A 71,485-nucleotide genomic window follows, 5' to 3' on the forward strand; every position below is an offset into this window, starting at 1 on the left:
ATGTATCAGTTTAATTCTATTTTGAAAGCCATTTGTTTTAGTTGACTGCTGGATCTGGATTTCTGTCGTTTCGTTGTTGCTGGTCGTGACCCTAGTTTGGTGTCTCGTCGCACATTGGAAGCTAAGAAAAGCCACAAAGTATAATATGAAATACAAAGTACCTGCAAAATATAACCTAAAAGTCGCGTTTTCATAGGGGCACACCACAAAGCACAACAGGCAGAGAAGGTGAAATACATAATGAGGCTGCCGATCGTCCCCCTACATTACCGAACTACGTGAATTGCAATCCGGACCTGCAGCAACATATTGTATACAATGGCATACAACCAGGTTGTGTATGTTACATTCATGGCAAAATCGTATTAAGCAAGCGTTACATTTCAGATGATGTCGGTCACTCATCTTACGTTAACGTAGGGGGCGTTGGACTGGAAAGCAGTGGAGTCTCTTACATCCAGTTTTCAGCCTAACGACAAGTAATTAAAGTGGTTTAAATCAACTCACATTTTAGAACAACACGTCTTGTTCGTTTGGGATTAAGGCATATATTTGTCTGATTTACATCTTCATCCCATTTTTTGTGCGAGCAAAAACTGGTCTCGTATGTATGCTGCATTATTGCTATGTAACACCACATTGTAAACAAGCAAGCACAAAACATTTAAATGTACGCAAGGAATGTGTTTGGTTGTGCTTTTATTAACATTGCAAAGATTCGAAATAAAACAGTATCTGGGAAATGCTGATGCCTGCAAAATCCGAACAATTGTATTTCAGTGTCTTTGCATCTGATAATTCACACCTAAGCTGCAAGAAATGCATATCTTTCGCTGTGCACGCACCTGGCGTTCGCTTATTTTCCATTGTTGTCCCTGCAAATTGTAATTGCTTTGATATATTTCGGAAAATTTCTGCTTTTAAAATACAAGTTGCAGTTAATGTCATGTGTTGCTTAGTATCGGTAACACCGCACCCACAGTCACGGAGTATTTTGTTTGTTTTTTTATATTTTTTATCTATTTGAAACGTTTGACAAGCAATACAGTTCAGCCAGACCTTTTTAACTGTGCAATGTAAACGGTCTAGACACTATACATATCTAACTGATAACGGTTGAAGATTTTGTAGCACGTTCTGCAGTACAGACACTTAAAGAAAGCTTATCTTTTTACAAACTGTTGTAAAATGACCTTGCGCCCTCCGCCTTTCTGCAAACGTATAGAACAGCTACGCCGTGGTCCTTGCAAGATGTGTCTAAGATTTTATCCAAAACAACAATTTTCCGTTGGTCAATGAGTCGCTGGATGTTGTCACTAACAGCAGCATCAAATGAGGCATCCTTTGTTTTTCTAACGTTAAAAATGAGAAAACCGCCCGATTTAACCACATCCATCATGATCTAAAAAGAGCAGAAAAAATTTAGAAATATTATGGTAAAGGCCGTCTGGTGCCTGCGCACCAACGTAATTAAAGCGTTGGTCTCTGTTAGTTTAGTTAGTGGAGAAGTGGACCCGGTATGTCTAGGGTCGTGAGTTCAAACCTCACCGGCAGCACGAATTTTCGTACTCGACTACATTTAACCAAGATGGCCGTAGTACATTGACTTGCGATGCCAGTAAACCTCATGTTCGATTAACGATAAACAAGATCGCAGAAGCCTTTATACGGTAACGATCACGTCTTGTCATACAAGGTATGCATTACTTCTGCGCCGTTTTCGTCAGCAATAAACAAGGTCGAAACAAATTATGACGCATCGGGTGTGAGCATAAAAGGGACAGAATTTTGAAAGACGTAAAACTATTCATTTCAAATTAATTTTACCTCCATGGTGGACGGTGGGCAATGCAGAGGGAGAATTGATCCCAAGCAAAATGCGGCATTGTACGTTTCGACACGCATGGGCAACGGACCGTTAACCTTGTGGCAAATGATATTCCTGTTTAATAAATATACATTTACAGTATATCACGAACTTTTATATAGTATATTACCAGAAACAAAGATGAAATTTGCCCAGGGGTTTGTTTGCACCTAGTTTGGTTATGCATGCCATTAAGTGGAAAAGTAACACCAAGTGGAAAACTGTTAGGCTAGCGTAGTAGCTAGTCTAGAACCACATTCACCAGCTGCACTGATGAGACCGCATGGGTCTAAAGAGTTTACACTGTCTGCAGATCATTTACATAGTTATATGTGTTGTTTTTCTGTAAGGAGCTCGGTACATTCATATCGCAACATATTAGCATAAATTTCCACCTGAAATTTAACCCCTTCTTGCTGGCACGGTGTAACATTTCCATGTTGGCATCCAAGATGTCTATAGCGCCAACAAAACCTTCGTCGTTTCGTAAGTGATATCCAAGCAATCCGGTTCCTACAACGTAAGCAATTGTACATTTACTATGTCTGAGAACTAAACAGGATTATAAAGTGCATGAGCCCATTGTACGACACAGAAAAAACGTCAACAATGAGCAGAGTGCTGCTGCAGACAATTGTGCACATATTCTTTCCATCTATCAGTAATAGTAAGCCGGGAAGACCGTCGTCAGTTGCTGTTGAGACCTGATATAACTGTTTGTAGCTCATTCTTACATTGCACTAAAAACTCGCCAATTCCTTCAAAATAAATACCGAGTATACAATATGAGATTCAACTCAGCGTTTCACACATACCAGCTCCAATATCCAGTATTGCAGTTTTACAATTGTTTGCGACGTACTTAATACAACGTTGTGCTGATAGTTTGGGGATAGCGTAGGAAAGATTTTTCGCATCCTCGTCATAAGTTCTGCTCCAAACACTGATTCTTCATAGGTGCTGCTTCTCAGCACTGCCGCATGTTGGTTTGTGGCTGGGCGAAACGAAGACTCAGGCATTGTCATTTTTTCCTATTCTTACAAAACATTATAGTGTTTCGTTATAGTTGATGTATGTAACATAGTATTTGTGTCAACATTTGCACGACGTATTTCCAAACTTTTTCAGCATATCTCATTATTTTTTTTTATTTCTGATTCATTTTATAAACAGTTAATTGCATAATGTAAATTTTCAGTAAAAATTAGTTTAGCGAGTGGTCTGAGATCCTCGTTAGTTAGCAAGAAACCTAACAAGAATTGTTTAACCCAACACGGCTAGTCATGTCAAAAGTGCCCTTAGCGAAATTTGTTCGTCATATATCTCGCTTAACTTAGCAAAGAGTAATCATCATACCGTCCCAGGCTACAGCCCAACAATTTACACTATGAACAAATCCATGTCGTGTACATCAACAATCTTTCAAGCAAAAATTTATGTCTATTTTCCGCAAACCGTAATTATAGTGGGTCTCTTCGTCGAATCTGCAAATACGCAGCTAGTCAACTATGAGTCGAGCTATTACATTACGAATTTTGATTTTCACTCGCCAAAACGGAAGCGACAATTGGGCACTAACGTTATCGCATTTCAACACTCAGTCTTGGGTCATTAAACCGCGGGCTCGTCACGGTGGCTATCACAGTGCTAGTCACGACCACCACGCACTGGCGCCTAGAGGAAACAAGAGGAAATATTTGAAAACCCGATTTGCTTTGTCCTACTGCACGACAAGACATGGCCTCCTTTTCTTTGCATGCTATTGAAAACTGATTGCATTGCTAAAAGTTAAATGCTGTTCAGAATTGTGTGCACAAATCAATGATTTCTGGCAGCTCTTTTTTAACAAATTCATGTTGGATGCCAAGGGCTGTAATACATAACGATAAAAAATTGGAATTGACACTGCTACGTGGTAATTAACAATGCCTCAGATTATTAGTTTAATTCTGTGTACACAAGTTTGAACACTGAAAGTTAAAGCGAAGTTACAATTTCAACAACGACATGGCCCATACTCATGCATTTTTATTCGCCTCTCAAAACAGCATCTCTCCTTCAAAAGAAATAACATTTCATCAGAGTCAGCTAACTCTCAGCTAGTTTTTAAATGGATTTGTACAGAAAAAATAAGCTTTCAGAGATTCACTTAAAGTATGTTGCACGTATCTACACTTAAGACGCCCCGTCAACGCGGCAGTAGGAACAGAAAAAAGTGACCTAACAGTTCAGCGAGCGATACGCTTCCGAGAAAAACAGCGCATGTGTTGGTAAGAAATCAACTTTTCTTTCTTTCTTGTCTGCAGACAGGGCAACTGTTTCGACCTAATAGGTCTCATGAAAGCAGCTTGGCGTGACGAAGTGGCCTACAAGACTTTAACTTTGTTGTGACTGCATACAGCTGCCATTGTGTACAAACATGGGTGTTTTTGTGGGAGCTGCAGACAGATGGCCACTGTTTCGACCTGAAAGGTTTCATCATTGCAGCTGGTGTGACTTTCAGACGACTTTGCTGGCCAAACGGCCATAGTGTTTCCACTTTGTTTTCTCCGTAAGGTTGCACCTAGTTTGGTGCCCAACGGATGACGGTGATTGTATAGTCACCACAAAGTGGAAGTCTTTGCTTGGCCGTTTGATCAGCAAAGTCGTCTGATAGTCACACAAGCTGCACTGATGAGATCTTTCAGGTCGAAACAGTGGCCATCTGCCTGCAGCTTACACAATTCATATCATTGGCCCCACTTTGCTTATGGGTGTTTTTATTTTTACCATACTTTAGATATTACTTAAACTATAGGTTCTGCCTTCGAGTATCATCATATGTACCAAGGTGCACCATGCCTTCAAGGCTTGCCGAGACTCCAACAACAGAATGGCTAGGAAGGTTTGTGGGCGCAGTGTGACGCAATGAGGAGGAAGTGGGCGTTCCCAGCATGAAGCAGTCGCCTGCAAAAACAGCACCAAGAGATATACAATACAAAAGACGCATTCTCCCATACACGAATGAGTTTTCTTACTCTTTCAAAGAGGTGGGTGCGGACACAATGTAGTTAAAACGAACAACGTAAATTTAGATTTTCAGTAAAGCATCTCTTTGTGGTTCATCTTACATCCCGTCTCGCAGCAACAACAATGAGTAAGTTGTCACGTCATAAAACTCAAATAATAATCAATTGTGTGGGTAGCTTTCCTTCTGCATGTAGTAACTTTCGTTGAAGAAAGGCCCAGGCTTGTACAGGCTGGGTTAAGCTTAATAGGACAAAGAGAACAGAATAATTTGACGGTTCGGACTGACAGCTAGTCTGGCTCAATGGATATTTTTATAATGTTTTGTTCGATTCTTCTTTCTGTCAGAGCTCAAACATGGCACCAGTTTGAAGGTTACGAGTATTACATCGAATACAGTGCAGTCAGTTCATACGCTCAAGCTCAAAGTGGATGTGCTGCAAGAAATGCTTTTGTAGCAAATGTGAAAACAACTCAAGTGTTCAACTTTCTTGTCGGAAATATCAGTGTAGCAGGTTGAGTCTGAATGTAAAGCATTTTTTTCGAAAATAACTCAGTATTCTATACAATTGCTATGCGCATAGGTCTATGTTGCAATAATTATAATCAAAAACAAATGATTTTAAAACATTTAAATTTGGCAAAATTTTCATTCCTGTTATGCAGGCATTCCCTACTCGTTTTACATTGGTGCTACGAGAGTCAAAGGAACCAACAAGTTTCAGTGGACAGACGGAACGGATGTTAATGTTACACAGTGGGGTACAGGGGAACCAAACAACGTAGGAGGAAATGACGGTTGCGTGATAATGGGTTGGATTTATTCACTTTATCCAACATTCAGATGGAGAAATGTTCCCTGTTCATACCAATCAAGATATATTTGTCAAAGAAACAATGAAAGTAAGTTATTCTCGTAAACCACAACTAATGTTTGTTTGTTGCCAGCTGTACACGAAATATCAAAACTAAATTGCATTTGTGTAAGGTTCCAATGAAACGCAATCGCGAGTACAAAACATAAAGTAAATTCGTTCTTTTTTTTCAGGCCCCAGTTATTTGAGGCAATTTGAGATATGTCCGTGTGACAGAAAAAATCGACAATAAGGCAGTTGCGCAATGTTAAATCTTTTTAATAGTTAATTGAAATTGTACCAAAATAATCTTCCAATCTTACTTACAACGAAATATAAGATCTTTACAAGTTGTCACGTCAATACACTACTATTATTAGGTGATGCATTATTCAAGCGCGATGCAGTTTGTTCAAACAAATAACAACAGCTCCTCAGTTAGTTTGACATTCCGCAGATATCACAAGGTTTGTGTTTTGCAATCTACAGACATAACAGGCACCGAAAAACAAACAACACCAGATCCAACCTCGCCAACGAGCAATGAAACACCACACACAAATATTTCCGATGATATTGGGATCACAGGCTGTCGTTGTCAGCGTTTATGCATTACATTTTGCAATTAGACAGTTTAAAAAGCGACTGCTTGTTGTGTTGTTGAGCAATTGAGGCAAATTAGGATTTTTCTGTTGTTTTGTAAATATGGTGCACTGTTATACATTGTATTATATTTTACTTTTATTTCTATGGTTAGTATGCTCAAAATTCCTTTGCATTTCGGACTGGCGCAATTGTACTTGCATCAAACGAAAGAATAATTATAAATAATATATGTTATGACAATTTCTATTTCTTACATATATCTCATTGTGACATCTGACCATATTGTGCACGTCATGAAACGGTTGGCAACAATTGTGTGGGTGATTTTCCTGCTCGTAAAAGTGTTGGTAGCAGTAAAGCCCAGCAGTGCCAATGCAGATTGTATGAAATGCAATTTTGTCAAACAGCAACAGCAACAAGTTTGTACCGTGTGGAAACTGTCCCGGTTAAATTTCGCCGTTATGCTATTGTAAGCCTTGTTCCCACTCAGTTTATACCTCGACTAATATAGTTTCTACTCTGACTATAATTTACAATCTCTGTTTGACCGCATGCCGCAACAAAATCAAAGCTTAACGATCCAGCTAACAATTGTTGGGGCTGGCGGCCATAGTGTACCGTTATGGGGCTCGGGTGAATAACACATTTAAGTTGCTGGGATGCAGGGTGAATTAGACGTTTTGGTATTTCCTTCAGACCAACTCATGCATTGTTAACTACCTTGACATGACTCCAAAAAAGGGAATGGGGAAGTTGCCCTTGTGATCCAAACCAGGTATGACTGTTACGTGTTTTGTGAAAGAATTTTGTAATCAGTCTCCATTCCCCTTCTTACGGAAGTTGTAGTTTCAGGTTGTGTGTGTGCTCATGAAGATTTCCCTCGAAGTGATGTTTTTGTTGAGTGTCATGCTGACGTTTTAGAATGGACAAGTTTTAGGTTTGCCTTGCAACAAAGCATTAACGTTGAGTAGAAACGAGCATTGGATCAAAAAAGTTTTTGTTACAGTGTTGCAAACGCATCCTTCATGACTTGTCTTTTAATGTTTGACAGTTTTCTATGCTAATATAGAGCTTATAAGAGAAACACCAAGGCTTTGCAGATTCAGTCTGCACATAACATAAATATTGTTGGCCTGTATAAAGCTGATATAATATTGTCATGATACACAAATTAACAGGCATCACTCATCCGACGCATAGCTGCTCTAGTTTCAACACAATTAGAAAGTTAATTTTTTTCATTGTCTATCCTCAACTGCCCAATGGGTCACAAGGCGAGAAAATGGGGGTTACGGTCAACCATCTCAAATTTTTTTTGAAATGTGTTATTGGACCCATCAACGCAACAAAACGCCAAAACGGAACCGACAAGTGGCCCCTATAACGTTATTGCATTTAACAACGCAGTCTTATGCCATTTAATCAGAGGCTCGTCACGTCACAAACCCGGCGAACGTGGTTCTCTTGTGCTTTGGTTAAATCGGTTTGGGCAAAAGCGCAGTGACCTAAGTGGAAGGAATGAGTATTTCTTCCTTCTTAAGCGCAGTGAGCTGCAGACAGGACCACTGTTTTTTTTATTCCGGGCGCGCTAAGTTACATGACCACGAAAAAAGAAATGAAATAGACACTGAAAAGCGGCAAAGCCAGCAGGTTAATTGCGCGACAGACAAAAAAAAACTACCAATAGCGCTATATTGTTGTGTTGAAATCTTGTGATAGTCTAATTCCAGGCAGGTTTCATCTTTGGTGCGATCATGGTACTGCCCTCATGTACACCGGAGATGAAGCCGATTTTAGGTAAGTTGGTAGGTCCAAAAATCGTATTGCAGCGGCACCAGAACGTGAATGTTTCGTCAGAAAAGTTGGTGCGACAACACTTGGTTTGTTGTTTGTTTGGGGAGTTACTCTTCTTACGTTTTTTATTCCCACAGGGCTTATATGGGGTTGAAGTTGATGGGATGTCTTGTTGCTTAATCGTTGTGGTTGTCTACGAGTGCTCTATAGGAAAATTGGTTTGGGTATCGAATATAGTGTAATCTCTGACGTCGGTGGGGTATATGTGACATGTGGTGTAGAGTCAGATGATAAGGAGTCGGATGTTGATCAACTGAAGAGGACCGCTCCCTAACATAGATCGTGGAGTACTGGTATTCTTCTTGAGTCTCGGAGGTGTTTTTTTTCTTCCTCTTCAGGCTCTGTAATTGTATAGGGGTGTTCCTGGTGGTTGACTTGGTCGGACTTGGGCAAGTCTTCTGTGGTGTTGGGGCCTTGTTCCATCAGCTCTACGTTTGTATTTTTCTCTTTATCTTTCGTGTTGGTATCTTTTTTTTCCTTTTCTTTGCTGCCAAGATGTGGCAGTCAGGCTTATTATGGCCATCTGCCTTGCAGTGGTTGCAATGTGGTGGCTGCGACGGGTTGAACGCAGAGACGAGATGTTGCCCGAGCTAATATGTGTCATTAGTGTAAATATGGTGCATCTTACAATGATCTAGTTAGCTAAATACCCGGAACAATTTCCATTTTGTGGTGACTTTACAGCCGCCATTAAACCATTGGGTACCAAACTAGGTGTTTTTTTATTGTTGCCTGCATTTTTACCTTCCTACAGACATTATTTACAATAGGTTCCGCCTGCGAGTATCATCATATCGACCAAGCTACACCAGACTTTCATGGCTTGACGAAATTCCAACAAAAGAATTGGTCGAAAGATTTGTGGGCGCACTGTGATGCAATTAGGAGGAAGTGAGCGTTTCCTGCATGGAGCTACCGCCTGCAAAAACAGCACCAATGATATACAATATAAAGTACACATTCTCCCATACTCGAATGAGATTTCTTTCTCTCTCAAAGAGGTGAAAACGAACACAGAAACGTAAATTTAGATATTCAGTAACGCATCCCATTGTGGTTCATCATACATCTTGTCTCGTAGCGACAACACTGAATAAGTTGTCACAAAAACATGTTGAACCATTATCAACTGTGTGGGTTTTCATTCTGCATGTGGTAACTCGGAAGCGGAAGAAATGCTCGGGCTTGTACAGCTGGATTAGAGTTAACTGGACAAAAAAAAAACAACAGAATAATTTAACGGTTCGGACTGACAGATGGTCTGGTTCAATGGATATTTTTTTAATTTTTTGTTCGATTCTTCTCTCAGTCAATGCTCAAACCTGGCACCAGTTTCAAGGTTACGAGTATTTCATCGAATACAGTGCAGTCAAATCTTATGCTCAAGCTCACAGTGGATGTGCGTCAAGAAATGCCAATGTGGCAAATGTTAAAACAACTCAAGTGTCCAACTTTCTTGTCGGAATGATAAATTTTTCTGGTATATTATAAATTTTTTATAGTTTAAATCTAAATTCTACATACTTGTTGGTTTAAAAAAGTGTTAAACTTCCTGACACTTGCTATATTTCGTGCAGATCAGTTTGTTGCCAATGCCTGATCAATTAATACATCCAAGAGTGTATATGTTATATATAATTATATGTATAAGTATCGGTTGACTTGTTACTCGTGTGTATATTAAAACACAATTAACGTACATATTTTCCATATGTTTCGACTACAGTTTCGTTACGAAGTTTCAGCAGTAAAATCTTCTTTCTTGGGTCTCGTATTTAGATCATCTCTACTCGGTTTTGATTGGTGCTGCGAGAATTAATGGCACCAATCAATTCCAATGGACAGATGGAACAATTGTTGATGTAGCACAGTGGTATACAGGGGAACCAAACAATAATGGAGGAAATGAGGATTGTGTAGTGACAGGTTGGGGACAAACTCACCAATGGAACGACATTGCCTGTTTTGGCACTTTTTTGTATATTTGCGAAAGAAAGATACCAGGTAAGAATCAGTTTTTGTTCTTACGTTCTTTAACCCCAAAATGTGTCTTGAATGTGCAAGCCACAACAACTATGACAGAAAGAAAAACAACCGCTGAAGCGGTAGCGCAACCCACTAAGCCTGCAAGTACAGCTGAAAATACAGAAACAACACTTCAATCAACAGTAGCACTAACAGGTTTGTATATTATAACCGATTTTATTGTAAACAGTGTAAACATGAACTTCAAATGTTTAACAGCAAATACAACTGTCTCCCAACCAAACACAACGAGATTTGTAGAAACACGTCAACAAACAGGAACTGCAATTACGAATATGGTTACAGACACAGCAGTGGCTAGTCAACACTCAGCTAGTCAAGAAATTTCCACCACAGGGGAAGCAATTACAAGCTCAACACTTACCCAAGTTTTATTGCCCAAAACAACTGCAACTGAACCTAAAACTAAACCTACTACGACAATCGTCACAGCTTATCAATCAACCCATTTCTCTGCAATAAAGGAAGCAAGTATGTTCGAAATTGTATGACAGCGCAACCTTGCCGGCTAAAATTTCGACCCGATATTTTACTTTAGATCAGACTGCACCACCTACGCTCAAGTCAACACTTGGGCTCCACACTACAGCACCAGCAATCCGAGGTAGACGTTCAAAAAAAAACATGCATGGTTTGCATAAATGCAAGCAATGGGACATAAATGCAAGTCCCATAGGACATAAATGCAAGCAAACTGGTATATTTTTCTATCAGATAAGACTCTCAACACCACACTCAAATCGACAGCTGGAATTAAGGCTACAACAAAATCAATATCACGTAAGAAGCATAGTTTCATTGTTTTAAACAGCTAGTTATGACACTGAAATATTGTTGTATTGGTTGACAACCGTTGTCACAAAATTTATCTTTTCTCACCACTAGCGTCAGTAGCGAGCATACATAGATATCTACTCGTCTTGCGACCAGAGTCGCGAAAATTGCGTCGCAATAAGTTTTGGATATAGTAACAACCCTAGAGAAAGTTTTGAACCTGCGGCCAGCAAAAACTTGTACCAGGCGTTACACGTTTTTTCTGTTCACATATAACATTATTCTGTAAACTACAGAAACTGCAAATACTGAGAAGCAAACAACACAGGAACCAACATCTGCAACGAGCAATGAAACACCACACACGAATATAAACAAATACATTGGCGGAAAAGGCGACGGTAGTTGTCGCTGTCAGCGTTTTTGCGTTACAGTTTGTAATTGATCAAATTTATGTTTTTGTGTATTTGGTGTATTTTAACTTTACACGTGGTTCTGTAAATTGTATTACTGTGGTTAGTTTATTTAGATTGCTGTTGACGTAAGCGGAAGAACCCATCTAACTCGTTTGGTATAAACTCACCTAACTACGCAGAGTTTGCTCAGCATGACGACAATACTGACTAGTTGTTAAACCCATTAAACCCCCAACAATTGTGTGGGTCGAGTTACTTCTATACTTAGTTGTGTTTGCAATGAAGAAGAGCATACCTGCACAGATTCCATTTACCAGTTTTAGTTGAACAGGGTCAAACACAGATTTAGGTTTGGGTCTGACAACTTGTGGACAATGGAAACCTTACTTCTGTTTTGTACGCTTCTGCTCACCGTCGATGCTGAAACCTGGCACCAGTTTCAAGGTTACGAGTATTTCATCGAAAACAGTAGTACGGTCGGTTCTTATGCTCAAGCTCACAGTGGATGTGCTGCAAGAAATGCTAATGTGGCAAACGTTAAAACAACTCAAGTGTTCAATTTTCTTGTCGGAATGAATAATTTTTCTGGTATATTACAAAATTCTTATGGTTTATTTCAAACATTCTACATATGTGTTGCTTAAAAAAAGTGCTTAACTTCCTAACACATGCTATATTTGGTTCTGATAAGTTTGCAGCGAATGCCTGAATAATAAATAAGTCCAAGAATGTTTATGTTGTATATAAGTATCGGTTGGCATGTACGCGTGTATATTAAAAGCGGAATAAACGTACATTTTTGCCATGTATCTTGTTTACAGATTCGTTACAAAGTTTTAGCAGTTAAATATTCTTTCTCTGAGGGGGTTGAGAGAAGGTTACCAGTTTTGGGCGATGAAATTTTTGACGTCGGCCAGGACGCCTTCGAGAGATGGGTTTTCCCTGTAACGCTGTAAAGTGAGTCTTAAAGATGTCGAGGTTTTAAAGTATCGGATGAGGTGTGTGGGGATGTTATTCAAAGGTCGGGGGTCGTGTTTAATGCGGTTACGTGTTTTCCAAATGATGTGGGTTAAGGGAAATTAAGGTGTGAAGGGGTGTCAAAGTAAGGAACGGTGTAGTTTAGTGAGGAATTGAGGGTTTTTCTAACAAGATTTAACAGGGGTTGAATTGTGGGGCAGTTATGAAAGAGATGTGAAAAGGTTTCAAAGGGGTAAGTGCAGAGGTAACAGTGGGGGTCTTTGTCGAGTGGAAGAAAGGTTTGTTGGCATTTAAGAGGGAGGATTTTGTATGTAAGGCGGTAATTAAAGGTTTTGAGATGGGTAGGGAAAATAGGGTTATGAATTTGTGTCCAATCTGTCAGGTTGAGGGGTTTGAAGAGGTGTTGGTTAGTCTAGTGTAGAGGGGTTTCAATTTGGTCGAAGAATTTGGAAATTTGGAGTCCGAGGTTGTATTCAATGAGGGAAAGTTGGGGTGTAGTTGGGGTGTCCAGGATGCGATGTTTATATTTCACACCACTTCATAAATTGGAAAATTGCAGCCCATAATATGTTACCGACGCGAAATTTTTTAAAAGGGGAGAGTAGATAAAGGTCAGAATAGAGGGGGATGTTGGCCACGCCGTAACCGCCAAGGTCACGGCGGGCTGCCAAGGTGTTAATGGGCAAAGTAGGGTTGTTTTGGCCTACGACAAACCTCGCCACTATGCCGTCGACCCACTCGCGTTGCCGGGATGGTAGGGGATAGGTGTTGGCCATGTAAGAGATTTTGGATGAGAGCATATGCCATGCCGTTGTTTTAGCCGAGGGTGCGCCGATGTGTGTTTTTAATGGGTTTATACAGTTACGATTCCAGTTAATGTGATTCAAAAGGGGTTCGTCGGTAGGAGGTTGGAGGATGGCAATTGCTTCGGTTTTGGTGGGGTTTAGTTTAAGACCTGTTGATTTACTAAAGTTATCAATTAATGCCAGGGATTGGATAAGGGATTGCCGATGCGCCACCACTAGGGTGACGTCATCGGCGTAAGCAAATGCCTTGGGTGTGTTTCGGCATGGCACGGGGGTAGACATGATAGCAGGGGTGTTTTGGATGACAACGAGAAGTGGGTCTAAGGCGATGAGGAAGAGAGTCAAACTGAGGGGGTCACCTTGTCTGACTCCTCTCCTGATCGGAAACTCCATCGTTGCGAAACCATTGACGTAGGCCCGGGAATTGGCGTAAGAATGAAGGGCAGAAAGGTAATCAGTAAAGAAAGGGGGGAAGTGTCTAAGTTTTAGTTGGAGAAGAAGCCATAGGAAGGAAATAGAATCAAAAGCTTTTTGGAAATCGAGTGAAACAAAGAAAGACTTCCACTTTGTGGTGACTAAACAATAACCGTCATCAGTTTTGCACCAAACTAGGTGCATCCTTACGGAAAAAAACAAGGTGGAAACACTTTGGCCAAGCAATGATAAACCAATAGTGTCGTCAGGCCCCGGAATAAAACATTAGAAGTATTAAGATGTATATCACAGAAATTTCACAAAAAATAGATTATTTCTGCCCTTAATGATAGCGCCTTACTGAATAATTGCGTTTCATCATTCTTTGAAAAGCCATGCGTTCCGACATGTCACAAACTAAAATCGTACCGATAACTCCTTTCAACACATACGCTGTACCTACTGACGTAGTTACCAACGCTCGATGGAGAAAGTTATCATAAAGGTCACTGCCTCTTGATAGGTGTTTGGTAGAAATGTGATCTGAGCTGTATTTTAGTTGCAGAATTGAGGTTCCATAATCGCACAGTGGTCATTACTTCAATTTTATTTTTCTACATGTTTTGCCCACGTGTTATTCATCATCAGTACTTCGCTAAAATCAACAATGGCGTTTTGAACGTAAATAAAAGGTCGCCAATGTATCGAGGATTGTATTTTGTAAAACGCTCTGGTCTGCAGGACTGTACGCAGCTGCTAGCTGTGAGCGAAGAAGAAATCGCTTTAAACTGATCACGTGACAAGCAGGAAGAGCGATAGCGTGTGGGAGAAGAGAAAAAAAGCAAACCATTACGTGTCGTAATTCTAAATACCGTTTGCATGGATAAATGAATTGTGAATGATTGCAAGGGAGATGTCAATCTTATACAAAAATGTTATATTTCATCAGATGAGCATTGCTGTGTTTATGCAGCCTGTTCAAGAAGTTGACTTAGAACAGAACACAAAGTGATTCACTCCTTTTTTTTCAACACACCTGAATTTTTATCTATTTCAACGAAACCGACCTTTATTATGTATGTTGCCAACAACTGGCAGCTGTACTTTTTTGCCAACGTTTGCTATTTTTGGCAACAGTGGTTTTTTAACGCATGCGTTTTTCTCTTTTGCTCACAAGTGTTAGATCGCCTTTTTCTGTTCCGACAGCCTTGCTAACGCGGCGTTAAAATTGTAGACATTTATTGTCTGCACGTAATTCATGTGAAACTTAGAGCTTATTTGCCACAAAATGTTGAAAAGCGTGCAGAGAAAAAGAGACCGTACCTCGTCGGATGGTCTTTTCAAAGTTGGTTTTGGTCTGTTTTTTCCTTTCTGTTGTATCTATAACTGTTTCAAAGCCTATTGTTCCTATTGTTTGCAATGAACGCCAGTGTGTGGTTGTCGAGATGGCTTGTACTGCGATAACCCCCGTGACGAGATTGCGGGTAAATGACCTAAGACTGAGTGTTGAAAGGCGATAACGTTGGTGCCTAATGGTCGCTTCCGAAGCTACAGTCTAACGATTTATTGATAATTTGATTATTTGATGTTTGACAATATTATATTACATATTTAATCTGCACTGAAACTGATAGGCCTTACTTCTCCCAACACGAATGCGTTTGGAAATCCACCCACACAATTGTTGCCAATTGTTGATGGCGTCATTACGCTTCTATAATTGGGTTAATGACTTCCCCGAAGTGTGACATTAGTGAAATGTTTGTCGCGCTGATATAAATGATAAAATTTAACATTGAATTATGTTTTGTTGTCATGAAGTGCGATAGTAGCTGTTGCATATGGGATATAAACTTCTCACTTCCTCCAAATATTATCACACAAGGCCAAATTATCACCTGAGAAACATATAACTATTGATTAGCAGATATGGAAATAAAGACTTTTCCCGTTTATATGCTTTCCAATACCCTGCACACACACACAAGAAACTCAATCACATTAAAATGCAGCTCCACACGAATTGTTCAACAATGCTTAAGCACATGGGGTGGGAATATTATGGGGAGATAGATTTGCATTATTAAGTAAATTGTTTCACCACGTAAAAAAAACAAATCAAGTTCGAAAATTATTATAACATATATTGCTCAAAAATTATTCAATTGCACGACGACAAAACAAGCAAGAAACTGTATAATTGCAAAATGTGATGCAAAAACGCTGACAACGACATCTACTTTCGCTTTTGCAACCAATATAATCATGAATTTTCGTGTGCGGCGTTTCATAGCTAGTTCAGGAGGTTGGATCTACTGTTGTTTGTTTTTCAGTATGTCTGCAAAATGTTAAACATAAGAATTGATGTTATTCGTGGCAGTGTAATGAATTGACAATTTGTGAAGATATCATATTCTTGTGTATAAGAAAAGACGGTACAATTGGGAGATTATTTTGTTCCAGATTCAATTAAATAATGAAATATTGAATAAGATGTGCAACTGCCCTGTCAAGTTTGTCTGACAATCTCACATAACTCAAATTGCTTCAAATAACTCGGATGAAAAATTTACTTTCCACTTTATTTATTGTATCCGATCGGCATGAATGGCAATAAAACATAAATATTTTTTTTATGCCGAGTAATAGTCATTTTTTGCGATTTGTGTTTCATTGGAACCTTACACCAACGCAATTTGGTTTTAATATTTGTGTACAGCTAGCATCAAACAAACATTGTATTGTCATTGACGAGAATGAACCTACTTTCTTTGTTTCTTTGACCAATATATCTTGTTAGCTGCTGCAGACAGGGTGCGTACACGCACTGTTTCGACCTGTAAGGCCTGTAGCTCTCCAATATTATGGCTTTTGCACATATATCTGATTGTATATGAACAGGGAAGACTCATTCACTTGATGAGTGATGGGTAAAGTGTTTCCCATTCTCACACAATCCCCATTTCCACCATAGTTGGTTGGTTCCCACGTACTTTTTTCTGTTGTTCTTTGGCTAATCAAGCTTAACCCAGCCTGTTTATGCCTGAGCGTTTCTTCCGCGTTAGGTACGACATACACAAAGAAAACCCACACAATTGATGGTGGTTAAACAGTTATATGACGTGACAATTTACTTAGTGTGGTTGCTACTAGACAGATTGTAAGATGAACCACAATGAGATGCGTTGTTGATGTCGGAATTTAAATTAACGGTCCTCTGTCCGTTATACCAGATCTGTCTCCATTTCTTGAGAGAGAAATAAATGTTTTAGAGAATGGGAAAACGTGTATATTACATACTGTGGTGCTGTTTTTACAGACGGCTGCTTCATGCGGAAAACGCCTACTTCCTCTTCACTGCGTCCACCAACCTTCCAACCCATTCTGTTGTTGGTTACTTGGCGAGTCACCAAAGCCTGGTGTAACATGGTTCACATGATGATACTCGAAAGCAGAAAGTAATGTGGGTAGGTAGGTAATAAAGTTTTTCACTTTCGTAACTGCTCTTATCCCTATGACAATTCAACAATGATACTTAACCCAAGAGAACCAAGCCTGCAGGGTTCCAGCATGTGTTGCTTGAGCTTGCCTAAACATAAACTAAACGTGTATAGATTAGTGTTCCGCAATCCCTTTTCAGTGGCGTCAAAATCAGAAACGTTTTTGATATGGGCAACACAGTTACGTGCCGTAATTCTAAAGATCGTTCGCATGGATAAATGAATTGTGAATGATTGCAAGGAAGGTGCCGGTCTAATACAAAAATGTTATTTTTTATCAGTTGGACATCGCTGTATTGATGCAACCTGTTCGAGAAGTTGACTTATAACTGAACACAAGGTGGTTCACTACTACTTTCAAACACACCTGAATTTTTGCCTATTTCGACAAATCCACTTTTTTATGTATGTTGCCAACAAATGGCAGCTGCATTTTTTCCACGTAATTCATGTAAAACGTAGAGCTTCCAGCATGAAGCAGTCGCCTGCATAAATGCACCAAATGGTATACAATGTAAAATACACATTCACCTATACTCCAATGGGATTTATTTCTCGCTTAAAGAGGTGGACAGAATATGGTAAAAACGAACACAGAGACGTAAATTTAGATTCCGACTTCAAATACACATCTCACTGCGGTTCATCTAACAACCTTTTGTTGCCAACATACATAATAATGTTCGGTTTCGTCGGAATAGGAAAATAATTCAGGAGTGTTTCAAAAAAAAATAATGAACCACTTTGTGTTCAGTTCCAAGTCAACTTCTCGAATAGGTTGCATCAACATAGCGATGCCCAACTGATGAAAAATAGCATATTTTAATCTATACACGTTTAGTTTATGTTTAGGCAAGCTCAAGCACCACATGCTTGAACCCTGCGGTTTTGGTACTCTTGCGTCAACTTACATTGTTGAATTGTCACAGGATAAGCGCAGTTATGAAAGAAAGTGGAAAAGTTTTATTACCTACCTACCCACATTACTTCCTGCTTTCGAGTATCATCATATGAACCAAGTTACACCAGGCTTTGGTGACTCGCCAAGATACCAACATAGGAATGGGTCGGAAGGATGTTGGCCGCAGTGTGGCGCAGTGAAGAGGAAGCGGGCGTTCCCCGCATGAAGCTGTCGCCTGCAAAAACACCACCACAGTACCGGTAAATAATATAAACCTTTTTCCATTTTCTAAAACAAGGTTATTTCTTTCTCAAGAAATGGAGACAGATCTGGTAAAACGAACAGAGGACAGTAAATTTAGATTCCGACATCGGTAACGCATCTCATTGTGGTTCATCTTACAACCTGTCTCGTAACGACAACACTGAGTAAATTGTCACGTCATAAAGCTGTTGAACCATCATCAATTGTGTGAGTTTCCATTCAATATGTTGTAACTAGCGCGGAAGAAACGCTCAGGCTTGTACAGACTGAATTAAAATTGATTGGACAAAAAAAAAACAGAATAATTTAACGGTTCAAGCTGACAGCAAGTCTGGTTCAATGGATATTTATTTTATTTTTTGTTCGATTCTTCTCTTAGTCAAAGCTCAAACCTGGCACAAGTTTCAAGGTTACGAGTATTACATCGAATACAGTGCAGCCAGTTCTTACGCTCAAGCTGAAAGTGGATGTGCTGCAAAAAATGCTAATGTGGCAAATGTTAAAACAACTCAACTGTTCAATTTTCTCATCGGATATATCCATGTAACAGGTTAAGCCTGAACATAAAGTAATGTTTTGATGGATGACGAAAATAAGTTTTGTTATGCGCATAGGTCCATGTTGCAATAATTTTAATCTTCAACACGAACAAAAAACCATTAGAATTGGCAAAATTTTCCTTCTTACTATTCAGACAATCCCTACTCGTTTTACATCGGTGCTACGAGAATACCAACCTCGCACGATCACGTGTTTCGGTGGACAGATGGAACAAGTGTTGTTGTGGCACAGTGGCATGGAGCGGAACCAAACAACCGTGGAGGAAATGAGGATTGTGTGATAATGGGTTGGGTTTATTCACTTGATACAACATTTGGATGGAGAGATGTTCCCTGTTCATATTCATCAAGATATGTTTGTCAAAGAAACCATGAAAGTAGGTTAATTCTCGTTACCGGCAATTTAATATTTCTTCGCCACAAAATGTCGGGTTGCTCACATTTATGTCATAATTTTGGTCTAAGAAGAACATAATAATTTTACAGTTTAAGCTGACAGCTGGTTTGACTCAATGTATATATTTTTTTTTTGTTCGATTCTTCTCTCAGTCAATGCTCAAACGTGGCATCAGTTTCAAGGTTACGAGTATTACATCGAATACAGTGCAGCCAGTTCTTATGCTCAAGCTCAAAGTGGATGTGCTGCAAGAAATGCAAATGTGACAAATGTTAAAACAACTCAAGTTTTCAATTTCCTTGTCGGAAATATCATTGTAACAGGTTGAGCCTGAATACAAAGTATTTTTTTTGATGGATAACGAAAATAAGTATTGCTATGCGCATAAGGTCCTTGTTGCAATAATTTTATTCTTTGAAAAGAAAATTTTGAAACCCTTAGAATTGGCAAAATTTCCCTTCTTGCTATTTAGACTTTCCCTACGCATTTTACATCGGTGCTAAAATAGTCAAAAGCCAAAACAGGTTTCGGTGGACAGATGGGACAAGTGTTAATGTAGCGCAGTGGACAGGAGTAGAGCCCAACAATCAAGGAGGAAATGAGGATTGTGTGATAATGGGTTGGGTTCATTCACTTGATACAACATTCAGATGGAGAGATGTTCCCTGTTCATATTCATCAAGATATATTTGTCAAAGAAACATTGAAAGTAGGTTAATTCTCGTCACCAGCAATGTAAAAATTCTTCTTCACAAATTTCTTACATTTATACGATCATTAGGCGATGTATTATACATGAGCTGCGCAGCTGGTTTACAACGAATAACATAAGTTTCTTTTACAATCTGCAGATGTAATAACCACCGAAACACAAACAACGGCAGATCCAACCTTGTCGACGAGCAACAGAACACCACATACGAATATTCCTGATTATATTGGCGGCAAAGGCGATAATAACTGTCGTTGTCAGCGTTTATGCATTACATTTTGCAACTAGATAGTTAAGAAAAGGACAGTATACTGCTAGTTAGGTTGTTTAGCAATTGATGAAAATTAAGGTTTTCTGTTATTGTGTAAATATGGTGTATTATTATACATTGTATTGCATTTTCTTTTATTTCTGTGGTTTGTATCCCCAAAATTCCTTTGTACGTCTGACAGGCGCAATTATAATTACAAGAAACGAAAGAATAACTGTAACTATAATATGTCATAACCATTTATACTTCTTCGTTTACATAAGGGTTTTGTTCAGATATTTTTTGCTGTACCGTTATGGGGCTCGGTGAAATAATACATTCAAGTTGTTGGAGTGCAGAGTTAATTAGTCGTTTTGTTATCCCCCCATCTTTCCGAAAAATTTATTTTAAGTCGGTATTTTTAATTACATTGACATAACTCTAACAAAAGGAAACGAGAAGTTGCCCTTGTTATCTAAACCAGGTATGGCTGGTACCTGTTTTGTGAAAGAATTTTGTAATCAGTCACCATTCCTACTCTTAGGGAAGTTGTCATGTTGACGTTTCGGGATCGACAAGTTTCGGATTGGTCTTGCAACAGAGCATTGACATTGAGTAGAAACGGGCATAGGATCAAAAAGGTTTCCATTAAAGTGTTGTAAACGCAGCCTTCATAATTTGATTCTTTGATGTTTGACAATAATATATTACATATTTAATCTGCACTGAAACTGATAGGCCTTACTTCTCCCAACACGAATGCGTTTGGAAATCCACCCACACAATTGTTGCCAATTGTTGATGGCGTCATCTATAATTGGGTTATTGACTTCCCCGAAGTGTGACATCAGTGAAATGTTTGTCGCGCTGATATAAATGATAAAATATAACATTGAATTATGTTTTGTTGTCATGAAGTGCGATAGTAGCTGTTGCATATGAGATATAAACTTCTCACTTCCTCCAAATATTATCACACAAGGCCAAATTATCACCTGAGAAACACTATTGATTAGCAGATACGGAAATAAAGACTTTTCCCGTTTATATGCTTTCCAATACCCTGCACACCCACACAAGAAACTCAATCACATTAAAATGCAGCTCCACACGAATTGTTCAACAATGCTTGAGCACATGGGGTGGGAATATTATGGGGAGATAGATTTGCATTATTAAGTAAATTGTTTCACCACGTAAAAAAACAAATCAAGTTCGGAAGTTATTGTAACATATATTGTTCAAAAATTATTCAATTGCACAACGACAAAACAAGCAAGAAACTGTCTAATTGCAAAATGTAATAAAAAACGCTGACAATGACAGCTATTTTCGCCTCTGACACCAATATAATCATGAATTTTCGTTTGCGGCGTTTCATTGCTGGTTGGCGAGGTTGGATCTGCTGTTGTTTGTTTTTAGCTACTTGTTACATCTGCAGAATGTTAAACATAAGAATTGATGTTATTCGTGTTAGTGTAATGAATTGACAATTTGTGAAGATATCATATTCTTGTGTAAATAAGAAAAGACGGTACAATTGGGAGAATATTTTGTTGCAGATGCAATTAAATATTGAAATATTGAATAAGATGTGCAACTGCCTTGTCAATTTTGTCTGACACACTTACATAACTCAAATAACTTGGATGTAAACAAATAAGGAATTTATTTCACTTTATTTATTGTACTCAATCGGCATGAATGCCCCACAAAACATAAACATTTTTTTTATGCCGAGTAATAGTCATTTTTTGCGATTTCCGTTTCATTGAAACCTTACACCAATGTAATTTGGTTTTCGTGTACAGCTAGCAACAAACAAACATTGTATTGTCGTTGACGAGAATGAACCTACTTTCTTTGTTTCTTTGACAAATATATCTTGTTAGAGAGCTACAGACAGGGTGCGTACACGCACTGTTTCGACCTGTAAGGTCTGTAGCTCTCCAACATTATGGCTTTATTTGCACATATATCTGACTGTATATGAACAGGGAAGACTCATTCACTTGATGAGTGATAGGTAAAGTGTTTCCCATTCTCACACAATCCCCATTTCCACCATACTTGGTTGGTTCCCCGTACTTTATTCTGTTGTTGTTTCTCTAATCAAGCTTAACCCAGCCTGTTCAAGCCTGAGCGTTTCTTCCGCGTTAGTTATGACATACACAAAGAAAACCCACGCAATTGATGGTGGTATAATAGTTTTATGACGTGACAATTCACTCAGAGTGGTTGTTACTAGACAGGTTGTAAGATGAACCACAATGAGATGCGTTGTTGATGTCGGAATTTAAATTAACGGTCCTCTGTTCGTTTTACCAGATCCGTCTCCATTTCTTGAGAGAGAAATAAATGTTTTAGTGAATGGGAAAACGTTTATATTATTGACTGTGGTGATGTTTTTGCAGGCGGCTGCTTCATGCGGTGAACGCCCACTTCCTCTTCACTGCGTCCACCAACCTTCCAACCCATTCTGTTGTTGGTATCTTGGCGAGTCACCGAAGCCTTGTGTAACATGGTTCACATGATGATACTCGAAAGCAGAAAGTAATATGTGTAGGTAGGTAATAAACTTTTCCACTTTCATAACTGCGCTTATCCCTATGACAATTCAACAATGATACTTAACGCAAGAGAACCAAGCCTGCAGGGTTCAAGCATGTGGTGCTTGAGCTTGCCTAAACATAAACTAAACGTGTATAGATTAGTGTTCCGCAATCCCTTTTCAGTGGCGTCAAAATTAGAAACGTTTTTGATATGGGCAACACAGTTACGTGCCGTAATTCTATAGATCGTTCGCATGGATAAACGAACTGTGAATGGTTGCAAGGAAGTTGCAGGTCTAATACAAAAATGTTATTTTTTATCAGTTGGACATCGCTGTGCTGATGCAACCTGTTCGAGAAGTTGACTCATAACTGAACACAAGGTGGTTCACTACTACTTTCAAACACACCTGAATTTTTGCCTATTCCGACAAACCGACTTTTTTTATGTATGTTGTCAACAAATGGCAGCTGCATTTTTTGCACGTAATTCATGTAAAACGTAGAGCTTCCAGCATGAAGCAGTCGCCTGCAAAAACTGCACCAAATGGTGTACAATATAAAATACACATTCTCCCATACCCCAATGGGATTTATTTCTCTCTCAAAGAGGTGGACAGAATATGGTAAAAACGAACACAGAGACGTAAATTTAGATTCCGACCTCAAATACGCATCTTATTGCGGTTCATCTAACAACCTTTTGTTGCCAACATACATAATAATGTTCGGTTTCGTCGGAATAGGCAATAATTCAGGAGTGTTTCAAAAAAAATAGTGAACCACTTTGTGTTCAGTTCCAAGTCAACTTCTCGAACAGGTTGCATCAACATAGCGATGTCCAACTGATGAAAAATAGCATATTTTAATCAATACACGTTTAGTTTATGTTTAGACAAGCTCAAGCACCGCATGCTTGAACCCTGCAGGCTTGGTACTCTTGCGTCAACTTACATTGTTGAATTGTCACAGGATAAGCGCAGATATGAAAGTGGAAAAGTTTATTACGTACCTTCCCACATTAATTCCTGCTTTCGAGTATCATCATATGAACCAAGTTACACCAGGCTTTGGTGAAGATACCAACAATGGAATGGGTCGGAAGGATGTTGGCCGCAGTGTGGCGCAGTGAAGAGGAAGCGGGCGTTCCCCGCATGAAGCTGTCGTCTGCAAAAACATCACCACAGTACCGGTTTTAAACGGTCAGGCTTGTACAGACTGCATTAAAATTGATTGGACAAAAAAAACAGAATAATTTAGCGGTTTGGCTGACAGCTAGTCTGGTTCAATGGATATTTTTTTAATTTTTTGTTCGATTCTTCTCTCAGTCAATGCTCAAACCTGGCACCAGTTTCAAGGTCACGAGTATTACATCGAATACAGTGCAGTCAGTTCTTATGCTCAAGCTCACAGTGGATGTGCTGCAAGAAATGCTAATGTGGCAAATGTTAAAACAACTCAAGTGTTCAACTTTCTTACAGGAAATATCAATGTAACAGGTTAAGCGTGAACATAAAGTAATTTTTTGATGGATGACGAATATAAGTTTTGTTGTGCGCATAGGTCCATGTTGCAATAATTTTAATCTTGAACAACACAATTTTGAAACCATTAGAATTGGCAAAATTTTCCTGTTTACTATTCAGACATTCCCTACGCATTTTACATCGGTGCTACAAGAATCATAGGCACCAAACGGTTTCAATGGACAGATAGAATAAGTGTTGATGAAGCACAGTGGGTCACAGTGGGTCACAGGGGAACCAAACAACTCAGGAGGAAATGAGGATTGTGTGATAATGGGTTGGGTTTATGAACTTGACTCAACATTTAGATGGATAGATGTTCCATGTCTAATTTCATCACGATATATTTGTGAAAGAAACCATGAAAGTAGGTTAATTCTCGTTGCCGGTAATTTAATATTTCTTCGCCACAAAATATCGATTTGCTTACATTTATACCATTATTTTGGACAAAGAACAACATAATAATTTTATTGTTTGAGCTGAAAGCTGGTTTGGCTCAATGGATAATTTTGATATCATTTTGGTTCGATTCTTCTCTCTGTCAATGCTCAAACCTGGCACCAGTTTCAAGGTTACGAGTATTTCATCGACTACAGTGCAGTCAGTTCTTATGCTCAAGCTCAAAGTGGATGTGCTGCAAGAAATGCTAATGTGGCCAATGTTAAAACAACTCAAGTGTTTAACTTCCTTGTCGTAAATATCATTGTAACAGGTTGAGTCTGAATACAAAGTATTTTTTTGATGGATAACGAAAATAAGTATTGCTATGCGCATAAGGTCATTGTTGCATTAATTTTAATCTTTGAAAACAAAATTTTGAAACCCTTAGAATTGGCAAAATATCCATTCTTGCTATTCAGACTTTCCCTACGCATTTTACATCGGTGCTAAAATAGTCAAAAGCCTTCGGTGGACAGATGGAACAAGTGTTAATGTAGCGCAGTGGACGGGAGTAGACCCCAACAATCAAGGAGGAAATGAGGATTGTGTGATAATGGGTTGGGTTCATTCACTTGATACAACATTCAGATGGAGAGATGTTCCCTGTTCATACACATCAAGATGCATTTGTCAAAGAAACATTGAAAGTAGGTTAATTCTCGTCACCAGCAATTTAACAATTCTTCGTCACAAATTTCTTACATTTATACGATCATTAGGCGATGTATTATACATGAACTTCGTAGCTGGTTTACAACGAATAACAAAAGTTTTTTTTTATCTGCAGATATAATACCCACCGAAAAACAAACTACAGCAGATCCCACCTCGTCAACGAGCAACAGAACACCACACACGAATATTCCTGATTATATTGGTGGCAAAGTCGAAAATAGCTGTCGTTGTCAGCGTTTATGTATTACAGTTTGCAACTAGACAGTTTAGAAACGAAAGTGTACTGCTTGTTGGGCAAATGACGTAAACTAGGATTTTTTTGTTCTTGTGTAAATAATGTGTATTATTATATATTGTGTTAAACTTTACTTTTGTTGCTGTGGTAGTAAGTGTGATCAAGTTTCTTGTGTATGTGCACTGTGGCTTGGAAAATACTGCATGAGTCTTTATTTCCATGTCTGATGTTCAATAGTTAGGTGCCTCTCGAAAGGAAATGACTGGTGTACTTATCCCAAGTGTAACTTAATAAAAAATTACGCCCAATTATAGGAGCTCATATGGTGTTTTGCACATTTTTACCAGACTTGAGCTTCAGATTGGTGAGGTTGATTTGTATCATGACAATATTGTAGGCTATATTTTTACAGGCCAACAAGGTTTATGTTCTGTGCAGACAGATTCCGTAAGATCTTGTTGTCAATTTTGTCCTTAAGCTCTAAATTAGCATAGAAAATCTGATGAAAAGAAAGTTGAATCATATAGTAGTTTTACATACGTTTCTCGCAGTTTCAGAAGTCATGTTTTATGTTGAACACTAGGACCTTAGGTCAAGTGTTCTGCAACAGATTATGAGGCATGCACATTTGCAAGCCCTGTGTGATAATATTAGGATTATAGCCATGTCGTAATTTAAGGTGTGGGGATTTTGGCTTGTCGTAATTCCAATATTTATTGATATTTTGTTTAAACTTGGTCTTTTGAAATGGATTTATACTCTTTTACATTTACAACCGTCTTTCTGGCGCCTTCGCTAGTTATCTCGCTTGCGTTACGTCTTTCAACTTGCGCTACTTCTTACAAGTTTCCTTTGTCGCGTAATCGCAGCAATCATCTCTTTGTTTCTGTCTCGTCTTTAATGTGTCCCTATATATTTGCGACTCTTTCCACAAATAAACAGATCATGGTTTTCGATCTCACAGATCAATTTGTTCGGTGTCAGATCTCTGTTTTGTTCTCAGACCGAACTTCGCTCCAATAACAGATCATCGGTGTTGGGACCTGCAGCCAAAATGGTGTCGGAAGCTTGAATTCGGGTTTTCGCCCATGCGACCCTTCATTTCTCTGTTCGAAAGGTTTCCTTGTTGCCGAATCAAAAAAACCAACGCGCCTGGACAACTCACAGTGCTGTACGTCACTCAAAGGCGTGGCGGACGAACTTGACCTGGTCTCACAAACAGGTGGGACCACGCTTGGCCGTGGTTCTGCCCAAAGAATAGCCGAAGGGTCGGAACCGATTTGATTTAACTTACTGATGATATCATCTGAATTGCTATTCTGTTGATGCGACCTTTCACATCCAAAAACGTTAGGCGTGGAAGTTAGTTTAGTTTTGTGCTTTGCAAATGGAAGAATATTACTCATAAAAGCCATTTTCCGTAGCAACTCAAAACAGAACGAAACTACGTTACAACAAGAAAAACTAAGCGTTCACCGAAAAAAAACAACGCTCAAATCAGAAGGATTTTGCGTTTCAATCACGAGCGCAGGTCTCCAGAAATGAAGGGTCGCATAGGTGAAAACCCGACTTCAAGCTTCCGACACCATTTTGGCTGTAGGTCCCAACACCGATGATCTGTTATTGGAGCGAAGTTCGGTCTGAGAACAAAACAGAGATCTGACACCGAACACCGTGATCTGTGAGATCACATTTTGATCTGTTAAACCGAAAACTATGATCTGTTTATTTGTGGTCAGAGTCGCAAATATTTGGTGATACATCAAAGACGAGACAGAAACAAAGAGATGATTGCTGCGATTACGCGTCAAAGGAAACTTGTAAGAAGTAGCGCAAGTTGAAAGACGTAACGCAAGCGAGATAAGTAGCGAAGGCGCCAGAAAGACGGGTGTAAATGTAAAAGAGTATGAAGTGAATTCAAAAGACCAAGTTCAAACACAATATCAATAAATATTGGAATTACGACAAGCCAAAATCCCTACAAAGGCACCAAAACATTATGTGATATAAAATGTTATCCTCTATATCAGGGCACGTAACCTTTCACTAATTGGTCATGCAAAAACACAAATTAACGATATGAAGCTTTTCTCAAGCAATTATGTTGGGAAACATATCTGATCAAAAGTCACTTTACAAATAATATTAACGATGTCTGAGTGCAAAAACGTTGTCTCAGTGCGAAGGCGTAATTACACGTACCAAAATAGAACTGCCAATCCTAATTGCAGTCGGACTTTAAATCAAGCGTATTCAGTCGTAACCCCAAATTATTGCCCAAGCCACCATGTGAGTATGACGTCAGTCAATACGTAACAAACGACATTATTTTAAAAACTGCAGGTTATATTCTGATGTTAATAAAATTGCTGTACCGCGAAGTACCGATGTTATTTTGCACTCAATGCAAATGTTTCGTTAAGATGGATGAGTAAATTGTTCACGTCATGAAACGGTTCGCAACAACTGTGTGGGTGGTTTTCCTGCTCGTAATAGTGTTGACAGCAGTTAAGCCCAGCAGTGTCAGTGCAGATTGTATGTTAGGTAATTTGGTCAAACGTCAACAGAAACAAGTTATAGAGCTGTGGTTGAAACATTTCAATGGAAACCTTTTTATTCTTGTGTACGTTTCTGTTTACCGTCAATGCCCAAACCTGGCACCAGTTTCAAGATTACGAGTATTATATCGAATACAGTGCAGCCAGTTCTTACGCTCAAGCTCAAGCTGGATGTGCTGCAAGAAATGCTAATGTAGCAAATGTTAAAACAACTCAAGTTTTCAACTTCTTTGTCGGGAAAATCAATGTTTCAGGTAAATATGCATAAACATATACGTAACAACAAAACAAAGTGTAACAAATTAAAGCATATTTCCAATATCTGAAACTTTGAAAAATCTAAAGATAAGTCTAAAATCCTGAACTTATTTTTAAGCCATGGTTACCCGATAGCCTGGATGCTTTTACACAATGTCCCTCCAAGCCGTTTGACTGTATAGTAAAAAATAGCAGGCAGATAACACTTAAGGCTTCACGGAATAAATTCCAAGCCGTTGAATTGAGCCTATGCGTGAAATCATACCAATAAACTTTATTAGTCACACAAACACTGGACTTTACAACTCTTGAGGTGACATGTGACCCAATTACACCAGGAAAGTGTGCACACCAGGAAGTATTGCAGATGGCATATATTCTACCCCGTTACTAAGTGGGAAAAGTAAACACTCGTTACTCACATAACGGAAGTTATGTGTCCTCATGGGTTTGTGATTGCTGGGTAAAATCCAATGATTACTGATGTCGGGGTTATTTAAATTGTTTTTGCAGGTAAATTTTAAATACATGCATGCCAAAATGATTTCGTGGTTAAAAGACGCGGTGTGATAGTATAAGGTATGATAAATGATGGGTGGCATAACCATACCAAAACATTCTCACAACTGTTTACAAGATGCGATATTTTTTGACTTTTAGATGTTCCCTACTCGTTTTACATCGGTGCTACAAGAGTCACAGGCATTAACAACTTTCAGTGGACAGATGGAACAAGGGTTGATGTTAACAGAAACGAGTGGTTCGGTAGTCAGGAACCGGACAACTCTGGAGGAAATGAGGATTGTGTGATAATGGGTTGGGTTTATGAACTTGATTCAACATTCGGATGGAGAGATGTTCCTTGTTCATATTCATCAAGATATATTTGCCAAAAGAACACAACCGGTCAGAATAAATTATTGTAAATTATTAAATTATTTATTAGTCAAAGATGTAACGGTTTGTCGTGGATTTAAATAACTTGTATCCAATTTATCATGTTCTGAGTAATGAATCGTTATTTATATAGGCATTAAGAAAAGATTGGACTGCTGTTTTGTAATTTTACAAACTTTTACTCCAAAATAATTTACATAGATCGTTCGACTCATGAAAGCCCTCAACATGCTTAAATAACCTACCCACATTTTAACTTTTTAGCTGTACTTGGAGCATCCCAGCTTGAATCAACTGCTGGATTCGAATCCACAACACAATCTACACCAGGTAGGTTTGTCATTTTTATTCCTTTCAAAGATACGATAGTCTAACATTACTAAGGTGCAATTTGTATTGACACCGATAGGAAATCAGCATTCCCAACCCACGCACAGCTATACCACAGCACACAGCTATGCCACAGTACACAGCTTAGGCCACAGCTTGGTATCAAAAAAAGTACTGTATCACAACATTTAATATTTTGTACCAAATTGTAAACTAATCTGAAGGACAGTATATATCACAATAAGATTCCTCAAAAAAGCTATGACATCGCCCCGCCAGGCATGGTTTAGCTGCATAGCCACACAAGAGGGCCGATTCGTTATGTTGTACAGATCAATGGGCGAACACGGTCAAGACACTTATTTAGCAGTTTCCACACCATGTACTACATACTAACTTATGGAAAATTAACCGAACGGAAATTTGTACGCGTTTAGCTGATACCTTGCACTACATCTGTGCTTCAAATCAAAGTGATACATGTTGTGCATATTTGTGCAGCAAGCGCCACACTTGATTTGGTTTTACTGGTCGATAGCTCCGGATCCGTAAGCGACGCTGACTTCGAGAATCTGAAGACGGCCCTTATAAATACGTCATCCAGATTTGAAAGATACATTTCCTCAGGCTTATTACAAGTTGCAATTGTTCTATATGGAAGTCAGAACTTTTTCGAGTAGGTAACAACTTTTAACAAATGAAACCCAAACCAGGGAAAGAAGTCCAGTTCAACATAGTTAATAAATGTCATTTAAACTTTGGGATAATAATCAATTCTTCTCCGAGTTAGAAAAACATTCAAGTATCAACCAATAAATTTGAGCTTAAAGCGGGTGCTTCGTAACGTGTATTTTTCTGAATGCGCGTCGTTGCCAGAAAACGCTTAATTGTTTCGAGACGCGCAGAAAAAGGCAACACTAAAAGCAAAACTTATCACGCTTCAGTGAATTCAAGGGTGGCATCCGCCACATTACTCCCCCCCAGAAGCGGGATGTTGTTTTTTTGGTCGCCCTCTTTTACGAGCTTGCCCAACAGGTACCGGTTTGGAGCAGTCAACAATAGCAGGTTTAAGGCGATCAATCGAAATGGTATGTTCAACACCTGAAATGTTTATCACAAAATACTTTTCGTGACGAGCAGACACTTTAAAAGGACCATCATACGGTGGCGAAAGTGGAGGGCGATATCCATCTTTACGCACAAAAACATAGGTGCAATTGCGTAACGAAGGTGGCACAAATACACGAGTTCGACAATGGCGCGACATGGGCTGCGGTAATAATGTTTGAATCGCGCGACGAAGAGTTTGTACAAACTCGGAATACTTGATAGACGTGTCTGCAGCAGCAGGAAAATCCCCAGGTTGGGAAATGGTTGAGCCGTAAACGAGTTCCGCGCTTGACGTGGTGAGATCTTCTTTTGGCATGTTACGTATGCCGAGCAGAACCCAGGGCAGCTCGTCAATCCAATTTGGATTAGCCGATCTAGCCATCAGGCTGCTTTTGAGTTGACGGTGAAATCGCTCCACCAATCCGTTAGCCTGTGGGTGGAACGCTGTAGTGCAGTGGTGTTTAATTCCCATGAGCTGGCAAATGTTCTTCCACAATTCAGATGTAAACTGCGGGCCTCTGTCAGACGATATTTCCGTTGGGATCCCGAAGCGGGCAATCCAATGAAATATAAACGCTCTTGCGCAAGTGACGGTTGTCGCATCAGACATTGGAATGGCTTCTGGCCATCGTGTAAAGCGGTCGACGATGGTAAGCAAGTATCTACTTCCTTGTGATGGCGGCAGAGGGCCAACAATATCAATATTCACGTGGTAAAATCGCGCTTTGGGGATTTCATAACGATGAAGAGGAGAACGTACGTGTGTTTGGATCTTTGCACGTTGGCATTGCAAGCATTGCCGAGCCCACTCTGCAACTTGCTTGTTCAAACCATGCCACACAAACCTTGACGAAATCATTTTGCGTGTTGTTCGGATTGATGGATGGGCTAGACCATGAATAGCGTCGAACACCTTTCTTTGCCATGATTGCGGGATGATTGGTCTGCAAACACCAGTGGACACATCACATAAAAGTCTCACCTGTGAGGTGTCCATCACAACTTCCTTAATTTGTAAGTTGGATACGGCAGTGCGGTAAGCTTGTACTTCGGGAACATGCTGCGCTTTGGCAAGAGCAATGTGATCCAAATTGATTGCAGGATTTTCAATGGAGCCAATCACTGCTCTGGATAAGGTATCAGCAACACAATTGTATTTACCTTGTACATGGCGAAGGTCCGTTGTATATTCGGATATGGCGGACAAGTGGCGCTGTTGTCTTGCTGACCATGGATCCGATGCCCTTTGTAGCGCAAAAGTCAACGGTTTGTGGTCGGTGTAGAGGGTAAATATGCGGCCCTCTAGGAAGTATCGGAAATGACGAATAGCCAGATGAGCCGCCAGCAACTCTCGGTCGAAAGCGCTGTATTTCATCTCGTTAGCACGCAAATGACGGCTAAAAAATGCAAGAGGTTTCCAAACCCCGTTTATATGCTGTTCAAGCACCGCTCCTACAGCCCTATCGGATGCATCAACAGTCAGGGCGACTGTGGCATCAGGATGTGGGTGGTTAAGTTTGGTTGCATTTACCAGTGCAAGTTTTGCTGCGTCGAAAGCACATTGCAAATCACGAGACCACTGCAGCTGAGCATTCCTTTTTGACATGGAATTATAAATGGGGAACATGATACTTGCGGCAGAAGGAATAAATCTGTGATAAAAGTTTATCATTCCAGCAAATCTCTGCAAACCTTTAACCGTGGTGGGCCGAGGAAATTTTTCTATGACTTCCACTTTACTGGGCAAAGGTTTTGCGCCTTCGGCATCAACCAAATGACCTAGAAACTGGATTTGTTTTTTTCCAAAAACACATTTGTTTAAGTTGATTAAAAGGCCGCATTCCTGCAGGCGGCGGAAAAGCTGTTCTAGGTGTAATTTATGTTGACTTGGGGAACTGCTGGCCACCAGTATGTCGTCCAGGTAAACAAAAACAAATGGTAAAGATTGACATACCTGGTCCATAAGCCGTTGAAAAGTCTTCCATATCCTCAAACGTCAGGGGTCACCAATTAAAGCGGGTGCTTCGTAACGTGTATTTTTCTGAATGCGCGTCGTTGCCAGAAAACGCTTAATTGTTTCGAGACGCGCAGAAAAAGGCAACACTAAAAGCAAAACTTATCACGCTTCAGTGAATTCAAGGGTGGCATCCGCCACAAGCTTGCTTTAAAATGGCCAACGCAATGTGTGTAAATGGTGATTTGTTTATAGGTTTTACTTGCGAGCATAAAAACTATGATTTGTTGTATTTAATCCGACTTATTATAAAATAAATAAACTGATGAACGCTTATTTCAACTTCCTTTCTCGTACTTTCATGTTCTCTTTTGATCAATTCTTTCACTCAGTCATGCCTATGTCGTGTTAATGCCTATTAAACTATTCCATTAAAACATTTTTCAGCATCGATTACACGAAAAACGTGTATTATCAATCGCCCACGAACTTTGGAGATTGTAGAAATGTGGATTGCTTTATTGACGCCGTAAACGTTAGCATGTCTCACTTAAAGGCAGCAAACTCCTACACCTCAGCGGCATTGCAAAGAGTGGTTCTGGTAAATATAAGTTATTTGAAAAAGTTTGTCGTAGTCAAATCCATGAAACAAAGTTTCCCATTAGATTACTTTCAACCAATCTATGAACAGCAATACTGCGCGCCAGGTCGTAGTTCTGATTACAGATGGCCTAGCTAGTGATTTCATTGTTCTTGGGGATACAGCGTAAGTTGAAGTGAAAATAGTGAAAGATTAATTGATCTGTGCATTTACGTGTACTTGAGGCCAATACAATTACACGAAAAAGTGTTTACATTCAATTTGTTTTTAAACAAAGAGTACGGTCAATTTTTGTTTAGTGCCACTCTCTTGAGAACCAACAACGTAACCGTCTATGCGGTTGGTGTTGGCCCAGGCGTCAGCACAGGACAACTCGAAACATTTGCGAATGGAGCGTCAAGAGTTGTAACAATCGCCAACTACGCGAATCTTTCAAGTGCTCTTGGCACAATTTACAAACAAGTCCTCCCAGTGGTTGGTATGTTGCAAAACTATTGGCCTCGTGAATTTAACAATCTTACATACTTTAACCCCAAAATGTTTGTTAAATGTGCAAGCCACAACAACTATGACACCAACAAGCACTACTGCCAAGGCGATAGCGCAACCTACCACGCCAGCAAGTACAACTGAAAATACAGAAAAAACATCTACTGTAGCGCTAACGGGTTTGTATATTGAAACCAGTTTTACTGTATACAGTGTAATCATAAACTTCAAATGTTTAACAGCAAACACATCTGCATCCTAAAATTTGGACCCGATATTTGTCTTTAGATCAGACTGCACCACCTACGCTCAAGTCAACACTTGGGTTCCACACTACAGCACCAGCAATCCGAGGTAGACGTTCAGAATTTATTTTAAGCAAAATGAACCAGTTTTTACTTGTTTACCGTTGATTACCGTTTTAAAATTCCCCATGAAACATCTACGCGGTTAATGCGTCGCAATAAGTTTTAAATATAGTAAAATCCCTAAGTAAAATTTTTGAAACCGCAGCCAGCAAAAACTTATACCAGGCGTTACGCGTTTTTATCTATTTACATTTAACATCATTCTGTTATCTACAGAAACTGCCAATACTGAGAAACAAACAACACAGGAACCAACATCTGCAACGAGCAATGAAATACCACAAACGAATATAAACGACTACATTGGTGGAAAAGGCAACAGTAGTTGTCGTTGTCAGCGTTTTTGCGTTACAGTTTGTAATTGATCAAATTTATGTGTTGTGTATTTCGTGTATTTTAACGTTACACGTTGTTCTGCAAATTGTATTACTGTGGTTAGTTTATTTAGATTGTTGTTAACGTAAGCGGAAGAACCCATCTAACTCGTTTGATATAAACTCATCTAACTACGCAGAGTTTGTTGAGCATGACGACCGCACTGACTAGTTGTTAAACCCATTAACCCCCCAACAATTGTGTGGGTCGATTTACTTCTATACTTAGTAGTGTTTGCAATGAAGAAGAGCATACCTGCACAGATCACATTTACCAGTTTTAGTTGAACAGGGACAAACACAGATTTAGGTTTGGGTCTGACAACTTGTGGACAATGGAAAACTTACTTCTGTTTTGTACGCTTCTGCTCACCGTCAATGCTCAAACCTGGCACCAGTTTCAAGGTTACGAGTATTTCATCGAAAACAGTAGTACGGTCAGTTCTTATGCTCAAGCTCGCAGTGGATGTGCTGCAAGAAATGCAAATGTGGCAAATGTTAAAACAACTCAAGTGTTCAATTTTCTTGTCGGAATGAATAATTTTTCTGGTATATTACAAAGTTCTTATGGTGTATTACAAACATTCTTCCTATGTGTTGCTTAAAAAAAGTGGTTAACTTCCTAACACTTGCTATATTTGGTTCTGATAAGTTTGTAGCCAATGCCTAATTAATAAATACGTCCAAAAATGTTTATGTTGTATATAAGTATAGGTTGCCATGTACGCGTGTATATTCAAAGCGAAATAAACGTACATATTTGCCATGTATCTAGTCTATAGATTCCTTACCAAGTGTCAGCAGTTAAATGTTCTTTCTTGGGTCTCGTATTTAGATCATCTCTACTCGGTTTTGATTGGTGCTACGAGAATCAATGGCACCAATCAATTTCAATGGACAGATGGAACAATTGTTGATGTAGCACAGTGGTATCCAGGGGAACCAAACAATGTCGGAGGAATTGAGGATTGTGTTGTGACAGGTTGGTTACACACACACCAATGGAACGACATTGCCTGTTTTGGCACTTTTTTTATATATTTGCGAAAGAAAGATACCAGGTAAGAATCAGTTTTTGTTCTCACGTTCTTTAACCCCAAAATGTTTCATGAATGTGCAAGCCACAACAACTATGACAGAAAGAAAAACAACCGCTGAAGCGGTAGCGCAACCCACTAAGCCTGCAAGTACAGCTGAAAATACAGAAACAACACTTCAATCAACAGTAGCACTATCAGGTTTGTATATTATAACCAGTTTTATTGTAAACAGTGTAAACATGAACTTCAAATGTTTAACAGCAAATACAACTGTCTCCCAACCAAACACAACGAGATTTGTAGAAACACGTCAACAAACAGGAACTGCAATTACGAATATGAATACAGACACAGCAGTGGCTAGTCAACACTCAGCTAGTCAAGAAATTTCCACCACAGGGGAAGCAATTACAAGCTCAACACTTTCCCAAGTTTTATTGCCCAAAACAACTGTAACTGAACCCAAAACTAAACCTACTACGACGATCGTCACAGCTTATCAATCAACCCATTTCTCTGCAATAAAGGAAGCAAGTATGTTCGAAATTGTATGACAGCGCAACCGTGCCGGCTAAAATTTCGACCCGATATTTTACTTTAGATCAGACTGCACCACCTACGCTCAAGTCAACACTTGGGCTCCACACTACAGCATCAGCAATCCGAGGTAGACGTTCCAAAAAAAACATGCATGTTTTGCATAAATGCAAGCAATGGGACATAAATGCAAGTCCAATGGTACATAAATGCAAGCAAACTGGTATATTTTTCTATCAGATAAGACTCTCAACACCACACTCAAATCGACAGCTGGAATTAAGGCTACAACAAAATCAATATCACGTAAGAAGCATAGTTTCATTGTTTTAAACAGCAAGTTATGACACTGAAATATTGTTGTAATGGTTGACAAACGTTGTCACAAAATTGATCTTTTCTTACCACTAGCGTCAGTAGCGAGCATACATAGATATCTACTCGTCTTGCGACCAGAGTCGCGAAAATTGCGTCGCAATAAGTTTTGGATATAGTAAAATCCCTAGAGAAAGTTTTGAAACTGCGGCCAGCAAAATACTTGTACCAGGCGTTACGCGTTTTGTCTATTCACATATAACATTATTCTGTAATCTACAGAAACCGCAAATACTGAGAAGCAAACAACATAGGAACCAACATCTGCAACGAGCAGTAAAACACCACACACGAATGTAAACGAATACATTGGTGGAAAAGGCGACAGTAGTTGTCGTTGTCAGCGTTTATGCGTTACCATTTGTAATTGAGTAACTTTATGTGTGTTTACTGTGTGCTCCACTTGTGTATTTCGTGTATTTTAACGTTACACGTGGTTCTGTAAATTGTATTACTGTGGTTAGTTTATTTAGATTGCTGTCAACGTAAGCGGAAGAACCCATCTAACTCGTTTGGCATAAACTCATCTAACTACGCAATTGAGTAACGTAAGTAACGTGTTTACACTTGTGTATTTCGTGCATTTTAACGTCATTACTGTGATTCGTATGTGTAAGTCCTTTTGTTAACATAACTGGCGCGATTTCTCTTGCGGCATACTTACTGTCACACGTTGAAATAATTACATACAATACAGCCTTACGTTATTTGCGTTTTATTAAATACTTACACCCTTGCATGATTTCATCTTACGATCTAACTCGTTGTGATTATGTTAATGGGAGATAAATCCTGATAAGAACGGTTTTTCATTTTCAACACTGCATTTTTCATACCGAATTTCAAGGTCAAGGACATCCCAATTGCCGATTAATGCCCGCAGTTGCTGCTAATTTAAAATTAGGCTAATCGTTTTGCCCCGGTGGAAATAAATTTGAGTTTATTAGATTTTCTTTCCATATGGACGATCCTTGCTAAACAACGTCTTCCCGGCAAGTCGTATATCATGCGCAAAGAGGGTATGTAGGTGGCAAAATCATAAGTAGGCGTTTACGAGGCAGCTTTGCTGGCAACGTATGACGAGGAAGTAAATAAGTAGCAGGTATAGTGACGTATGTGAGAAAACAAATTGTCAGTAATGCATCAAAGTTTCAAAATCTTGCCAAGTAATGACAAACTTCACTAAATTGTAAACGTTTGAAACGGTTGGACGAACAACAATCTTGTGGATGGTTTTCCTTCTGTACATAATATAGTACTCGCAGTATAAATGCACAATGCCGCTTGGTTGATACAACCGATGCAAACCCTTCTGTCCAGTGAACGATTGTTCCCTCCGTTAAATTGAAAACTGGCATAAGTGTCAAGGTTACTTTCGAGCATGTCTTCCCAAGTTTAAGTTGGGGTGTTAAAACCGCTCAAGCCGCTGTTTATCATGTGTATTGGACACATTGTGGCTATAGGTAAATTGTTGTATCTTAATCTCCAACCCTTGACCATAGTAATTCGTGCCACAAAAAAGCAGCCTATACTGCGTTACAGTAATTGGTACCACATCTTTTTGATGAAAAGAATGTAGCCATAAATGATGATTGGAATAATGATTTATGATGATGGCACCCATATCTGACAAAAGAAACTGTCACATTTTGGCCGCTACATATACATACAGCAGTCATTTGTAAGGATTGCATGTAACTTTGTCTTTACATTAGTAAAATGCTTTTTATACCGCTGAGACGTCAACGTGTCTCCGTTCATATAAATTTGTTTCCAATACGTTTATTTTTAGACATACTGATGATGTTGTTCTATTTTCCTATCGAGTACGTCAGCTGTAATAATATGGCGCATTACGCCAAATGTGGGCGGCATTGTGTCAGCCTCCTTACTGTCACTGCATAACATTTCTAGTTTCCACTCTTCAGTAGTTTTAGTGATGGATCTTCTGTTTTTTCTGCAGTTTATACTGGTTTCTTGCACAAGCGTGGTTATTGCTCTGGATTGGAGAAAGTTTCAGGCGTTTGAATACTTGATTGTTTATGACGACGTTGGATCGTTTAAGGAAGCCGTTTCAGGCTGTGCAACTCACAATGCCAGTGTTGTGAATGTCAAATCGAATGAAACACATACATTTCTCATCGCACAAATTCGGAACTTAAATAGTAACTCTTTTCGTCTGTTATGTTTTTGTTACAATTTTGCAGTTAAATCATGCTTTGCGCTGTTGTAACTTTCTTTAATATCCGTGTCCTACTTTTAACCGCAAAGTAATTTTTGTTGACAAAATATATTCTTAAGAGTCTTTGTAAAAGTTTTGCTAACTTTGTTGACAGAGTATCCTTATTCCTTCTACATTGGCGCGACAGAAATCGGCAACACCAGGAAATTTCGTTGGATGGACGGAACGGATGTTGACGTGGCGCAGTGGAATGTTGACACAAGGGAACCGAATGGGGCCAATGAACATTGTGTGATCATGCATAAACTCGACAATCACTTTGATGAAAAATACAGATGGCAAGACATTTTCTGTGGTGACAATTCAAGATATATTTGCCAGAGGATGACCGCAGGTAGGTGTTAAATGTTAAATGCAACCTGTAAAGTTACAATAAACAGTGATGTAAACAGTACACATTGGGCTGCAGGCAGTTGTAGACCCACTTTTTCGACCTATTCGGTCTCACCAATTCAGCTAAAAACTGTTTTGCTAAACCAGGTGATAAGGTAACCAGGAACACTTTGTTGTGATGGTACGATCTGTTGGGTACACATAACTTGGTATTGAACAATATAAACAAACCAAGTAGAGCGCATAAAATGCGTCACCAATAATACTATCTGGTGTCACCCATGTGGGCAGATCAGAGCAACAGTCACCAGTTGCACTGACGAGACCTACGTAAAAGCAGTGTGTGTACATTTCCACGCAGATGTGTGCACATCTCATCTCTAAGCAATGAATTTGAATTGCGTTAAATTGCAGGACATGAAAGTTATGTGTATTACAGAGACAACTACAGTTGCTTCACAAACAACTACAATGGCTACAAAAATGACAAAGCAGATTACCCCAACTACAAAGCGGTTACCGGCGAAAACGAGCCTGCTTAAAACCTCACGGCCTGTTGAAGGTAAAGAAATCTTTAACTGCTGTGATTGTGTAAATTCCCATGCCTAAAAGTTCATTTGATACCTGGCGACTGCTAAATAGTCGTACAAAAACACGCAGGTATATGGCCGAAATGCATACCCAGTTCCAATGAATTCTGTTTCGAACGATTAATTCAAAGCAGACTGTTTAGTTGGACATTGTTTACTGTACAGACAAAGGGGGAACCTCATTTAGCTCAGCAATTATCACCAGCATGAAGCAAGGCGCATCGCAAAGTATTACATCGACTGTACACACAAGTAAGCAAACGTTTGTCCTGTTCGCCCACTATTAACGTCAGGTATGCAATAGCGTGACGGGTAGTTTTCAACAACAGCATGTAGTTGTATATATTTTGGTAACAGTATTTCAATCATTAATTACATGCACGAACCAGATGCATAACAAACTCTTCCAAACGTTGAAGGTACAACTTTATCAAGGAAAATCAAATCGCGCCTAACTATCAGCAAAAGATATGATCTTGCAATCTAGTGTCGCTTATCGTCTGCCAGTCTTTCACTTTCCAGATTCATCGGTCAACGCCGAGCAACATAGGCTGATTCCTGCTTACTCACATGACAATTTCGCTTATGACCAATTTCTTGATTTTAACTTTTTACAACTGTTTACCGCTGTGTTTTTTACGCAGAAAAAAAAGAATTATTAACGATTGTCTCCACCAACGCGTCTGGTTTCGATGCAACAAAGATTCCTAGCAAAGGAATAAAGATGGATTCTAACGGAACGGTTTATGCCATTGTTGGTTTTGTATGTGGGATTGTTGCCGGTGCTGGCCTGGCAATATTACCTACGATATGGTATATGCAACGATTGAGGTAAGTTGTTAATAAGTTTCTGTTTTAAACAAAGAGCAAAATACATCAGTGTATGTTGTTTCTATTTATAGGCCTCAGTCAAACAAGGACAGGGTTAACGGAAATAAAGGAAACGGTAATAGTTTTTTTTTTGGCTATGAGACTTACTTTGGGATCCAATTCATGGAATTTTATTATTTAAGCTGAAGAAGAAATTCACCATGAAGTAATTCTTACCAACCAAGCTTACACATTTGCTGACGAATGTAACGCAACGGAAACAACGTCACAAATTGCTAGCAACGTAGAAAGAGTTGATGGAAACCTGTATGATGAAGCCAACAACACACAGAATACCTACAACACCATCGCCACCGACGACAAAACAAAGAAAGACGGTGGCCAATACGAAACGCTTCACCTTTCTAACTAATCCATGTCAAAACCACTTGATGTTTTGTTAGTCCTGCAAGTTTGTGTAGCACTGCCTACTTGGAGGAATAAGCATTCCTGTTAGTATCACAGATTTGCGTTGTGGTTAAAAGTACGCTAGGACAATGCTTTGTTATTTGAATTAGTATTCGTCCTGTATTCTTGGAAGATTTTTACTAAAGGATCATTGTGAAATACTTCAAGTTTGGTTGCCGTTTTTGAGTTGTTATAGTTCAGTATACTAAGCTATATTATAACAGCGTGGTAATGGTTCGCTTTATTTCTCTCCTCCCACACGTTATCGCTTTTCCTGGTTGTCACGTGTTCAGTTTAAAGTGATTTCTTCTTCGCTCACAGCTAGCAGCTGCGTACAGTCCTGCAGACCAGAGCGTTTTACACCATACAATCCTTGATACATTGGCGACCTTTTATTTACATTTAAAACAACGCCATTGTTGATTTTAAACTTGTAGATATGTTTATACATATATCTATATATTCATATACACGTGCTTATATCAAAACTAAACCAATTTGTAACAATCCACGCAGTGGTTTGTATATCATATATCATGAAATTTTCAATCGGCAATATAAGTTGAGTATACGTGCGTTTTGTTCTGGCGCTTGGTTGTTGTTTGTTTGTTGACAAATGGAAGCAATGACCACTGTGGGATCAGCTCAGATCACATTTCTTCCAAACACCTATCAAGAGGCATTGACCTTTATGATAACTTTCTCCATCGAGCGTTGTTAGCCTACGTCAGTAGGTACAAGGTATGTGTTTATAGGAGTTGTCGATACGATTTTATTTTGTAACATATGTCGGAACGCATGACCTTTCAAAGAATGATGAAACGAAATTATTCAGTAAGGCGCTATCGTTAAGGGCAGAAATAATGTATTTTTTTGTGAAATTTATGTGATATACATCTTAATACTTCTAATGTTTTATTCCGGGACCTGACGCCACTATTGGTTTATCATTGCTTGGCCAAATTGTTTCCACCTTGTTTACTCCGTAAGATTGCACCTAGTTTGGTGCCCAACGGATGACGGTGATTGTATAGTCACCACGAAGTGGAAGTCTTTGCTTGGCGTTTGGTCAGAAAAGTCGTCTGAAAGTCACACCAGCTGCACTGTTGAGACCTTATAGGTCGAAACAGTGGCCATCTGTATTCAGCTTACACAGCTTTATTTTTTATTTCAAATGTTATTTTAATTTTTAATTATAACGAGTTTCATATACACTTATACAGAGGTTGAATAAATATTAGAAAAGCAACGCAAAGCGAAAATACAATTTGGAAAATTATTAATCTGTTCTGTTCATCCATATACACAACAAATACGTCAACAGCTCATAGCGATTTTCATTGTTTCTTCATCACAGCATACGTATGTTCAGCTTCTATCTCCTCAGAACATGGGGAAAGGTGATAGGGAGAGATTTCGTCTCCGGCCAAGCTGTAAGGATTGACCTCATTTGTTTCCGATCGACGTTTTTTAGACTTGTTAACAACAGCGTACGAAGGTACTTCTGATGCTGTGAAGCTGGCATATGCGTTGATATCCATATCCTCGCCCACATATTGCTCGTCTGCAGTAGGATCATTTTCTGTCGTGTTGATATAAACTGGACTTGCCTTCTGTTCCTGCTCGTCGTTTGAATTTTCTTCAAACAATCTCATTTTTAATTGCAATATGCCTGGCAGCAACCGGTATTTTAATCTTATTTTTAACCATGTAGCATAGAAATTAATTTTTATGTACAACTTATGTAACAGTATCGCCAGATATTTGTCAGAATTACGGTTTTTGGAAAATTGTTACTGTATATAGTAACAAGAATGCTTTATCAATGATTGTTGGATGAAGCAGTGACTAGCTTTAAGGCTGGACAGAAGCACGGATACTGATATATTTATATACTTTCCTACGAACACAAATTGTGTTAAAAAAAATCATTACCTTCATTGCCTTCATTGCCTGGAGCCGAGTTATCGTTGTGCGGTGGCTGATTTTTCGACCTACAAGAATAAATTGTTGGTAAATAACTCCAACTTGAATTGTTACCATCTAACCTTTTCCAGTTACGGTAAATACAAATGGCGACAAGAGCTGCAAGAATCAAGAGAGAAAAGCTACCGCCAATGAAACCGTTGATAACCATCTGCCCCTGTTGTTGTACTGCTAAAATTTGGTAAAACAGTTGTTATTTCAAGTATGGTTTTAGTTGGATTATTCTGGTGCATGGACGGAAGAGGGTGTAATCAGGAGTTAGATTTTATAGACAAGGCACTTCCTATTTTGTTCATTTTTCCTACTTAAAATAATAATAAAAAATTTGAATCTTTTTTTACCTGAGTTTACATTTGTTGTACTGTGCGTAGAATTCAGAGATGTTGTTTCAACTGCAAGCATACGTTTACGCAACTTTTAAATTTGCTGTTGGATTTTGTAGACAAGACACTTCAATTTTGTTTATTTTTCGCACTTAAAATATTTATTTAATTTGAATATTTTTTTACCTGAGTTTACATTTGTTGTACTGTGCGTAGAATACAGAGATGTTGTTTCAACTGCAAGCATACGTGTATGCAACTTTTAAATTTGCTGTTGGTTTTCGTAGACAAGACACTTCAATTTTGTTCATTTTTCCCACTTAAATTATTTATTTAATTTGAATATTATTTTACCTGAGTTAACATTTTTTGTTCTGTGCGTAGAAAGCAGAGATGTTGTTTCAACTGCAAGCATACGTTTATGCAACTTTTAAATTTGCTGTTGGATTTTGTAGACAAGACACATCAATTTGGCTTATTTTTCGCACTTAAAATATTTATTAAATTTGAATCTTTTTTTACCTGAGTTCACATTTGTTGTACTGTGCGTAGAATGCAGAGATGTTGTTTCAACTGCAAGCATACGTTTATGCAACTTTTACTGTCTTGGTAATTTGATAAAAAGTAATTAGGAAGTTGACAAAAGTCTGCCATTCACCCTAAACTCGTTCTCAACATACTTTAAAAACTGATGTATAAACCCAGGCTACTTTTATCTACACAGAAAATTTGCTGAAGCGCGATTAATACATGCAGGCCTAAATATCGTAATTGTTTTGTGTTTTATTAATTACGTTACGATATGCTTACTTGCTTTTCTTTGGCAAATATATCTTGATTTGCTTAAACAGGAAACATCGTTCCATTGAAATGATGGTATGAACTGAGTAATACGACCCATTATCACACAATCCTCAGATCCACTGGAGTTGTTTGGTTCCCCTTTTTTCCACTGTGCTACATCAACACTTGTTCCATCTGACCATTGAAACCTTTTGGTATCATTGACTCTTGTAGCACCAATGAAAAAAGAGTAAGGTCCAACTATAGGACAAAAAAATAGTTACAGTTTGCGTTGACTACGAAGCCGCCACAATAGGAAAAGTTTTTGCCAAACTGTTAATCTGGCAAGACTGTTAGTCTGCGCATTGATGAGACTTAACAGGTCGAAATGCACTGTATGCAAATACAAACCAAAATATTTGTGAGATATTGGTTTTAATAGATAAACACACACCTGTCAAATTTCTGATATTTCTAACCAGAAAATTAAAGGTTTCGTTTGTCTTAACAAGTGCCAAAGTTGCATTTTTTTCCATGCAATCGTTTACGGCATTACCGTATGACGTTTCATTTGGTTGGTAGACTATCAGATACTCGTATTCATCTAAGATAAGCCAGGCTTGTGCTACTACAAGGTGGCACGTAAACAAAACAAAAAAAGCAGGAAAGGCAATCAAATTCATTTCTTCTAGTGACACTGGTTATCTGAAATAATAAAAATACATGGGGTATATATAAACTTTAACGTGCTTCTAGCTTTCTAAATGTTGCACTCGCGATCATACTAAGATTAAGTATGTTACATCAAGTAGGTTATTTACGCTAGGTTATACTATGCTTTAGGGCTACTGTTGCTGCTGTTCTTCAGACGAAACATCGGTTAAAATAAAATGTATGTCACAAGGACAGTTAAATTTATGACAGAATGACTTTCCACATCAATACGCTATTTCCGGCTTGATTTAAAGTACACACAAATCCTGGCAAAACAACATCTCATTTTAACTGAACACAATCTGTAATCAAATATTTTAGATTGGCACTGTGTATACATGTCAATATTTGTGCAGTACCTGTTCTTAGCAAAACTGCCTTGAGATGCGATCTTCCGGGTTTTGGTTGTATCTACCCACATATGACGTTAAGAACTTTGTGCTCGAATTAACCACACAGCCTACATCATTCTCCTTGTTTCTATGCATAATTTATTACCCTCTAACACCCGAAAAAACCTAATTTTTTCTAGAAAAAATGTACGTAATTTGCTGTAGATTATGTATGATCGAAAGTTCAAGGTTATTGAGGTTTATGTCACAAACGAGCAATGGCCCTCAAATTTGTCATAAAATTAATGTTACAAATTCCAACAAAAATCCAAGACCACCATAGTTCGTTTGATGTAACTCGTGTATGCATAGAGGTTTAACTTTTAACAGACTACGATTTACCAGTAAGGATTTGATTGTAAAATTGTAATAATTTCGTTGTCATAAACATTTATAAATATTACGTCACACCATAGAAATCACATAACGGCTCACTTCTTTCAAAGGAATGAAGAAACATCGTTAGACATCGTCCTGTAACGTAACGATTTCCCACGTAAATATGCCTTTGCATCTATTACGTCATATTAAAGAACAGTTCCCAGTATTGTGGTGCATGAAATTGCTTTGTACCGACATCAACCTGTTACAATTAGCCACAGGCACTCCCCAAACTCAAGTCAAGTCGTTCATCATTCATGCTAAATAAATTGGAGGGTAAATCTTAAAAGGTCTGGAGACTTTGTTTAAACAGTAGAGCAGGAGTCAGATATACAGCAGCGTTATATTTTGTACTACGCCCCAGTCCCGGGTCAGTGCACCTTTACACCTCAATGATCAATTTATATTTTATACAATTGATGGGAGCATTTTCCTCTTAATTTCGTCGCTTGTTTGTAACATCACGAATTGCTACCAGCAGAGAGAAAATTCATGGTAAAGTCAACAACTCACAGAATACTTACATCTCAATTGCCACCGACGACAAAACACAAAAAAAATATGGCCAATACGAAACGCTTCACTTCTCTGTGACCATCAATATTTTTGCCCATAACAACAAACTGAGGAACCACTTGATGTATTGTTAGTCCTGCAGGTTTATGCAGCGTTGCCTACTTTGGAAATACGCATTACTGTTTAGTATCATATATGCAAAGGTTGTGGGCTGGTTAAAGAACGTCGCCGCAATGCTTTGTTATTATAATTTATGTTCGGGCTTTTTGCCTGAAAGATTTCTATGGCAGACTTACCGTTGAATATTATAGTTTAAGTGTTGTTGTTGGATTGTTATGGTTTAGTATTTTTTGCAATATTATAACACCGTGGTGGTGGTTCGCTTTATTTCAATCCACCCACACGTTATCGTTTTTTCCTGGGTGGACACCGCTACTGAAAGGTCACAGAAGATATAAAACATTAAGCCACAAAAGTCAACAATCCCTACTTGCTCTCCTTTGACAATTCCAATAATTCCGTTGTCGCGCATGAACAGTCACAAATATTACGTCAAACAATAGAAATCACATTACACCACATTTCCTAATAAGGATAGAGGAAACGTGGATACTTGATCGGGCGACGTCCTGTGACGTAACAAGCGCCCACATAGATATATGTGCCTGCATACCTCAATGGCTAATTACTATTTTACTCAGTTGCTGGCAGCATTTTTCTTTTCATTTCGCATGTCTCGTGGGTGTTTCTACTTTTACAACGGATAGGTTTCACATAACATCACAAAACTTAGTAAATTTACATATAAGCCAATAATATATTATTTATATAAGATTTTTGTGACACGGATCGTGGACGCAGTATTGCTTTTAGCAAGTGCTGCAATAGCGTTTCCACCTTGGTTTACCCCAGTTGGTTTTACCTAAATAAATAATCAAGTCTGATGCCCAGCTGGTGTCGACGAATGCATAGACACCGCTAAGTGGATTTCTGGTCGTTTTGCGGGCAGGATTTTCATGCAGTCAACAAAGCTACCCTGCTTCTTGTTCTTTTGTTCCTATTTAATGTTGTTTGTATTTTAGTGGTTTGAAATTGTCATCGAAAAATGTAAAATGTCACAAGGTCAAGTTATTTGTTTGAATCAGGACATAACAAAAACGTAGCATGTTTAGTCCGTCGGCCGTTATTCCGTGGTCATACTTAGTTAACCATGGATGCACAATATATAGACTTATGACACATTCAGACACCAACGTCATTACAGTTACATTATTATTATGCGGATATGCTATTCTGTCCGTTTTTACTTTCCTAATGTATACCGTGTATTGTTCTTCATGTGCGTTTGACGCTTAAAAAAATATCTTCTTCAAATCGTAAAGTGTTTGGGGGTTTATCCACATTAACCATTGAGTTTCGTTTGTTTACACAAGAGGACCAATTTATATACTACATGGATTTCTAACTCTTATTTAAATTAGTTGGCGTTAATATTGTCCTGGATGTGCCATTTTCGTGTAGAACATTGGGTAGGAATTGGGTATTTAGTGGCACCAAGTACCAGAGGTATAAACAGTGGATGATTAGTTTACATTATTTTTTTTGCCGTGGGCTGCCGACCTCTGTGTATGTCTCAGTTTAGATCACCTGATGTGTTGTATGATTAGAAGTTAGTGGATGTAGGTTGTCCTATCGGTTTAATTGTATTTGTAGTCAAGCAATTTCGTAACCATGAGTTCGTTTTCTGCAAGAAGGTGGGTCTAAAGCGAACAAATCAACAAACACACTTTTTCGCCTGTTGTGGTCATTGAGATATGTCTTGTTTTTAAGCTCTCCTTATAGTTTCGCACTGTGTTCTAGATTCCTCTGTAGACATGTTTTTTTGACGAGCAGGACACATGGCAAATGTTTTGGGTTCGACTGAACAGATATTCGTTTTAACAAAAAGCACATTAACATTAATCATGTTTTCACACAGTCATAAATAAAACAGCTTCCGTTCGAAAGCGGCACAAACCGATGACTGTTCACAACAGACTGTTGAGTTTTTTCTTTGAAAAAGATTTGCTAATAAAAGAACGTATGAGGTTGGTACATAACGCTTAGCGGGCATGTAACGTGGTGGTTTAAAAAAGGGACAGTTCTTCTCGAATATGGAAGAATGGATTCGTTTTCGAGCTCTGTATCTCCTGTTACAGAGACAATTATTAAAGCGCAGTACATTTTTTCTGAAGCTTTAGGATTATACAATAAACATTTTTTTAATTGTGCTCCTTTACATCATGTTTTGACATCGGGGCGTCCTTGCGTTTTAAAAAATAATAGCCACCTTCACCACGCAATTTGAGCTCTGGTCTTAGTTGTGAGGTATGTCGAACAATTTAAAGTTTAAAAGTTTGGTTTTAATTACAACCAAATCCAGTGCAAAAATGTTCCACTTGGTTTTGATCGAGTGCCCTATGGTATAGTTTGTAGTCGATGTTTTAACCATCGCACATAGGTACATTGACTTGTACACTGTGGGGGCCCCAATAACACAAATAAACAAATACAATAAAAACGATGCTTGTATTATGTACATCATAATATTGCTTGGACGAAAACATGACACTGAATTTTGTTTGGACTATGAGCTTGGTTATGATACAGAAACTTTATCATCACGTGGCATAGTTTCAAAAAACATCCGCTGTTTTCAGCAACCTGCTGAACCATCCTCACGCCGTTTCATGCATCTGTGTTCGCAAAGCGGCGCCCATGCTGTGCTTGTTACTGATTTGTTTTTGCAGTGCTTAAAATTAAACCTTTTTCCAGGTGCAACAGGGATCATGTGTTAGGAATCTTGCGGTCAGTTTTTACAAACGTTTTTTTCTACAAAGTTTTAAACAAAAATCCTAAAGCCCCTGTCTTATGAGGCAAAAAAATATGCAAATTGGTAATATAGAGAATATAGTTTCCGAATATATATGAGCGTTTACTACAATTCCAAGTCTGCTTTGACTCGAGTAAGGCGGCGGGTATAGTACACTTGTTCGTAGGAAAATACAACATCAAATCGTGAGGTCATTTGAATTGTTTTCACAAATTATGATTTGACGCTTTCTGGTTTCGTAAAACAGGATCATAAAGGCTTAATTTGGAATTAGGAATTTTAGGTATCTTTTGTTGCATTATAACAATATTTACAATTATTCTGCGTCAGTTACAAACAAGAGAGCATGACTTTTTTGCTGCCTTTTTAACGTCTGACCCATTTGTAGTTGGAGCGTCTATTCCCGCTAAAAGAATACAAAACAAAGTTAACACAAAACATAACAAGAAAATTTTAATTGTGTCTGATTAAAAAAATGCATCCGAATGCTTGGTTTAAGATGCTTAATCAACAGGATTTTAAACATATTAATGCATTAGACTAGACTTTATCAGCTTGGTTGTTACTGCCACTAAGGTATAAGATAGCATTACAATACTGTACACAAATGCGAAAACAAAAAGTAGAAAAACCTACCGACGGCAGTGTATGTCATTTTAAATTCCGTTCTTTGAAGTTCGTTAGAAGTGATGAGTTGAAAGCGTATAATTAACCTATTTGTTTCACTAATGTAAGGAGTGGAGGCATGACGTTCTTTCTTCATGTTTTTACCAGCATCGTGAAAATACTACGGTAAGAAAACAATTGAGGCTTAGATAAGCATATTTATGTTGCATTTAAATGCTTATGTGTGTTTTCTTTTCTGTTTCAAATGAATAAATGTGATTTGTCTACTCGTGTTTAACAGGCAGACGATAATTATTAATATGGACTTGAATATGCAATGCACAAAACGAAGATTCTTGCAACAATAACAAAAAATGCTCGCAACGCTAAGGGATTTATTTTTCACGGTTTTAATGCAACTTGCCTGAAGATAATCACCATAAGTTTCCATCACAGATCTTGTTGATTCAACTAGAATCCTTTGTTTGATGTCAGTTGTTATCTGCCACATGCACGATGTCAACATTTTGTTCCTGTCACGAGGATTGGGTAAACTTATGGATTCCAGAACACCAAGATTGGCGATGCGATATTCTTGTCCACAATTCTCTAAATCATTAATTGGATTATTTTTTTTTGAAGGTTTCTGCAGTTGTTTGAAATTCACTGTTTGACAAATTTATATGTTGATCATTATTTTTTTTGTAACCATCATAGAAATGTGCTTTATAACAATTGCATCATAGCATTTGCGTTGTCGATGGTATATATATGGACTTTTTTAATCGTTAACAAATAAGAATATTCCATTCGCTTTTTGACATTATTTCATGACTACGATTTTCACCAATTGCAGAGTAGACCAATCGAAATCCTCCTCGTTTGTCATCCTCTGTTTCATAATTTGTAAATCGTAAATTTATTTGGTTTCCACCACTTCTGTAAAATCCTGGTAAGCCATCAGGGATTTTCCAGGCTGGATCTACAAACTATAACAGAAGATTTTGTGTTTAGAATTTAAGGGATTGGGGACTGGGAGTAATCCTACGTAACTGTGTTTGTAAAGTCGACAAATATGTTCTGAAACACTTAAAATACAGAACGTTACAAACAGCCATATTCACCTCCAATTTGTGGGATAAATCACCAAAGTTACCATTAGAAAACATGATTGCAATTGTCATGCCGACAGGAGCAGTAATTTTCCAGACACATTTAATCTTCAATGGGAGTTTGCCTGGAAAGTTTGGCGAAGTCAGACTTTGGTCAACATCTGGGAAAACGTCAAGATCCACATCACCGCAAGAACCTTGAAACAGAAAAAACAAGATATCCATTTAAAACGCAAAAACATGCCTATCGATACGTCTGGCAAGATAAACGCAAACCGTATTCATTGTGTATCTTTCCTCTCGGCGATACTTTGTTCCTATCAGTGTCACTGAAAACTAAAGTAATAACATTACACATACCCCAAATTGTTTCACATTCCTTCACAACAATGTTTTGCTTTTGCGCTAGTGAATATTACATAGTATAAAACACTTCTTGACAAACTTTATCTGTGTTATCCTAGATTTTATATTGGAACTTAAATTTTCCCGAGTTGGTACTTATATCATAGTACGTCAGCAGAGCATTTGACTGGAAAAATTACGTGTTCACTGTTCTTACCGGCTGTAAACATCAACCTGAACCCTCTAGGTAGCACCGTATTGTTGCTGCTAAATGTAAGAGTAAGTTTGTTGGACTTTGCAAACAAATACGCCGTTTCAGCGACGCCGTATTCCGAAGAGATCACGTCCCCTGACGTAGTGTCCTGGATCTGCATATTTTATCAACATTAGTTGATTATTTCCAAGAACATGTGATATGAATTAAACCCCAAATTGCCTTTAGATAGTTTTCTCCTCGAGTCCTTGTATTACCAACGGTCCAAATGCGGATATGCGCCCCTTTTGGGGCTGTAACATTATACACACATGCAACATTCGGAGGAGGATTTCTCCGATAATTTGGTGACGAAAGGAAGCTTCGTTTCCCAGTGTTGACCAAAATGTCCGTTCTACCGCATTGATCTTCAATTAAACAACAGGTATAGTAAATACAGTTCAATCGCAGGATAAGTCGTCAAGGAACTGTGGTAAAACAAGTGCAATATCAACATCCGGGAAAGCCCTATTATATTACTTTCTGCAAAGACCTAGAAAAACGAGCATAAGAGGAAATCAATCACTTCTACCTGTATTACCTTTTTCTGCGTATTCGCTGACTGATTCGGCAGCAATCTTTCTTGATTCAGTTGAGGAAGCATCAGCTTTCGGCACTGAAATTGATCATTAAACTTAAATCCATATTTACTTGGCTATAGCGTACCATTGGCCGAGTAGAACAACTGAAATCCGTTATATTCCTTTTTTCCATCACTGGCGAAATGAACAATTAGTTCGTTTTCACTGCTAATGTATGTTGTATTTATATCAACTTTCATGAAACGTCTATTCGAAGGCTCCATAAACTGAAACAATATATGAAATACAATTCATGAAAAAGCAAAAAAAATGTCAAAAACGTCTGCAAAGTTTTGGCTCGAAAAAAACATGCCTAATTTTGGCTATAATTATTGAAGATTAATTTTTTATAAAGTCCTTGTCGCAATACCGAACACGAGTTTGAATATACTTGCCTTCAACTTGTCGCCTTCATCTTCAATATCACAAACCTCCAACCTAAACATAACATTCATGCCGGGTGGAGCCCTAATCACCCAAGTACAATTACTGTTGGGAGGGTAGATATTCGGAAAGTTTGGCGAGGTAAGGTTAGAACGGACTCCCTCTGTGGCATTGAAATATTTCCCGTAACAAATTTCTAAAAGCAAGGTTGATTTACACACGCTGAAACACAAACTTTAAAGTTCTGTTCTGATTGGTTGTGCGACCACTTATATTGCCTCGCTTTGGTTAGAAATATGTTATCATTTTTATAAAAATATGACTTTTGATTGATCGGGATGCCCTTGCACCCAATCTGTCTTTTAATTAGGCTTGAATTTGGCATTTCTATAACAGGAAGAGACAAAACAATCTATGCGAAGGCGACACAAGCCGCTGCGCATACGTTGATCATGCTATTCTTTAACAAACTCAGGTTTTTGCGTTTATACATAAATTCATATATGTACTTTCTGTCGCGGCTTTTCTACCTGTTGCTTGAAAAATCATTTTAAATCCTTCCCACATATCGATTCCGATGAAATAGACTATGAGCTTCCTACCGATGGTGCTGTACCAAATCCCCTTGACAACATCAATTTCTACACCGTCGAGAGGGTCCATAATCTAAAACATTTGACATGTTTTCACAATAACAATCAGTGGTATTTAGAGGGAACATATTTTAAAACCATTACAATTGCATACTGCATTGTGTAAATCTCAGTATACTTGCCTTCACCCAGTTATTATCAATGGAATCAATAGTTTCTTGCAACATAATTTGAACCTTCATGTGGGGTGGAGCTGTAATCACTCTTGTCATATTGCATCTTAAATTGCAGCTTTGGGGATAGCCCGGTGAGGAAAGTGTGTAAAATTCTCCAGAGATAGCATCAAGATTCTTTTCACCGCAAATACCTTAAATGTCAAACTCATACACGCTGGAACATCAACCAACATACCACTGGTTTAACAATTATCTGCCTTGTTTCATTCTTCGTTTAAACATTTTTTGGGGCGATTTTGGTAAACGTTGTCTGCCAACCCAGCAAACATCAAACGTGGAAGGAACGTTTTTGTTACGTTGACTTTTGGTTGAAACGTTCATTAACGTAAATCGAACCAAAAAATTTTTACTGGTTGCATGTTTTCCAAATATTAACGTTGATTCTACGTTTCCTTTCTACGTTTTTTAAACCAACCAAATATCAGCGTTGAACTAACGTAGGAAATGAACGTCTTCTAAACCTAACCTAATTCCAACGTTCTTTTGTTGTTAATCATAAAACGTTGTATCAACCAACCAAAACCTAACGTTTATTGAATGTTGTTATGATAACGTTATAATAAAGAACCAAACATCAACGTTATTCTAATGTTATCGGAAAAACAAAAAATCAACGAACCACAACCTAACGTTTATTGAACGTTGTTATGATAACGTTATAATAAAGAACCAAACATCAACGTTATTCTAATGTTATCGGAAAAACAAAAAATCAACCAACCAAAACCTAACGTTTATTGAATGTTGTTATGATAACGTTATAATAAAGAACCAAACATCAACGTTATTCTTATGTTATCGGAAAAACAAAAAATCAACCAACCAAAACCTAACGTTTATTAAACGTTGTTATGATAACGTTATAATAAAGAACCAAACATCAACGTTATTCTTATGTTATCGGAAAAACAAAAAATCAACCAACCAAAACCTAACGTTTATTAAACGTTGTTATGATAACGTTATAATAAAGAACCAAACATCAACGTTATTCTAATGTTATCGGAAAAACAAAAAATCAACCAACCAAAACCTAACGTTTATTGAACGTTGTTATGACAACGTTATAATAAAGAACCAAACATCAACGTTATTCTAATGTTATCGGAAAAACAAGAAATCAACCAACCAAAACCTAACGTTTATTGAACGTTGTTATGATAACGTTATAATAAAGAACCAAACATCAACGTTATTCTAATGTTATCGGAAAAACAAAAGATCAACCAACCAAAACCTAACGTTTATTGAACGTTGTTATGATAACGTTATAATAAAGAACCAAACATCAACGTTATTCTAATGTTATCGGAAAAACAAAAAATCAATCAACCAAAACCTAACGTTTATTGAACGTTGTTATGATAACGTTATAATAAAGAACCAAACATCAACGTTATTCTAATGTTATCGGAAAAACAAAAAATCAACCAACCAAAACCTAACGTTTATTGAACGTTGTTATGATAACGTTATAATAAAGAACCAAACATCAACGTTATTCTAATGTTATCGGAAAAACAAAAAATCAACCAACCACAACCTAACGTTTATTGAACGTTGTTATGATAACGTTATAATAAAGAACCAAACATCAACGTTATTCTAATGTTATCCTAAAAACAAAAAATCAACCAACCAAAACCTAACGTTTATTGAATGTTGTTATGATAACGTTATAATAAAGAACCAAACATCAACGTTATTCTAATGTTATCGGAAAAACAAAAAATCAACCAACCAAAACCTAACGTTTATTGAATGTTGTTATGATAACGTTATAATAAAGAACCAAACATCAACGTTATTCTTATGTTATCGGAAAAACAAAAAATCAACCAACCAAAACCTAACGTTTATTGAATGTTGTTATGATAACGTTATAATAAAGAACCAAACATCAACGTTATTCCAATGTTATCGGGAAAACAAAAAATCAACCAACCAAAACCTAACGTTCATTAAATGTTGTTGTGATAACGTTATAATAAAGAACCAAACATCAACGTTATTCTAATGTTATCGGAAAAACAAAAAAATCAACCAACCAAAACCTAACGTTTATTGAATGTTGTTATGACAACGTTATAATAAAGAACCAAACATCAACGTTATTCCAATGTTATCGGAATGACAAAAAAATAACCAACCGATGCGTAACATTTATAGAATGTTTGTTAAACAATTGCGCGTCAATGTTAACGCAACAAGGACTTTGACTTGACATATAAATAAATAAATAATTAATTGTGAGTATTATAGCAGGTTAATGTTATCATAATTAAGAGGTTTATCTCATACCATGTCTTTTCAAATCAGAATGACTGTTTGATACCAAATAAAAAAGGCACAAAGTCAAATAGCAAACATAACTTTTTTCATTTGTTGGCCGAAAAGCGTTTCACATGGGAATAACGTATTATCAGTCAAAATCTGACAGTTGTTTACGCTTCAGATATTTCTTTGCCCAACGTCGACCGACTCCCACGGCAACAATTCTAGTACAATGGAGGGGACAATTTTTTAGGGTTGCTATTCATCAGGAAATTTTGCTTTAATTGAAATCAAACTAACGCCTAAAATACAAACATTCCCATTACAGCGATTACATATAGGCATGCATCATTCGTTTATACTGATTGAAAAAAATGTTAAAATAATAATAGGTTTGCTATCGACTGGCACATTGATATGCTTGGTCGCTTGTCTCTCAAAGGCCAATTGAAATAAAAGGAATCGGGTTTTACAGTTCAACTCCGAATAGTGTGTTGTAATACTGTGCAAAATTTTGTTTCGATTGAAGTTGAAACAAACGAATGAGAGACTGACAACTTGATTGAACACGAAGGCATGACCCGCGCGGTTTGGTATCTACTGTTGGCACATAAAAATACTTGGTCGCTTGGATCTTAAAGGCCAATTAAAATAAAATCAATCGGGTTTTACAGTTCAACTCCGAATAGTGTGTCGTAATACTGTGCAAAATTTTGTTTCGATTGAAGTTGAAACCAACGCCTGAGAGACTGACAACTTGATTGAACGCAAAGGCACGACCCGCGCGGTTTGGTATCTACTGCCGGCAGGTCAACATGCTTGGTCGCTTGTCTCTCAAAGGCCAATTGAAATAAAAGGAATCGGGTTTTACAGTTCAACTCCGAATAGTGTGTTGTAATACTGTGCAAAATTTTGTTTCAATTGAAGTTGAAACAAACGAATGAGAGACTGACAACTTGATTGAACACGAAGGCATGACCCGCGCGGTTTGGTATCTACTGTTGGCACATAAAAATACTTGGTCGCTTGGATCTTAAAGGCCAATTAAAATAAAATCAATCGGGTTTTACAGTTCAACTCCGAATAGTGTGTCGTAATACTGTGCAAAATTTTGTTTCGATTGAAGTTGAAACCAACGCCTGAGAGACTGACAACTTGATTGAACGCAAAGGCACGACCCGCGCGGTTTGGTATCTACTGCCGGCAGGTCAACATGCTTGGTCGCTTGTCTCTCAAAGGCCAATTGAAATAAAAGGAATCGGGTTTTACAGTTCAACTCCGAATAGTGTGTTGTAATACTGTGCAAAATTTTGTTTCAATTGAAGTTGAAACAAACGAATGAGAGACTGACAACTTGATTGAACACGAAGGCATGACCCGCGCGGTTTGGTATCTACTGTTGGCACATAAAAATACTTGGTCGCTTGGATCTTAAAGGCCAATCAAAATCAAATCAATCGGGTTTTACAGTTCAACTCCGAATAGTGCGTCGTAATACTGTGCAAAATTTTGTTTCGATTGAAGTTGAAACCAACGCCTGAGAGACTGACAACTTGATTGAACGCAAAGGCACGACCCGCGCGGTTTGGTATCTACTGCCGGCAGGTCAACATGCTTGGTCGCTTGTCTCTCAAAGGCCAATTGAAATAAAAGGAATCGGGTTTTACAGTTCAACTCCGAATAGTGTGTTGTAATACTGTGCAAAATTTTGTTTCAATTGAAGTTGAAACAAACGAATGAGAGACTGACAACTTGATTGAACACGAAGGCATGACCCGCGCGGTTTGGTATCTACTGTTGGCACATAAAAATACTTGGTCGCTTGGATCTTAAAGGCCAATTAAAATCAAATCAATCGGGTTTTACAGTTCAACTCCGAATAGTGCGTCGTAATACTGTGCAAAATTTTGTTTCGATTGAAGTTGAAACCAACGCCTGAGAGACTGACAACTTGATTGAACGCAAAGGCACGACCCGCGCGGTTTGGTATCTACTGCCGGCAGGTCAACATGCTTGGTCGCTTGTCTTCCAAAGCCAATTGAAATGAAAGAAATCGGTTTTTGCTGTTCAACTCCGAATAGAGTGTTGTAATACTGTGCAAAATTTTGTTTCGATTGAAGTTGAAACAAACGCCTGAGAGACTGACAACTTGATTGAACGCGAAGGCACGACCCGCGCGGTTGGTATCTACTGCCGGCACGTTAACATGCTTGGTCGCTTGTCTTTCAAAAGCCTATTGAAATAAATGAAATCGGGTTTTACAGTTCAACTCCGAATAGTGTGTCGTAATACTGTGCAAAATTTTGTTTCGATTGAAGTTGAAACAAACGCCTGAGAGACTGACAACTTTATTGAACGCGAAGGCACGACCCGCGCGGTTTGGTATCTACTGCCGGCAGGTTAACATGCTTGGTCGCTTGTCTTTCAAAAGCCAATTGAAATAAATGAAATCGGGTTTTACAGTTCAACTCCGAATAGTGTGTCGTAATACTGTGCAAAATTTTGTTTCGATTGAAGTTGAAACAAACGCCTGAGAGACTGACAACTTGATTGAACGCGAAGGCACGACCCGCGCGGTTTGGTATCTACTGCCGGCACGTTAACATGCTTGGTCGCTTGTCTTTCAAGAGCCAATTGAAATAAATGAAATCGGGTTTTACAGTTCAACTCCGAATATTGTGTTGTAATACTGTGCAAAATTTTGTTTCGATTGAAGTTGAAACAAACGAATGAGAGACTGACAACTTGATTGAACACGAAGGCACGACCCGCGCGGTTTGGTATCTACTGCCGGCAGGTTAACATGCTTGGTCGCTTGTCTTTCAAAAGCCAATTGAAATGAAAGAAATCGGTTTTTGCTGTTCAACTCCGAATAGATTGTTGTAATACTGTGCAAAATTTTGTTTCGATTGAAGTTGAAACAAACGCCTGAGAGACTGACAACTTGATTGAACACGAAGGCACGACCCGCGCGGTTTGGTATCTACTGCCGGCAGGTTAACATGCTTGGTCGCTTGTCTTTCAAAAGCCAATTGAAATGAAAAAAATCGGTTTTTGCTGTTCAACTCCGAATAGAGTGTTGTAATACTGTGCAAAATTTTGTTTCGATTGAAGTTAAAACAAACGCCTGAGAGACTGACAACTTGATTGAACGCGAAGGCACGACCCGCGCGGTTTGGTATCTACTGCCGGCAGGTTAACATGCTTGGTCGCTTGTCTTTCAAAAGCCAATTGAAATGAAAGAAATCGGTTTTTGCTGTTCAACTCCGAATAGAGTGTTGTAATACTGTGCAAAATTTTGTTTCGATTGAAGTTAAAACAAACGCCTGAGAGACTGACAACTTGATTGAACGCGAAGGCACGACCCGCGCGGTTTGGTATCTACTGCCGGCAGGTTAACATGCTTGGTCGCTTGTCTTTCAAAAGCCAATTGAAATGAAAGAAATCGGTTTTTGCTGTTCAACTGCGAATAGAGTGTTGCAATACTGTGCAAAATTTTGTTTCGATTGAAGTTGAAACAAACGCCTGAGAGACTGACAACTTTATTGAACGCGAAGGCACGACCCGCGCGGTTTGGTATCTACTGCCGGCACGTTAACATGCTTGGTCGCTTGGCTTTCAAGAACCAATTGAAATAAAAGAAATCGGGTTTTACAGTTCAACTCCCAATATTGTGTTGTAATACTGTGCAAAATTTTGTTTCGATTGAAGTTGAAACAAACGAATGAGAGACTGACAACTTGATTGAACACGAAGGCACGACCCGCGCGGTTTGGTATCTACTGCCGGCAGGTTAACATGCTTGGTCGCTTGTCTTTCAAAAGCCAATTGAAATGAAAGAAATCGGTTTTTGCCCTTCAACTCCGAATAGAGTGTTGTAATACTGTGCAAAACTTTTATGATGTGATAGTGGAGAACCCTTTCCAAAATTCTATATACCGTAAACGTAACCAAACTGCTCCTGTATGGCTATATCGAAATGGGACTAAATCAGTTGTTTTTCGAGATTTGTAAAGATTAAATTGTCATATACGCAATACTTCGTCCTATACAAAACCCAGTTCGAAAATATCACATTCCTTGCGACACCACACACTGTGATTAATTGGGCTCTCCACCGCGGACCTCGCTACGCTTCGTCCCTTGTGGATTTGCCTTAGCGTGTGGTCGAAGACCTCAAAGGCGACAACGGACAATGGACAGCGCACCACATACCTCACGTTTTCGCATAAGAAAATTTGCACGTTGACTTTCCTTGTTGTGCAGGGAACAACATCGTTTGATTGCAATAACAGTTTTTGTACCGCATTTTTGGTTTTATTTCTAGCAAACGATTAGGACATGGTTAGTAGCCTATCATTTATTATCGTATCTTCCTGTTTATGTTACACTGAATTTAAGGGTTTTGGCGCTATCTGGCCCGTCGCGGCTTGTGGGAGTGAAGCCGGTTGGCGGGAATGTTTTTCAAAGTACTGTTGGGTTCCTCTCGGGAGGGACATTATTGATTTTGGTTATGAGTCAAAGTTATGGTTAGCCTTAACCCTTTCGTAAAATATTTTTTAGCAGAATAAATCCAATTGTCATTTAAAAAAATAACTATAAAAATTAGAAACTTGCTTTAATAATGACCTAAAAACACATCGTGCTTAAAGCTAGCCAGTGCGTTTTATTTTCACTTTTTGAAGTCAATTGGTTTAGTTTTTCAACAAGTTGTATAACGCATGTTAATCTTAAAGTTTGTCCCAAGAAAAAACTCTGTCAGCGTACGCAAGTGTACAAAGAGTAATTGCGGGCCACCGCAAAATAGTTTGTGTTTGTGCTTTTTATTGACTGCAGGTTTTATTTAGAAATACGAACCAGGGCCGGTCATTTATACGGAGCCATACACGCATGAATTCTATTTTCGAGTTCGACTAAAAGCCATTTCGACAAATTCTGTATTCCTTGCGACACCACACACTGTGATTAATTGGGGCTGTCCACCGACCTCGCTATAGTTTGTCCCTTGTCGATTTGCCACAGCGTGGGGTCGCAAGTCGACAACGCACCGCATCACATATTTGCAAAAGAACATTTGGCGCTATCTGGGCTTGCCGCGGCCTGTGGGAGTGGAGCCGGTTGGCGGGAAAGTTTTTCAAAGTACGGTTGGATTCCTCTCAGGAGGGATATTATTGGCTGCGAGTTAAACTGATGGTTAGCCTCAAGTCATGTCAGAAATAATATCAGAGTATACCATAGCATAACCTCAGAACACATAATTTGTTTAGTGCTATATAGCAAATTTTGTGTTTTGTAATGACTGTTGATTTACACAGGTTGTTTTGCAGCTTAAAGTAATTTGCTGGTTAAAGTTGACAATAAAAGTTCCATGGCAAATGAAAGACAATGTGATCCGCTTGAGAAAGTAAGTAAATCATTTTATATTAATGCACAGATTGTTGTTATATTTTCATATGTTTTGCAGATTAATGACCAATGAAGCAATGGCACAACTTAGTATGAAAGGAAGCCATGGAAAAAGAACTTTCACCACAGCATAACTGTATAAAGTGGTGAGTGAAACATCAACATTTCAGCTATGCTCAAGGGACAAACCAAGGTCCATCACTATTAGTTTGGGGTTGTTCAAATAAAATTGCTTTTTGAGAAACCTTAATAGATCATTAGATATTTGCTTTTAGATGTTTTCTAATACAACTTGGTGGGGTTGTGGCAATAAGAAAAATATGTTTTAAAGAAAAAAAATCTTTTAACAACCTATATGAAACACGCTTTAGTATGTGAAATATAGCAGCAGTTCTTTGGCAGAACAACAACCATGATTTGTTTTGTTACAAAAAGTAATGCGAACTTTTTACAGATTACATGATGAGGTGCAGCTCGACCACCAAAAAAGAAATAAACGCTTATTGGCGGACTGCTTTCAAGTTCGCCCCGTTTAGAAAATCGTCTTTGTGTGCATCTTCAGACGACTCGTTGTCGCAATAAGGTTATATGTGTTTGTATAATGTATTCTAATAAATACACTTCTGGAAATATTGTGTACCTATGATGGAGCTCCAATGTCAAGGTGCAGAGTTTTAACTCAACAGCTATTGTGTATTGGTTATCAGTTTGCGTCTACTACTGGGAAAAGGTTTTACGTTTTCAGAACAAAACAAACACAAGCTGAGCAACAAACGAAAACTTGAAAGTTACGTTAGCTCAGCAACGTTCTACAAACAAACAAAAAACAACGTTAAGAAAACCTCCATCGAGTTACGTTGATCCAATGTTGCCCAATTTACGTTTACAAAACTTCCAAAATCAACCTCGTGGTAACGCGATAACAACGTTATGATTCTAATCAGATTTAAACGTTTAAAAAACCTCCATCAAAATACGTTGATGTAATGTTGCTCAAATTACGCAAAAAAAACTTCCAAAATCAACCTCGTGGTAACGCGATAACAACGTTAGGATTCTAATCAGATTTCAACGTTTAAAACACATTCATCAAATTACGTTGATGTAATGTTGCTCAAATTACGTAAAAAAAACTATCAAAATCAACCTTTTGGTAACGTGATAACAACGTTATGATTTTAATCAGATTTTAACGTTTAAAAAACATTCATCAAATTACGTTGATGTAATGTTGCTCAAATTACGTAAAAAAAACTTTCAAAATCAACCTCGTGGTAACGCGATAACAACGTTAGGATTCTAATCAGATTTAAACGTTTAAAAAACCTTCATCAAATAACGTTGATCCAATGTTGCTCAAAATACGTTAAAAAACCTTTCAAAATCAACCTCGTGGTAACACGATAACAACGTTATGTTGCTAATGAGATTTCAACGTTTAAAAAACATTCGTCAAAATACGTTGATCCAATGTTGCTCAAATTACGTTAAAAAACCTTTCAAAATCAACTTCGTGGTAACACGATAACAACGTTATGATTCTAATGAGATTTCAACGTTGAAAAAACATTCATCAAATTACGTTGATCTAATGTTGCTCAAATTACGTTAAAAAACCTTTCAAAATCAACCTCGTAGAAACAAATTTTCAACGTTGTGGTTAGAACCAATTTCATACGTTACTTAAACGTAAGAATGTTTGCTGGGAAAGCAATGCTTACTAATGTATGTTTTGATATGAAGCATGCTACATTTACTAGATATGGTTTGAGGTAGAAATGTACGATATATAGGGCCTACGAGAGGGGGAAGCACACAGGTATTTGTAAGAATTCAGAAAAATTGTCTTTCCCCCTCGCATGTCTCTCGGTCGAAAGTCCTGATTATTAGGTTATTTTAGAGTTTTAAACGTTAAATTGTAACTCTAGCGATTAAATCTACGTATGCAAGTATTTTTCCGTACTATTGGCCCAATAGAATAGCTGGAAGTATGTCTCTCCTCCTGGGTTGTATTCAACAATTAGTTTGTTTCCATCAATGATGTATGTCACATATTCTTCATTTCTAATAATTTCATTTTTTGTTGGGTCCAAAAACTAAAACGAATTTCTTTGATTATTGTACGCAACTGCCATAGTACAGTTATGTTAATTTTATTGCAGAAATACATCTTTGCATTTGCATATCCAAACGCAAATATTTATTTCAGCATCCATGTATGAAATACATCGATTAAAAACGACGTGTTGCCCTAACATACACTTGCCTTAAAACTTAAGATATCACGGGGGTACTTAAGCTTCAATGAGAAAAGAAGATTCATTTCAGGTGGAGCAGTAATCAGCCATGTGCAATTACTTCCAGAAGAGATGTTTGGTGAAGTAAGTGCAGAACGAACATCAACTAATGCCTCAAGATTCTTTTTTCCGCAAAAACCTAAAATTAATTAAGATTTGCACACACCTATTTGGAGTGTCAAGTTGTTTTTCCCACACAGATCTCCATCTTAAATTAAATGATTGTCAAGAGAGTACAAGAACTAAGTTATCGGTAATATCGTCACACCAAGCAAATATTTCTATGCCAAAGAATGATGTGATTAGTAAATCAAAACTGGATCAAAAAACCAAAGGCCCCTGGCAGGCTGTCGATCGCACACCGTATCAATAATAATGTAAATGGAGAAACTGATGATGCCGTTTTAGGCGAAATATATTTTTCTCTCAATAAATCGATCTGAGCTGTCTAAAGATCGCTGTTTTGGGATTTTAATACATTATTACCAAAGAATGAGTTTGTTTTTACGCTATAACTATCTTACCTTCCACGGCACTTATTACTTGCACAGTCAGCAACACACAAATAGCCAAAACGTACATCCTTTGTTTTTCCGCACGTCTCGAATTCGTTAGCGGATCATTCAGGTTCAAAAGTATTAATTAAATGCTTAGCAGGAGAAATTTCTGTCCTATTAGCAAATTTGCAAGAACCGTTTCATATTCAGGCACAAATTACGAGTTAAACACAAATGCTTAAGCAAAGAATCTGCTGATTAGCATGGTTCTAATGCATACATTTTGAACTTTAAACTCTGATCATCAGTAGCGTGTTTTTCATTCTTTTTCCCGAAAAGCACGTCTAACAGTCACATTTTAAACGTTGCATTACATTTTAAATATTTGTATGCAATCACAAATAAGACAACTTCCGCTTGAAAACGGCACAAACCGCGCCTGTTCATTGCAGAGTGTTGCGTTTTTTCTTTGAAAAAGTATTTGCCGTGAAAAAAACGCGTGGTATGTTGGTACGCAACGATCATCAAATTAGTCATCATTCTGATGTTGTTGCACCAAAATGTGCTTGTTTTGAAGAAAAATCTAACCCGCCGCTTGGCAGTAACATGCAGCTTCCTTTGAAAAGAGACACAAGTGAATCAAATTTAGTATTGCAAATGGTGGCATCTTTTGTATAAATATTAGCTTACCTTCTTTGATCAATCTAATTTAACTGAAATCAATGTTGCTTGCAAAATTCCTCAACTTCTGTGATTCAGTGTAATTGATTCCATCCTGCTGATTATAAATTTCTACATTTTGGAGTGTTTCAAATCCAACATGTTATAACGCTGTGGATATTCTACCTTCTAGTCCCAACTACCGTCATAGTAAACTATTGCTGGCTAGTTCTCTACAGATACTATGCGAGTCAGCATATCTGAAACGTTTGAAGAATTAACGGATAATTGGACATACGGCATTCGCACTGCTGACGTACGGGATTTTTACTGCTTAGACACGTAGTTCAGGTTTCATACAGCTTTTCATTACAAGGCGTACTGCAAAAAGAACCAAAGCTAATCGATGCTGGTTTTATACCAACACTTTTTAATGCTGCAGTCATCATGCCTCCAGCTCTTGTTCCTCTGCTCAACCTTTCCATCTTAGTACATTACTTCTGCCTACGGTAAATCCGCAGACAGCAGAAAAACGCAAAAGACAAAATAAGCTGGTAAGTCATTTGTTGTTTGTATTGTTGGGGGAAACATGGGTCTTGACGTTCCTTTCAAATGGATCAAAACTTTAAAATCTTTATTCTTTACCAAGCGCGCATTATTGAAACAGACAGAAACACGAAGCGAATGTTCATTATGCATTGAGAAACAAAATTTTTCTCAATGCATAATGAACGAGGTCTTCATGCACAATGCAATGCCTGGGCTGCGAAGCCTGTAAACCTAATGATCTTGTTACGATAGCTGTGACCGCCAAGTAAGGAACTGCGCAGTGGGGCGATCTTGCCAATCATGTAAGAAACATTACTGCGTCATCCTTTTTGTAAACCTCTAAAAACATTTTTTTGAAATCTTTGAGTATAGATTAGCTATACATTACCAACGCTTATTCTCACGCGTAGTTTCGTCGCTTTATCCCGGTTTTTGTCTGTATAACCTTTAATTTGTTCCTGCAGTAAAATGGGGCCTACAATAAATTCACGAACCTCATTTGATTTTGAGTCGTTCTTTTTTAACAAAATTGTAAAGCATGCACGGAAATTCCAAAATTACTGAACTCATTGTGTGGAAAAAGCTGTCAATCAAGGAATACAGGCACTAAATGATAATTGTTCTGTATTCTGTTTAAAATCTTTTGTTTGTGACATTTGATCAGATTTTGTCATTTTCAGAAGCCTATCGCGACAAGACGAAGCAAATTCATGTATCATATAACAACACGCTCTCGATATTTACATTTCCTTCCATCCAAATTAAGAAGCGTTGTGTTTCACTGAATAGCAGAATATTGCGTATATAGCATTAGTATGCAACAAAGATGTGGTTGTAAGAGAAAGGAGCTTCACCACATAAAACATGGTCTTAGGAAATAAGTCAGATTTAACGTTAGCAGGGGAAGCAGTTTTTCTATCGCAGACAAATAATTTTTCCACCAACTGTCTGTTTGCTAGCATTGCAAATTGAAACCACATTCATGTACAGCACCGAAACGTTTCTATAAAATGTGTGGTTAAAAGTTTCCCTCGTGTTAGCGTAAGCTTTAACAACAAAACGTGCACATGTTACATGGATACATTTTGTACAATAAATGCACGTTTACTGCATTTACTCGTAAAACTACGGTCTGCAGTTGTTGTAACTTTTCTTCCACTTCTGAAACTCCAGATGCCAAAGTTGTAATGCTTCTCGATACTCCCTGCGCCAAACGATATGGTAAAAAATAAAAAAGTTAATGGAATTATATTCGATGTACCTCATAAGCGCTCCATGACAGTTCTCCGGTGGTGGTGTGCTTGTGATTGGTTCCGACGTTGCTTGAAGATAAAACGTTACAAATTTGTAAAAGTATCTCACAAATTTGTAGGCTATATGTTACTATTTGTATTTGTATATGTATAATGGTGATGTAAAGCAACAAATTATATTCAGTTCTGAGACAAACTGTTGACATTATACCTGTGTACGAAGGAATTGTTGGATCACTTGTAGTCATGGCTGGAGTAGGGTATGGTGACGTCACAGTACTGGTTGGTTCTGTATTTTAAAATTTTTTTACTTTAAATCACAGCAAATGTTCCCTGGCGGTTTAATAGGAATCTATAAATTTGGAAGCAAATATGTGGGAGATACAGGTCAAACGGTTTACTGTGCAAATGTCTGGCCCTTAAACAAGTTTTGAATTAAAAATTAAGTATGCCTATACACTAACCATAAGGACATGTGGGAACTACTTCAGAATATATAGCATCAAAAACACTCGAGAGCGACCCATAGTTTCCTGGTGTAAACACTCTTGAGTTGTCTGTTCCTCCGTTGGCGCTAGTTGCTAGTTGAGACGTATCGACACCACTTCCAATACCGACAGCATACACGGTTACGTTGTTTGAGTTCGTGAGAACATAACTATAAAAAAAATTATGGTTATTTTTTTCACTAGCAGACAAATTCAGGTTAACAAAAGACGAAGAAATTAAATATTTTATGGCCAATACATTTTTACAAAAAGTTTTCGACTCACATATCATTCAGCCTTCTCCAGTCTGTTGCATCACCATCAGTGAGCAGAATTACAACTTTTTTGGACTGTCTTACACCCTGAAAGTTAATCTGCACAGAAAAGAAAAGAAGTAAAAAGAAGTTTTTTTTGTTTAATGAAAATGACTCTTAATAGCTGCCTCAAAGATAAAGAACATTATGTTGCTGACGCTGCCAGACATAATGTTCGGTCAGGAAAAAGGCCTTCTGGCAAAAACTATTCATTAGGTTTACGTTTCGGCCGTTTTGACAAGAAATAATGTTTGCACTTACGCGCGTTATTCTCATGAAGGCCTATAATCAACGTAACACCGATTTAATCAATATTTTTTTTCTGAGGAGCTTTTGAATTAACTGAAGATATACAACTTGATCTATTACTGTTAGTACGATTTTTATTCGTCGGAAAGCAACCTCATTATTAGTGTTGGGATTAATTTTGTATCACAAAACCCCCTCCAGTGCGTTTGTCTTATTGTAGTTTATCCGCTTCTGAAGCAAAGGGGGTTGTGTGGTATAGTGTAACGTAACCGGTATGCTACCTTCTGTCTACGTTTTGCCGCTTTTTGTAAAGCGCGCAAAATCATGCGCGCAAATATCCAGAACATCAAATTTTCGAAATACTTAAAATACGTTGCTGGTCACTAGTCCCCGGGCGAGCTTCGTAACACTCATCAGCATATGGTTTGATTTGCGCTGGTTCAATTTTTAACATACCTTCACAACTCTTTCTATTGCCGTCGCTGTGTAAGTGTTCGCTGCTTTAATGTGTGACATGTTTCTTACTGCTTCGGTGAAACATGAGCGAGATTTGCAATCTCCAAGATTGGTTGGAGAGCGGTAGAAGTCGGTCCGATTACTTGCATAGTCAAGGCTGAAAGAAATAGATTTTTTGCCATCTTTAAATTTACAGTGAAATTAATTTTGATATTTATACTTGAAGGGGTTATTTTGTCCGTATTGTAGTATTCCAACTTGTAAGCATGATTGAATAGCTGGATGGAAGACTGCTGAAGAATTAATTAACACTTGCTTTAATGTTCCGAACTCTGAATCGCTGACGGAACCTGAGCTGTCCACCAAGAACACCAAATTGACGTCAGGTGATTCAGCTGAAGCTAAACAATACAGAAAGATTGGGTATACATGTAATTTGCGTAGAGCATTTTTTAAACTGTGCGATCCTTTTTCACTTAAAAGCCAACTATAAAAATTTTTTTCTATAGGTTTAAATAAAGAATGAGCGCTGTTGACAACATTGAAAAAAAATTGCTGCAATAAAGCGTGTTATGGGCAAAGTCTTATTTTTCATTTTGCATCCTTTGAATGAGTGTTCAATTAGAAGTAACAGTTATTTGTAATCGGATCTACCAAATGTGAAAAACGAAACAATAGAATAAAATGGTACGCTAACTATAGTTAGGCATTTTGCACTTAACATACCGTACAAAACAAAAAATAAAGCGGATGTTCATGCAGTTAAATTTATGACACAATCAAGAAATAAACCGCTTTAACAAGCGCATCACCATCGCTGTGCATAATGCACTGAGGCGTGACCCCAACAGCATGGTAATTCGGTCTCAAATTCGAGATTTATGAAGTTACTCCCGAACCCTATAGGGTTGGTAACAGTAAATGTTCACCCCGTCGCGAAATTCACTTACCTGCGGGAGCAATTATTCCACAGATTAGAGCTGCTGCACAAACAAATACAGAACCAAGCATTCTTGTTTCTAGCAGACGTTAAACTGAACACATTAAATATTGGACTCGTGTAAATTAAGAAATCCCTTTCAAACAGACGTACATTTATCTATGTTGTATGCCTCATAAGCTTCTCAGCCACATGGTCGTGTGTGTAAGGTTCGGGTCAGACTGCCAGTTTTATTGGGAAAATTTTCCACCAAAAAAAGGCACATCGTTTGCCCCAAAATAACGCGTGGACGCTGGATCATTGCAGAAACCCCGAAAATGGCTAAATGGGTTTAAATTTCCAGGAATCAAAGTGGAGAGTTGCATTTTTTTTCAATAAAATATCAAATGTTACTACAAAACTTTGTGTCAACCCTTGAAAACCGCTTTTGTTTGTATGGAACTGAAGATGCTTAACAAAAAAGCGAAACATGTTATAGTAACTTTTCAAATTGAAATTAAAGTTTGACTTGTGTCAGGCGAAAGAAGTGTTGCTGGTTAGGTGGATTTTGTGAAGGAAAAACACTTTCATTGTTAATCAAGAAAAGTTTGTACTGACCCTTTTATTACAATAATTTTTTACATTGCTAAAAAACAACAGAGGAAATGGGACTATTTTTATATATAAAGGTAGCATCTAGGTCTGCAGTCAGTAAAAAATTTCTTCGTAAGTGACCTGCTACTAAGCTATTGCCCGTAGTTTGGGAACCACCGTTTTGTTTAATCAGAACAGTTGTTCCGTGTCTCAGTTATCGGAAACCAAACACATTTTTACACCAAAAAAGGGATTGAAACTTCATTGCCATTTCTGTATCTGGGATTTCCAAATGTGGCCGTCAAATTTGTTTAGGCCATGCTTGTCTGAACTTCATATGGTTCAGTACCTCGATTTTGTCTGCCTCACAAACCGCTAACCATTCATCCATTACTTCTGTAGTCCTCAAACACAGTGCAGTCGATTTTTGAACAGCGCTGTGAAAACCCCGCCGTACACATGCAGCTGCGGTGGTAAAGAACCGAGTCAAGTTTCAGGAGAAAGGGTGCGTGTCCGTACCCGACCAAAATACCACTTATTTCACATGTGTGCTATTTGCGAACATATGTATTTGTCGAATAAAATTAGATTGTTATTTCCTCCTTCTCTCCATACTTTCCTAAATTAAAAAAAAGAACTTTAACATGACAATCCTGCGTTTAACCCTCGAACAAGAAATATTGCAGATAATAAGGGAATTTATAGTATCGGGCAAATAACTAACAAGGAGTCATTGTCTAAAATAAAAAGGTAAATAATGATATTTCAAGGGTAGGATTTGCAAAGTAAGTCGATAATTAAAGTTTTTTTTATATAATTAGGCAAAGAACTAAAATGTGTGCTGACTATTTTTGAACAGTGGCACAAAAATCCCCAGGTACAACTATGCAGTTGTGCGTTACATACCGCGTGTCATATTTCAGGAAAGAACCCCGTCAACAACTTTCGGTACCATCTGCTTGCGAACATCGAAACCCACAGAAGTTTCAAGATTTGTTTGCACGCTGTGCGACGGGAAAACTGTGCTCCCATTAGAATGCCACGGTTTATTTGCCTGTAGGCACGTTTCGAAATGAGATCCGGCATTCCTTTTATTTGTAGTCATGGTCACAAATACCAGTGTTTAACTTCTCCATATGCAGCTCTCAATTTACAATGTATGAGATTTTTACTTTGACAATAGGGCATTTTGCGGTCTTTATTAATTTTCTTAACTTGGCCGTAAACCTTTCGATATCTTTTATGTAAATCATTAGGTTTACAGGCTTCGCAGCCCAGGCATTGCAGCCTAGCTGGATCAGCCACTGTCAAACTCCCGCTAAAGTTTATACTCGCGACCCTGGGCTATCAATAGGCCCAACGCTCTACCAACTCAGAGACAAGAGCTCAGCTGTTTTACTGGTAATATTGTGGTTAAAGTACACTGCTGCGCAAGAGCACAACTTATCAGGCAAGTTCAAACCTAACCGGGAGCTTGATTTTTCAAATCTCGCTCCAACTTGTCAGGAAAAAGTGGCTGATCCAGCTAGGCTGCAATGCCTGGGCTGCGAAGCCTGTAAACTTAATGATCTTGTTACGATAGCTGTGATCGCCAAGTAAGGACCTGCGCAGTAGGGCGATCTTGCCAATCATGTAAGAAACATTACTGCGTTATCTTTTATGTTAACCTCTGAAATTTTTTTTTGAAATCTTTGAGTATATATTTGCTGTACATTACCAACGCATATTCCCACGCGTAGTTTTGTCGCTTTATCTCGGTTTTTGACTGTATAACCTTTAATTTGTTCCTGCAGTATAATGGGGCCTACAATAAATTCACGAACCTCATGTTCACTTAACGAAAATCGTATTTTGTTTGAGTTTGATTCGTTTTTTTTTAAAACAAATTGTAAAGCATGTACGGAAATTCCAAAATCACTGCACCCGAACCTTTTGTTTAAAAAAGATTGTATATTTGTTGTTTTTCACCAGAAGAACGACAGATTTATATTTCATTATGATACCTGGTGGTCACAACCTATTTTCAGTTTTCAGCATTACTCCACCCGTTGTGTGGAAAAAGCTGTCAATCAAGGAATACAGGCACTAAATGATATTTGTTTTGTATTCTGTTTAAAATCTTTGTTTATGACATTTGATCAAATTATGTCATTTTCAGAAGCCTATCGCGACAAGACGAAGCATATGCATGTATCATATAACAACACGCTAACTATATTTACATTTCCTTCCATCCAAATTGAGAAGAGTTGTGTTTCACTGAATAGCAGAATATTGCGTATATAGCATTAGTATGCAACAAAGATGTGGTTGTAAGAGAAAGGAGCTTCACCACATAAAACATGGTTTTAGGAAATAAGTCAGATTTATCGCAAGCAATTATTTTTTCCACCAACTGTCTGTTTGCTAGCATTGGAAATTGAAATCATCTGTATGTACAGCACCGAAACGTTTCTAACGTGTGGTTAAATGTTTCACTCA

General features: G+C 38.2%; 5 protein-coding genes and 1 long non-coding RNA gene across 6 annotated transcripts; 4 read left to right on the plus strand and 2 right to left on the minus strand.

Annotated features, from left to right (window-relative positions):
• The first annotated feature begins 72 nt into the window (after positions 1-72).
• Positions 73-561, plus strand: LOC145917744 (uncharacterized). Its single transcript, XR_014405723.1, has 3 exons — positions 73-138; positions 197-333; positions 388-561. It is a non-coding gene; the product is annotated as an uncharacterized LOC145917744 (long non-coding RNA).
• Positions 562-4,704: 4,143 nt separating this feature from the next.
• On the plus strand, positions 4,705-6,356 carry LOC145889771 (perlucin-like). The gene is made up of 4 exons (XM_082980804.1): positions 4,705-4,751; positions 5,222-5,388; positions 5,540-5,776; positions 6,217-6,356. Exons 1-4 carry the CDS (start codon positions 4,705-4,707, stop codon positions 6,354-6,356), a joined length of 591 nt encoding a protein of 196 aa, XP_082836930.1.
• Positions 6,357-28,201: 21,845 nt separating this feature from the next.
• On the plus strand, positions 28,202-34,626 carry LOC145900050 (uncharacterized). The gene is made up of 10 exons (XM_082988833.1): positions 28,202-28,449; positions 29,114-29,359; positions 29,615-29,680; positions 30,182-30,356; positions 33,192-33,345; positions 33,410-33,510; positions 33,645-33,823; positions 33,903-34,013; positions 34,123-34,188; positions 34,419-34,626. Exons 1-10 carry the CDS (start codon positions 28,239-28,241, stop codon positions 34,565-34,567), a joined length of 1,458 nt encoding a protein of 485 aa, XP_082844959.1. The 5' UTR covers positions 28,202-28,238; the 3' UTR covers positions 34,568-34,626.
• Positions 34,627-34,911: 285 nt separating this feature from the next.
• On the plus strand, positions 34,912-41,459 carry LOC145889781 (uncharacterized). The gene is made up of 12 exons (XM_082980814.1): positions 34,912-35,125; positions 35,412-35,558; positions 35,698-35,814; positions 35,878-36,150; positions 36,218-36,354; positions 38,492-38,693; positions 38,865-39,104; positions 39,543-39,665; positions 39,859-39,945; positions 40,338-40,524; positions 40,596-40,639; positions 40,707-41,459. The coding sequence occupies exons 1-12, from the start codon at positions 34,912-34,914 to the stop codon at positions 40,934-40,936; spliced, it is 2,001 nt and encodes a 666-aa protein (XP_082836940.1). The 3' UTR covers positions 40,937-41,459.
• Positions 41,460-49,264: 7,805 nt separating this feature from the next.
• Positions 49,265-53,084, minus strand: LOC145889791 (CUB domain-containing protein 2-like). The gene is made up of 12 exons (XM_082980827.1): positions 52,995-53,084; positions 52,750-52,885; positions 52,231-52,415; positions 51,921-52,062; positions 51,796-51,870; positions 51,477-51,622; positions 51,219-51,369; positions 50,669-50,853; positions 50,392-50,533; positions 49,969-50,153; positions 49,575-49,725; positions 49,265-49,344 (listed from the first exon to the last, which is right to left on the minus strand). The coding sequence occupies exons 1-12, from the start codon at positions 53,082-53,084 to the stop codon at positions 49,265-49,267; spliced, it is 1,668 nt and encodes a 555-aa protein (XP_082836953.1).
• Positions 53,085-65,635: 12,551 nt separating this feature from the next.
• LOC145889800 (collagen alpha-1(XXI) chain-like) lies at positions 65,636-68,507 on the minus strand. Its single transcript, XM_082980839.1, has 8 exons — positions 68,442-68,507; positions 67,712-67,892; positions 67,492-67,648; positions 66,758-66,846; positions 66,449-66,642; positions 66,196-66,273; positions 65,993-66,053; positions 65,636-65,935 (listed from the first exon to the last, which is right to left on the minus strand). Exons 1-8 carry the CDS (start codon positions 68,500-68,502, stop codon positions 65,857-65,859), a joined length of 900 nt encoding a protein of 299 aa, XP_082836965.1. The 5' UTR covers positions 68,503-68,507; the 3' UTR covers positions 65,636-65,856.
• Between the last annotated feature and the right edge of the window lie 2,978 nt (positions 68,508-71,485).

This window comes from Ascidia mentula, chromosome 1 (assembly GCF_947561715.1).
Source record: "Ascidia mentula chromosome 1, kaAscMent1.1, whole genome shotgun sequence".
NCBI lineage: Eukaryota > Metazoa > Chordata > Ascidiacea > Phlebobranchia > Ascidiidae > Ascidia > Ascidia mentula.

Coding starts and splice junctions, on each gene's coding strand:
- LOC145889771 (XM_082980804.1), top strand. CDS start 4,705: ATGCCTTCAAGGCTTGCCGAGACTCCAACAACAGAATGGCTAGGAAG. Junction 4,752..5,221: donor ACAACAGAATGGCTAGGAAG/GTTTGTGGGCGC, acceptor TCTTTCTGTCAG/AGCTCAAACATGGCACCAGT. Junction 5,389..5,539: donor CGGAAATATCAGTGTAGCAG/GTTGAGTCTGAA, acceptor CCTGTTATGCAG/GCATTCCCTACTCGTTTTAC.
- LOC145900050 (XM_082988833.1), top strand. CDS start 28,239: ATGGAAACCTTTTTATTCTTGTGTACGTTTCTGTTTACCGTCAATGCC. Junction 28,450..29,113: donor CGGGAAAATCAATGTTTCAG/GTAAATATGCAT, acceptor TTTGACTTTTAG/ATGTTCCCTACTCGTTTTAC. Junction 33,346..33,409: donor CATTGCAAAGAGTGGTTCTG/GTAAATATAAGT, acceptor GTTTCCCATTAG/ATTACTTTCAACCAATCTAT.
- LOC145889781 (XM_082980814.1), top strand. CDS start 34,912: ATGGAAAACTTACTTCTGTTTTGTACGCTTCTGCTCACCGTCAATGCT. Junction 35,815..35,877: donor ATCAACAGTAGCACTATCAG/GTTTGTATATTA, acceptor AATGTTTAACAG/CAAATACAACTGTCTCCCAA. Junction 38,694..38,864: donor ACAAATTCGGAACTTAAATA/GTAACTCTTTTC, acceptor CTTTGTTGACAG/AGTATCCTTATTCCTTCTAC.
- LOC145889791 (XM_082980827.1), bottom strand. CDS start 53,084: ATGACAAGAGTGATTACAGCTCCACCCCACATGAAGGTTCAAATTATG. Junction 52,416..52,749: donor AATGATTTTTCAAGCAACAG/GTAGAAAAGCCG, acceptor CCTTGCTTTTAG/AAATTTGTTACGGGAAATAT. Junction 49,345..49,574: donor AATGACATACACTGCCGTCG/GTAGGTTTTTCT, acceptor GTATTCTTTTAG/CGGGAATAGACGCTCCAACT.
- LOC145889800 (XM_082980839.1), bottom strand. CDS start 68,502: ATGCTTGGTTCTGTATTTGTTTGTGCAGCAGCTCTAATCTGTGGAATA. Junction 66,847..67,491: donor CAATAGAAAGAGTTGTGAAG/GTATGTTAAAAA, acceptor TTTTCTGTGCAG/ATTAACTTTCAGGGTGTAAG. Junction 65,936..65,992: donor TGTCATGGAGCGCTTATGAG/GTACATCGAATA, acceptor CGTTTGGCGCAG/GGAGTATCGAGAAGCATTAC.